Source organism: Pinus tabuliformis, chromosome 7 (genome assembly GCF_031772625.1).
Source record: "Pinus tabuliformis cultivar Carrire ecotype Pingquan chromosome 7, CPIR1, whole genome shotgun sequence".
NCBI lineage: Eukaryota > Viridiplantae > Streptophyta > Pinopsida > Pinales > Pinaceae > Pinus > Pinus tabuliformis.
This window is the reverse complement of record NC_142293.1, coordinates 971495064-971567152: the sequence shown is the minus strand read 5'-3', so window position 1 is coordinate 971567152 and position 72089 is coordinate 971495064.

Genomic DNA, 72089 nt, shown 5'->3' with positions numbered 1-72089 from the left:
GTACTACCTGTCGGAAGCTATGAGGATCAATACATAAAGTGGACCACGCTACAGCAGGGAAGGGACCAAGACGTACCAGAGTTTACCAATATTTTCCATACCCTTCGCACAAAGTTGGGTATCAAGGATACAGAGCAGCATTTGGTACTCAAATATCGCGGCTGTCTGCACAAGTACATCCAAGAAGAAATAGAATTCCTGAACATCTCCTTGCTTGGCATGGCATACCGATATGCCGTCAAGGTTGAGCAAAAGTTTAAACAGAAGAAGCGAGACTTTGGGTCTGTGAACCCGAAACAAGGGAAAGGTGCCCCCAAACCGCAGAACAAAGGACAAAGCCAAGGCGGGGCGGCCCAAGACAACCCGCTAAAGCTGCAAGCAAAGAACAGCGCCGCGAAGCCGAAAAAGGACACCGGAAAGTGGTGCGAGTTCCATAAGAGCTCCACTCACAACACAAGTGAGTGTCGGGCCAAGCAGTCACTGGTGGCTGAGCTAAAGGTTTCAAAATCAGATGCATGTTCTGACTCTGAGTCAGAACCCGATAAGGGGAATGAAAAAGGGAAGCAGATTATCGATGCGGAGCCCAACGCCACCGTTGCCACCACGAAGATCCAGAAGGAGGAACCTGAAGATCCAGAGGAGGAGGAGCGTCTCTTCCACTCCCAGATGTGGGTAAAGGGCTCCCCGCTACAGTTCATTGTCGACAGCGGGAGCCAAAAGAACCTCATTTCGGCAGAGGTCGTGAAACGGCTGGGCTTACCGACCACAGCACATCCACAACCATACACCATTGGGTGGCTGCACTAAGGAAGGGATCTTCGCGTGAGCCAACAGTGTCGCCTTCCATACAACATCAAGCCCTTCACGGATGAGGTATTGTGTGACATTTCTCCCCTTGAAGTTTGTGATGTGTTATTAGGACAACCATACTTGTGGAAGCGACATGCTGTGTATGAGTCAAGGCCCCGTGCTGTTATTGTTACTTTGGGAATTAAGTTGTACAGGATACCAGAGGTAGCACCGCCTACTTCCATCTCTTTGGTTACTGCAAAACAATGCAGTAATCTCATTTCAAAAACCAGGAAGTTTGTTTTCCTGAAGATACGCCCTCAAGAAAAGAAGAAGATGGTGGCCACGACCTCCACACAGGGCCCCTCCACACGACAACTACAGATGGACAAGGTCGTGGAGGAGTATGAGGACATCTTCACCTCCCCCGCAGGGGTTCCTCTACACTGTCAGGTCAAGCACTCCATTGATCTGACCCCAGGTTCGCCGCTGCCCAATGGACCAGTCTATCGGCGCTCTGTTCTAGAGAACGATGAAATCAAGAGGCAGATTCAGGAGCTGCTGCAAAAAGGTCACATCCGTCCGAGTTCATCGCCTTGTGGGAGCCCGATCGTGCTGGTACAAAAGAAGGATGGGACTTGGAGACTCTGTATTGACTATCGGGCGCTGAACAAGATCACTGTCCGTAATAGGTACCCAATCCCACGGATTGATGACCTCCTGGACCAACTAAAGGGGGAAAAATATTTCAGCAAGATCGATTTGAAGTCAGGATATCACCAGGTACCAATCGAACCCTCCGATGTGTGGAAGACTGCCTTCAAAGCCAAGGAGGGCCTTTTCGAATGGTTGGTTATGCCTATCGGATTGACGAATGCTCCTGCAACCTTCATGAGGCTAATGGATGACATCTTGCGGCCATTCACCAACTCATTTGTAGTAGTATACTTGGATGACATCTTGATCTTTAGCAAGACTTGGGAAGAACACCTCCACCACATCCGACAGGTTCTTGAAACACTGCGACAACACAAGTTATGTGCCAATTTGGAGAAATGCACTTTTGGCATGACCCAGGTTCAGTATCTGGGATACATTATTGATGAACGGGGTGTGCATGTGGATCCAGCCAAGATCCAAGTCATTCGGGATTGGCCATCTCCAACCACTCTGACAGAGCTTCGCAGCTTTCTAGGCCTTGCCAACTTCTACTGCAGGTTCGTGTTGGGATTTTCTCATATCACTTGGCCCTTGAGTCAGGTCACCAAGGGAGGAGCGAAAGCAAAATTTTTTTGGTCTAAATCTCAACAGAAGGCATTCACAAAGTTGAAAGATCGACTCTGCACAGCACCAGTTCTTGCATTACCAGACTTGCAACAACCATTTTAGGTCGAGACAGATGCCTCTGACTATGCTATTGGGGCAGTCCTTACTCAACACGGGCATCCAGTGGCATATCACAGTGAGACACTTTCAGACACAGTTCGGAAGTATCCCACTTATGACAAAGAGATGTATTCCATTGTGCAGGCCTGTCGACAATGGAAGCATTACATTTTGGGGAAGGAAACGGTCATCCACACAGACCACCGACCCTTGCAGTTCATACAGACCCAAGGGAAATTGCAGAATGATCGCCATCAGAAGTGGTCCACATACCTGCAACAGTTCCATTTGAATATCAAGTATAAGAAGGGCAGCACCAATAATGTTGCAGATTTCCTCAGTCGACCACCGATCATGGCGCTAACCACCGTGCTCAACTCTTGTGGGCACGAGACTTCTGATTGGCCACTGCTCTACAAAAGCGACCCGGAATTCGGCCACACATACCAGACACTCTTGGAGGGTCAGCATGTTCCCGATTTTCACCTCCAGGACGACCTGTTATGCCACCTGGGTCACCTTTGTGTTCCTTCAAGCGAGCGTGCCAAGATGATCTGGGAAGCACACTACAGTCGGGCCGTTGGGCATTTTGGGGTCAAAAAAACCGTGGCAGTACTGCAGAAATATTTCTATTGGCCGAATCTTCGACAGGATGTCGGGAAGTACATCAAATCATGCACTGCTTGCGCCATTGCCAAACCGACCATCAAGAAGTAAGGCCTCTATACCCCGCTGCCTGCCCTTGATCGACCTTGGGAATCCATCTCCATGGATTACATGTCAGGCCTCCCTTCCACTAGGCATGGAAATGACTGTGTTTTTGTGGTCGTCGACAGGTTCTCGAAGATGGCCATTATGGCGGCCTGCAAGAAGAATATCACAGCAGAAGCCACTGCTAAACTCTTCTTTGAACGAGTATGGGTACACTTTGGGATCCCACAGTCTATCATTTCAGATCGGGACAGTAGGTTCCTCAGTACATTTTGGTCTAGCCTCTGGTCGATGATGGACACCAAACTCACTAAGTCCACAGCTTTCCATCCTCAAACTGATGGCCAGATTGAGGTCGTCAATAGGATGATCGTACACATTCTGCGCATGTACAACTCAAAGCATCCACGCACATGGGATGAGAGCCTCCCCTATGTTCAGCACAGCTACAATCGGGCTCTCCACAGCTCGACTGGCCATAGCCCTTTCCAGGTGGGATTGGGATTCCAGCCACTATGTCCCATCGATGTGGCCATGCCATTTGAAGCTACTCACGCAGATTCTGCTCATGTCCAGTCCAAAACAGATAAGGCAAATAGCTTCATTGAGCACATCCAACATATTCGCCAGCAGGTCCATGACATTCTGGAGAAATCAAATGCCAAGTACAAGCAGCGACATGATCAACATCGGGTGCCACACAAGTTTCAAGTGGGCGACAAAGTCTGGTTGCATTTGCAAAAGGAATGCCTTACCGAAGCCTATCGGAAACTCAGACCACTTCGATATGGCCCTTACACCATTACCAAGGCTGTGGGAGACAATGCATTTTAGCTCAGCATTCCCCCATTCCTTGGCCTGCACCCGGTGTTCAATGTCGACCGCCTTCAGCCATACTTTCCACCATTGCTAGACACGTCCGACATTGCAAAACAACTCACACCCACAGAGTTAAATCCAGCTTGCATGGAACAAGTTGCAACTGATCAGATCATGGACACACAGATCAAGCACACTCGCCAGCAGAATATCCAACTGTATCGAGTTGTCAAAGCAGGACAACTCCTTCACCAGGGCAAGTGGCTCACTAGGGACCAAGTGCAGCAGAAGTTCCCTCATCTCATGGATGAACTCAACGCAATGGGGACCATTGCTTCCTAAGGGGGGAGGAATGATCCAGGTGGATATTGGTGGCCACCCGCTAATTTCACTTGGATCCCCTCTAGTGCTTCTTACAGTTTGTTTCAGTTTCCTTGATTATAGCACAGTTTACTATTTTTAGCAGTTTTTCGGATCCTAAACTTCTGGAGCCATTTTGAGGTCCTAAACGACGTTTTTTGGGAAATCTACCGCCAGCGATTTTTTTGATAAAAATTGTCTTTTTCGTCGTAGTCCTCGGAGAGATCTTTCCAATGGGCTATCATGCACGTCAAACAAAGATAGTACAACCAATTCGCGACCCCGGGAAGTTGATGTACCAACTTACCCAAAAACGGGGCCCACAATTTGGCGTTTCATCTTCTAGGGTTAGGTTTTGGAATGTGAAGGGTTTTCCATTGTTTCTCAACAATAAATAGGCCTCCGAGCCTCATTGTAAGACAGTTCAGAGGCATGTAGCCACCACATCTCTTTTCAGAGATAAGCTGCCATCGCCCTAGCTGGTTTATTTCCATTTCTGTTTGTAAGCATATTTCAGTATTTTACAGTAATGAATTGAGGTATTATTTCCACTGCATATCTGTCTTTATGGTTATCTCTGTATTTTATTGCGTTCCTGTTTAAATCCGGATCAAGTTGCCATATGGCTAGTCCATTTTCCATGAGTAATGAGGTTGAGGTGGTGTCCTCGCAAATAAGGTGAAAAGTCACCTTATTAGTGTCATAATATCCATTTCAGGTATTTTTAAAATTTTTGGAAAGGAATTTGAGTTTGTACTAGATCCAAGGGGTTCATAGTAATTAATATTTTTTGGATCCCGTAAAACATTGTCTAATATCTCAAAATAGAAGGTTTTAGACCCCAATTCTCGAGATTGGGTCCCTATTGTAAAAATCACATTATAAGTTACTTCCTAAAAAAACTTCACTCTAAAAGCATCAAGATGGATGGAAAATAATATAAATATCTAATTTGGATCACTCATATGCTTCTCATACCCCTCCCATGGTGAACAATGAAACCCTACCAAAAAACTAACAAACATGTGCATGTCTCAAGGTTGAATAAAAATTATTTGTATGATTGATACTAATGAAATTTCCATTTTATTCATAAAACAAGTGGATTGCATTAGTTTTAGGTTTACAAGTCCCCTCATGTTAAGTCTCCCTCAAATATTCCCAAGATTCTAGTCCTATGGGGATTTAGGCGTTGACTATATCTATTAATAATTAATTATTGCAGTGAAGAAGCTAATTTGGATATGTTTGGGCCAAGCTCAATCAAATATCATATGAAACATGAGGGATTTTTCGGTGGGATTTCCTCACTAACCAAACATCACCTAATGAATATTATTCATATAGTTCATAGTGAGTAAGTGGAGGAGAAAAACTCAAGGCAATGTGTGTCAAAGTGCAACAGAGTAAGATGAATGGTGTTTAATGGTTTCAAGTATGAAAAAACTAATATAAACCTTGAGTGTCTAAAAACTCTCTTTTTCCACACACAAACCATTCCATATCTTTTGTCGTAATCATCTATAATTCACTTGAAATTAGTAGGATGAGTTTATATAATTTATTCAAGGTTGAGATTTGAATGAGAGAAGTGAAAATACTTGGAGTAACATATTTATTTAAAAAGGCCAAGTGAATGAAATGAGGCCTCCAAGGAATTAGAATCCAAAAGGGGAAAATGGAAAGAAAATGAATAAAATTCAAGGGATATGATTCCCATAGACTTTGAAGTTGTTATCAAGACTTTGACATTGTTATCAAGATTTTGAAGTTAAAATTCCTAAAGAAATCGGTTGTACTTATAGGTAATTATATTTCTTTTCTTAAAATGAAATGATATTCTACGTCAAATAAGAGATAATTTATGGAAGTGGCTTATTAATTAGTTAGGTCTCTTGTTCCTTCTAAATTTAAAGGAAGGAAATATTTCATTCACTTGTTTGATGAGAATTTTCATTTTTTTCATTTAGGTCAAAGAAAATAATGCATCATTTACCTTTTAAGAGACCTCTATGTTTTTCTCTAAATTTATAATAAAAAAATTGAGTTTAATACTCTAATACTTATTTAAAATATCTACAAATATCTAATATTACAAACTAAATCCATCAGCTTGTTTTGATAGCTTTAGGGTGATTTCTCCGTAAGTTAATGTAGGTTAAAATAACATATAAGAAAATTATGTTTTAAGAACTCCATCTAGTTGCAAAGGTGGAATATTTGAGCGAATTTATGCAAAACTACCTTGATTTAATGGGGAAATGGGCATGGGATTGTAGAAATAATTTAATCAAGTACTTAGGCATTATAGTTATATCATCCCTCATATCATTTGCTACACATACTAAATTGTATAGTTAACTCTTGTGTTGCTTCCAATAAGGAAGCCCATACTAAAACACTAATGTTATGGAATACTATTAGAGAATTATAGTTATATCTTTCCTAATCTCATTGGGTTACCATAGGGACTTGTATTATTTAGGATTTTTTTGTTTCCAACAAAGAAGAATATACACAAGAAAAGTTATTATGCAATACATATGAAAGTAGATTTTATATTGTGTGAAGTAGGAATTTCAATAGATAATGCTTCAATATTTTGAATGATCCTATTTTTTTATGGGTTTTCTAGCATTACATTATACAGTGAAAGTATGACAAGCAATAATTTGTTAAAATGTTCGAGTGGCTTGAGTACATTTTTTTTTTTAACATAGTTTGACGATCTCATAGTATGCTATTTTTAATTATTATTTGTCTTACATTTCATTAGCGAAATTAAACACCCTATGCAATTTAAACTTGTATTATTTTATGTTATTTTGAAAAGAAACTTTATGTTTAATCGTCATGGGTGATCACATTAAAATATTGTGGTAAGTTATCTCTTTGTAAACTCAGTAAAAGTGACACTTCCTTCCTTGCACATAAATGGTTAATGGGAAACCATTTTGTTTTCTATGCAATAACTATGTGGATAGACCTATCTATTTTGGAATAAGGTTTTTAGGATTTTACTTTAATTATCAATAAATATTAGGATGATGGTAGAGATTTAACCTACGTAGAATATTATAGAATATTCATATTAGTATAAAAAAATCAAAGGTTGGAATTTACCTCCAAGGGAGTTACTCAACATTTTTCCTTTTAATTAAATTGATTAATTAAAAAAACTAGCATAATAACAAGTGCCATATGAAGTGAATTATGGTTTTGGGCATGTGGTATTGATAATCGATGGTATTGGGACAACATTGTTAGCCCTTTTCTATATATTCATGGATGAAAGTTCATTCATTGAAGAGTAATTTCCTTTTCCTTTAAATGAATTGCCCAAAGATAAGGATTGCAACTCCCATGCAATATTGAGAATTCAATTTCATCTTATTGGGCTTGGTGTGGGCATGAAAACTTGAAAAATAAAATCTAAGTGAGCTTCAAATAAAATTTACAACTTTGTTTTCAGTCCTCATGTCAAATACCAAAAATGTTATCTTTTTCATAGTTTTATATGAAATTTGAGTCCTTATGCCAATGATAAAAAAAATCTATTTTTTTCATGGTTTTATATGTCGTATATCATCCTTCACTTACTTGAATGCTATTTCAAGCTATATCCATTCATTCTTTCTTTCTTTTTTTGGTTCATTTTTGAGATTTGCATTTATATTATGACACATGTTTCTATTACACAAATTATAGGGCATTTCTTAGCTTTGAAATTTTCCTTTACAAGTCCCTTTTTGAGGTTTTAAATTGCTTTAAGTTGAATTTTTTTTGTGTGTATTTCTAACCTTATTGAATTATATAAAAATATAAAAAAATTCTGACTTCTACTTAGAAATGGTAACTTTCAACCTTGGTTAGAGTGATCCCCATCTATTTTTTCATTACTTCCAAAACAAAAATTTTAATTATATAGTTGGTTACTTTGGACATCATAAGTAAAAATGTTCAAACGATTCTTACGTAAAGAACGAGGAAAGGAAAAATCCATTTTAAAAAGCCATTAAAACAAGTCTCTCGTTCAAAATTCAAGCATGCCCAAAAAGAGAAAGGGAAAACTATTACCTAATTCCCTTAAGTAGCTGAGATATTAGACTTTATTAATTTTACAAATGAATACATGATTTGGATACAATTTCTAGATACATTCTCATGTGCCATTGCTTGTTTGGCATAACATCTCAAAAAATACAAATTAGTGTGATCTTTGGTCCAATAACAATCTCTCATACTTTCATAAGGATAATGGCTTATATCAAAAGGGAATCTCCTCTCTATGCAATGGATGACAGAGCCTCTATTGGATTCAACCATAATCCACCTTCAATCCAATCATATTCTAATCATGTAGAGAGATAAACTTGTATTAGCCTATTTCATTGGATATGGATATGGGTAATAATAGATGGTAGCTGAAACTTCAAGCCGGTTGCATCACTCCCATCTCCTCTCCAATTTCCATCTAAAACTTTTTTTTTGGATATATAGCCCTTATTAGCATCAAGAAAATGTAGTCTTAAATGTTAAGATATTGGTATGAAAAAAATAATAATAATACCTATTATAGTAGATGAATTTAGATTTCCTAATCCATCAATCCATGATGCACTTTTTGGTAAGGGAGGTGGGCGAAGATGATTTGCACAAACCCTTGATCAAGGTAATTTTCATGTGCTTAATTAAGTCTCTAAGTCTTTCATCAAGTGACTATTGAGTTTTGTAACAAGGGTTTGTATTACATTCAAAAGAAGATTAATCCAACTCTTATGTCGGGTTAATGGAACCCATCGCCTAAGCTACAAACCTTGATCAAGTGTTAGGACCTCAGTGGAAAGTAAAATTGTGCTTACCTGCCACATTGACCTTATTTTATTTATGGCCAAGTGAAAATGCTCAATTAAAGTATACCTTGACCTAGGCATTCATTTATTGAGTTGGTTGAGCATACACATAAATGCAACATATTAGGATATATTTTTTTTAAATAAATTGTAAAATTAATGCAATAAAATTTTAAATATTTTGGTTGAAAGTTTACCAATCAAAAAAATTTGTTGTAATGGATTTTTTGGAGCCATGTATTTGTAAGAAAAAATGGTATATTTTTTTTTCCAATCTAGGGCAGATTAAAAATTATCCCTTATTAAATGGTAGAAGATGAAACCAACAATGCAAATGTTGTCATATTTTTGGCTTAGGTAAATAATCAACCAACAACATTTATGTTCTTGATTTTATTTCCAAGAATAAATGCAATGTGTTTGTTATATATATATATATATATATATATATATATATATATATATATATATATATATATATATATATATATATATATATATATATATATATATATATATATAGTAAAACTAAATGAAAATGAGGATATGTAGCTTTCTCATATATTCAGTTTTAATTATATACTATTTAAGTTTTAGGTAGTTTATATATACTGATGCATACTTGATAGGTATAAAATGATGTCTTCAAGCATTAAAATTTCTATCTAAAATATAGGTCACACTTATAAATAAAATTTCCATTAATATGATTAATGTAGTTGAAGATTAAAAAATTACCCATACAAAAGAGCACTCTTGAAATAGATGTACATCACTTGTATTTAAAATATATATTCATACCAAATTTCTCTTTTTCCCCACGTGGTCATTCCATCTCTTTTGCCACAATCATCTATAAATATAAATAAACTTGAGTAAATTAAGAATAAAAGTTTAACCAATTTAATAGAGTTTAAGATTTGAAACAAATAAGTCAAAATACTTTTCATCACAACTTCAATGTTGGAAGAAGCCAAATGAGTGAAATGATGCATGGAAAGTGTTAAATTAATGGGAAAGAGGGATCAGAACAAAATAGGATGGATATGATTCTCCTAGAATGGGAAGTTTCTATCAAGACTTTGTAGTAAAAAATCATTGAGAAATTGGCTCCTCTCCTCCTAGGTCATTGTATTCCTTTCCTTAAATTGAAAACATAAGATATTGTATGTTGAATAGGAGATAATGTATGGAAGTGGCTTATTAATTAAAAGGGTCATTTGTTTTCTCTCTAAATTTAGAGGAATTATTATAGTATTCACTTACCTTAAGAGGAGCTTTTTTATTTTTGTCATTTGGTTGGAAGAAAATAATGCCTTTTAGGAGCCCTTAGGATTTTAGCTAAATTGGTGATAAAAAAAGAGAGTTTAATAAGGTACTACTTCTTTAAAAATCAACACATATAATCATACAAACTAAGGTGAGTTGTTTGCTTTCATACAAACTAAGCTAAAATGAGTTGCTTGCTCTAATTTCTTTAGGGTGATTCCCATAAACTATAAGGTAATCAAATCATATTGGTTCTAATAACACAAAATAATATGTTGTTTAAAATGATTTTTTCTCCAACAACAACAACAACATAAGTAAAAAAAAAAAATATGAGTGTGCAGTTATTTTAAATGATGATTTTTTCTCAAAGCAAAATGGAAGTAAGTAAAAAGATTAGGGATAATGGATCACATGAAGACAAGAGTGTGTAATTATTTTAAATGTGTGTGCATATAATTAAAACTAAGTAGGATAGGAGAAAGAAAGAGTACACGCATTAAGCCATCACATAACGATAGAGTTAAGCGCTGAGAGGTGAGGTGATAGTGATTATTATTTATTAATTAGAGGTGGTGGTGTGGGCGTCAATTAGCTGAAGCTGGGCCTTGCTTGAGACAGGCGACATTGACGTCGTTGGCATTGGCTACCACGAACTTGTCGAAGTTGATGAAGCAGTCTTTGTTAGCGTCCAAGTCCTTCATCACCCCATTAATCTCCTCCTCCATTGCGCTGCACTTGAGGATGAAACTCAGTTCCAATTTTGATATTTTTCCATCGTCGTTGGTGTCGAACTTGCGGAACACGTCCTCCAGCTCTATACGGTCGGGCAGGGTGACACATTGCACAGTTGAAGCGGAGTCTTGCATGAGATGGGTGGCATTGAGGTTCTTGGAGTTGGCCTCCACGAACTCATCGAAGTTGATGAATCTGTCTTTGTTGGAGTCCACCGCCTTCATCACCCCTTCAATCTGTGCCTCTGTAATCAGGGAACTCAGTTCTAACTTGGATATTTTACCATCGTTGTTGGTCTCAAACTTGAGGAATACATTCTCAAGCTCGTGGCAGCTGCTCAGGGTGGCACGTTGCTCTAAACTAGGTGAAGGTGAAGGTGAAAGCAAATACTACACAAAAACGAAGACGAGATGGTGTTGGAGGTGGTGTGGAGGAGCTGAAGCTAAGGTCATCATTATATAGGGATTTTTCCTGAATCTATGCCACGTGTCCACGTCGCACCAACTTCTAGGATGCTTTACGCAATTATTTTGCACCAACCAACCAATGCTAATGTGACAAGATGCAAAATGTAATTTGATATGCCAAGATTTTGAGTGGCGAACGAAATAATAGAAATGCATGATGTTGTGTGGTGAACAATAGAAATAATATATGTAACGTTAACGTTTGGTAAAGGGATGGAGGGAATTTTTTCTCCTTATAGAAGTATAATGTTTGATAAAAGGAGGGAGGGAGGTAGGGAATCTTTGGTCCTTTTGGAGGGTGTTATCACTCAGATTTTTCCTTAGAAGTTATAAAAGAAGGAATAGTCTGAGGTAACCACAAACCTAATCTTTTAGACTTGGGTTCTAGCCAACATAACTCCAGAGAGGGCTCTCTATTTATAATTTAACTTTGTTTTGAATAAGATTTCAGGCTAGTTCTTATTGTTCATGATTGTTTTGTTTTGATTAGATGGTGGAATTAAGAAGACAGATGGGCAAAGCAAGTATTTAGACCATTGGGCTATGGAGTCAATCAAGAAAGGCTTAATTGGATTTGATCTGTCACTAAGGTAAGAGTGCACAGGGTAGGCTAGCACAGCAAAAGAAAATTTGTAGGTTTAAATGAATGAAGTAGTCCTAACATAGGAAAGGGCAATGAAAAATCCTTAACCGGGATCAAGATGAAGAAAGGAAGGATGATCAGTAGCAAATGGAAATGAAGAATCCTTTGCTATGGACCAAAGGGGGGGTAAAGCATAGAAGGGAGCAATTAAGAATTCCCAGAACAAGGCAATTTAGTAGAAAACATAAATAAAGCAAAAAGTTAAAACATAGAGCATTTAAGCTAATTCTGATGATACCATTGCTTGTTTGCTTTATAGATTTTATAAGATACACATATGAATATTTATAACATGAAGGGAATACAATATTTAAACATGAAGAGATAATACTTATTTGTTCCAACTGTGCACAAGAATCCAGTGAAATGTCCTTAGCTTTATTTCATTTCCAGCAAAACCAGTCCAGTCTTGAGTATAGTAGCTCCTTGGCTCCAAAATAAAATGTCTATAGAAATGTATTTTAATCCAAACTAATTACTTCAATTTGTGAAGTATTTATACATAAATTGATACAAAATATCTCATAACCATATGAGAATTATTCTAGTAAACTGAAAATATCTTCAACACGAAGATAGAGATAGATGGACAATTGTTTTCTTGCTATCCCTTTTATTGTGACTGTTCTAGTTGTTGTAATTCGGATTTGGCTCTTTCATTCACTTTGTAGTTATTTGCTGGAATCACTTTCTATCTTTGACCTACTGATTCTCTTTACCTGTTCTGCTTTTACCCTGTATTACCTATTCTACCTGGCAGCCATGTTTTACTATGTAGATTTACTGCAGTGACTTTATAGTAAATCTATAAGTTTTGTCTGCCATTCACTGTCAGGTCACTTCATCCTTATCATTTTCCTATAAATCTCATCAGCTTCTATATACTTAGCAAAGTTTGGCCTACTGTTAAGCAAGTGCTTGACTTCATGCTCTATGTAAAATAGATTCTCAAGACTATCATATAGTACCTTTCCAATGGGCAAAGAATTCACCCCTAAAGTACTAGCTTGGCTTCTGGCTAGCTTATTTAATATTTCGATGTAATCTTCTTGGGTCATCAACTTATCATGGATTACCATAGGACTGGTTGTTTTCGAGAAAACAAGTGTCCATTCAGTGCTGCTAGTCCCACTAATATGGGTAGATATCTTAGAAGCAAACAATTCAGGGTAACTTGCATTTTCCTTTACGAGAGATAGATGAGAGAGAAGCAGAGAGTACCAACCTTAGTCTTTCGCTTCAAGGCTCCTTGCTTGTTTCCTCTCTCCTTTGATAGAGCTTCACCACTCCTTTCTCACTTGCCCCACTTCAAATAACACGTGTAGAGTCAAAGCAGCAAAATACCATCAAAGCATAGAGATCTATAACCATAAACAATGTAGAATCAGATGTACATTTACCATACAAATGCATAAACAAATACAAGATTCAGAAATATACAAGTATATGGAGGAAAAATCTAATAGATTTATTAATAGAAGTAGTAGAAGAGAGGATTACAACCCAGCTTGTTTGATCTAGCATCATCCTCCCAACATGAAAGCCCTCTTCACCTCATGAAAATCTAGATCATCCAACAATACAATGTCTCAAACAGAAACCAGCAACACTTCCTTACAAATTACAAAATTCCAGCCTTTGGATCTCTAGGATGAGGGATCCATATATAGATATATGCAGGGGAGTGAGTTAGCTTCTGGGATTTTGATTAGTATCATTTCAATGATAGTTCTTGGTTCCACTTGGAGATTTCATTATCTCTTACTCATCCCTGGGCAAATTCAGAGAGGCAAGTGTCATATGACCAGTTTCTAGAAGATTCTCTGAGTTTCCACCTAGCAAATTGCCTCTGCCATTTTTCTGCTCTCGCTCATCGCACCCTACAGAAGTGATTTTCAGTATGAATTGCACCCTTTGTGTGTAGCAGGTGAGATGTATCGCACCCTCAACATGGAGCAGTCTGTATGGTCCAGTTTTAACCAGTTCTGAGTAGTTTTTTAGGGGGAACTTCTAGGAAATGATGTAATAATTGACCTTGATCCTTTAAGGTATGAAACAACACTTTTATGGGTTTGAGAGCCCTTGGTTTATCGACATATGTGATTGGGGTTGCAGTGCACAAATATTTCTATAACAGTTGCCCCCTAAAGCATGAGGTCGTGAATCTTTTGATGTCGGGTTAATGCTTTATCATGAGGATCCAAGGTTTTTTGAACTAGAAGGTGACCTGTAATAAGATACAATACAATACATTATCTTCATAATATTTTCATGATCTAGGTGAGGTGGGCATTCCCATGCTCAGCTTTATAAATTCATTTTCACGTACATATGACAGACAACCATCTGTGTGGCAGACTGATGATTCTGGTAGAGCCATCATCCCTTAGCTTGGATGATTATCTGTGCAACTATGGAGTACATTTGATGTTTTTACTTTCCTAAATATATCATAGTCTGGATGGATGAAACTAGATTTGGGGTCTTCAAACTCGTTCAATCTTCGCTCAATGTACAAGTCGATCCATGTGAAAGGATGTTCTGGTGTCGAACATGGAAAGGCATCACCTGATTGCCAGCCAATGATGTAAGCTATTAATAGGCGCGAGAGGAATCGCCAATAATGATAATTACCCTCAAGGTACTGCAGTACAATCCACGTGGTGTGAAGATATGAGTTGATGTTGAACACCACGTAAAATCTTTCGGTCAAAGGCCATTGACATAAACCTGTTGCCAGAAGTGAGAAACTTGCCATTGAGGCATGTAAGCTTCAAAGTACTGAAAGGGTTGTTCCTGAGTCGACTTCTTTCATAATGAGCTGATGTCGACAAGAAGTGACTCATAGTAAGAGCGCCTTAATGAATCCTACATCTATGACACAGAATGGAGCAAATGATTTTTTGGAGGTGAAAATGATCTGATGATACAAGCATCAAGGTGGCGGTCATGAAAAATGGAGCGTGAAGGTATTGCAGTGAATGAGGTGTTAGTTGGGTTGGTGAATTCTCTGATCAACTTCTCTTAAACATATCAACGACAATGGAATGGATTGGTAGTGTTAACCCCAAAATGGATGGTATGTAGGACTAATGGTGATATGACCGGTGAATGGAACAACCCAACCCGACTCAATTGTGGTGATGGAGTGAAAGTGTCATGTTCAAGAGTGACCTGTTACCAATGAATTTCTACAAGTTCTCTTCCCTTTTTCCCCAGTCATTGCTGATTAGTACCTCTTTATTTTTGTCAAGCTTGAGGAGGATAACATATGCTTGTTCTATAATTTTCCCTTCGGGCAAACCTGTCGGTATGTTTTAACGAGCCTAGTGATAGTGAAACTCGCTCTTGTCTGTATGGACAACTTTGTCGCTATTGTTTTAATGAGTTTAACGACAAAGATAACTCGGTCCTTTTTAGCTTTAGAGATTCTGAAAAGAGACGGAACAAAAACTCCAGTAGTCCTTTTTCGTAGTATAATCCCTTAAGTCCGAAAAAGTATAAAATAATACGAAAGGGATGACTTTTCCGATCACTTTAGTGAGCCGAAAAAGACAAGCGCTTGGTCTTTTTGTGTAATGATCCCTTAGGTCCAGAGAGATTAAAATTTAGAAGAGGGATGGCACTTACAATCACTTTAACGAGCTAGAGAGGCCAATTTCTCGGCAATATTTTTATATTTTACGAGTCTAAAAAGAGCTTAAAAGAGACTCGTTATTTCCAAACACTTTAATGAGCTCAAATGCTCGAAAATCTTTTCATATTTAACGAGTTTGAAAAGGGTTTAAATAAAACTCGGTATTTCCAAACACTTTAATGAGTTGGAATGCTCGACAATGTTTTCATTTTTTAAGAGTCTAGAAAGGGTTTAAAGGAGACTCGTTTTTGAGGAATGAGTGATGTTTTCGAATAGCAACTAGTTCCAGGTAAGTGTGGAACTTTTCAATCACGGTAGTGTAAAGAAGGTGGCTAATAGAATCACTTGTCGCAATTGTTCCTCAAAGGGTAAACAATCAAGTGGAGGCATATGATCGGCTAAAAAGGTGGAGGTGATGGTGAGAACATGACCAAGGTTCAAAAGCTGATAGCAATGCGATCACAAAGGTTATTTACCGAGGGTGGGTTCATTTTTTAATGAGCTTGAACTCTAGTGGAACATATGCTCATTGCTAGGTTTATTTTTTAACGAGCTTGAACTTCACAGAAACATGCTCGTGATAGTCAAAGATGTTCAATTCACCATTAACACTATGTTCTTTTGATGGTCTTACTTCCTGTTCAATTGCTCCATCAAATTGATTAGAAACATAAATATATGCTTGAAAAATTAGTTAAACACTAACATCTTACTTGAATTACATGAATAGTAACATAAAAGTAGTTTTTACCTCTCATTTTTACTATTTCATTCAAATTTGGGATTGTTGGAGCTATGGAGGTGTTTTCCCCCTCGATTTTCATCAGCTGATTCCAGGAGATCTAGTGGACTATTTTCAGCACCATCTGGACCAGGTAGGAGCTAACCCTGAGCTCTCTAATTTCATTCTTTCCTTTTCTGATTCTAAGCATCTTTTCCTTTTTTTCTAGGGCTTAGGGGTTTGAACAATTCATTCTCTCCCCATCGCACCTAGTGTACATAGAAAGGTGTGATGCATACTGAGCTAGCCATTGGCCAGTTAGTATGCATCCCACCTAGTACATAGCTAGGGTGCGATGGGCGCAAGGACGAAAGTTTATGTATTATTTTTCATGGAAATTTTGCCTGTTTTTGCCCAAATCAAGATCATATTCTTCTCTTGTTTGTTTTTCAGAGATTCATCAGATCAAGATGGTCGTTACATGGGATGAACATGATCATGAAGAAGAGGATATGATTGCCTTACATGATCCGGGTACGGTGACTACATTGCGGAACTGTGGCTTGCTCAAATTCATCTGTATATCCTACATGAGGCAACAAATCAATTTGTTGCAATATTTTCTCGATACATGGGATCCTATCAATCAAGTGTTCCATATTCGAGGTAAATCCATCCCTTTGAAAGTTGAGGATATCTACTTCTTGACCAGTTTATCGAGGCGTGGTGCTCCTCTCTCACTATCAGGATCTACCCATGGGGGTGAATCTGTGAGGGATTATATTTGCCAGTTCTGTAGAGATGGATCTTAGTTGAGCTTGGACAGCAAGATCAGTATTTGAGATGTCACTGACCGGTACTTGAGGACTATCTTATTCACCTTTTCTAGATTGGCTGGTAGTGCGGCTCTTCATTTGGCCAATAGGTCCTATATGCAGTATGCTCTAGAATGCCTTGAGCCAAAGGTATTCAACTGGTGTGATGCAATACTTCTGATTATAAAATAACAGATTTCCAAGGTGAAGAACAGAATATCCAAGAACTTTGGTTATGGTTCTATTCTGACCGCTTTCGCCTTGGAGAGGATCCCACTGATGCAGCCACTGTAAATTTCACTTGGACTGCCAACACCGACAGAACCACAGATGTAGAGATGGGTCGATCTCATGGCTAGACACACTGGTCAGTCATGGATTTCATTCTTTGATGCCTTCTTTGAGTGGTTCAACCGTCAGGAGATGGTCTTTTCTGAGTACCCATATGTTGGGATGGATTTCTGGGGTGACCCAGATTTGGTGCTGCTGGCTAATGAGCAGTGGGGTGTTATAGGTATAAGGATCTAACCATATCTCCACTTATTTCTTTTATAATGTTCTTATGTATTTTAAATCTTATCAAGACTAATCAAACCCATATATTTGTGCAGATATTGGACTAGTGCGACCAGCAGCGCGCCCGAGGGTAGCAGCTACCACTCCAGCAGGAGAGGCTATAGGGAGGGTTGTCCTTCGTGACCTGGACATAGTTGAGACCCTTGCAGTATTGCAAGATCAAATCGAGGGGCTCACCCTTGGTATTCAGGATGTGAGGACCAACGAGTTACGTCTGAGATTACAGTGCCATACCACTGGCCAATTTTGTAAAATAGTCGACAGCGACTATAATATACCCATGCCCCCCGGCCGAGGTGGGGTTACATGTCTTGAAATCTATGCCCCATTTGGCAAATGGCCCAACAACAACTATTGGATGCAGAGGTGCGAGTGGTAATCTGGTTTTGCAATCAAAAATTTGACAAGCATGGAAACTTCTTACTGCTACTATACAATCTTTGAAGATAGTAGGCCCGAAGTAGCCAGCTCAGAATAATTTCTGTGTTGTAGCATAGCCAGATAGATGACCCCCACATGCGCTTGAATGACAGCCATTCAGGACTATTTCGGCCTCCTCAAGTGTGAGGCACCTTCGCAGAACTATATCAACACCACGACGGTAAAGTGTATCACTGACGATCATGTAGTCTTTTTCTTGGTATCGAGTACATCATTGTTCGGAGTGAGAGGTATTAGGCCTAAATGTTTGGGTTTGGAGATAGATCAATATATCTCCATACCATGGATTGCTTGAAATATCATAAACAAAGATTCATCCATGATTGATGCTTTGGATGTTGAATCGTGGACGACGTTGGTAAGTCGGTGGTCGCATAGTAACTTTGTGAATACTAAAGATTTATCTGATTTTGATTTTACAAATTCCAGATCAAACTCTTGCAAAATGGCTATCCATTTCGAATATTTTCCCTCAAGTAACTAACGTGACAGAATATAAGTCATAGGGTTGTAATTTGACAAAATGGTAGTTTTTCGAAAAAGTATATAATGTCGAAATCTCTGTACTTCTTGAATAGCTGCAAGAGCCAGCTTTTCAACATAGGAGTACTTGCTTTCTGTATCCTTTAAGTTTCTACTTAAATAATAGATAGGATGCTTGATTCCATTGTCTTCTTGAACTAAAACCCTTGAGATGGTCGTATCTACTGCAGCTAGATACAGGTTAAAGTCTTTTTGATAGTCAAGAGTGTAGATTAATGATGCTTTTATTAGGGATTCCTTTAGAACATCAAAGGAAGATTGTGTAACCTGATCCCAGTTAAAGGGCAATTCTTTTTTCAAAAGATGTGTATAACCTTTAGCAAGTTCGGCGTAATTCAAAATGAACCTCCTCAGAAAGTTTGATTTCCGTTGGAGTTTCTGAATCTGAAGCAAATTTGAAGGTGGAGGCATGTTGATGATTGCCTGAACCTTACATGGGTCGAGTCGAATCCCATCCTTAGAAACCACGAAACCAAGTAAACGACCATAACCAACACAAAACACACACTTGTGCGGATTGAGTCGTATCTTGTAGTGTCAGCAATGTAGAAATATAGCTTTCAAATGCTGCGGATGATCAGTCTGCTTTCGTGAATGAGCTAATAGATTTTCGAGATATGGTTGAACGATGTTCTTGATGTCATGGAAGGCATATTTCATAGCCCTTTGAAAAGTTTCCACTGCATTCTTTAAACAGAAAGGTAGTTTGCGGTATATGAATTTTCCCCACGAACATATAAATGCAGTCTTTGACTGGTCCTGTGGGCAGATATTTATTTGATTATACCCAGAAAATCCATCCATGAATGAAAAGATTTCTCATCTGGCACATTTATCAATTATCTGCTCGATGAAGGGTGTATGGTAGTTTTCCTTTGGACAAGCTTGATTTACATCCCTATAATCGACACACACTCTAATCGTTCTTTGCTTTTTCATCACAGGAAAAATATTTGACACCCAATCAGTTAGAGCAACCGGGTAAATGAAACCAGCATGTAAACGTTTTTCAACTTCTGCCTTGATGGCAGCGGCTTTCTTCGGGTGTACCTGCCGAAGCCGTTGTCGTACCAGTTTGAAATCTGGATACATCTTGATTTCATGTTCAACTATACTCGAGTCTATGCCTGGAATTTCTTTGTATGACCATGTAAAGACGTCTTTGAATTCACGAAAGAGAGAGCAATATATTTGTAGTTCTGCAGAAGAACAAGATTCGTTGACATGAATATTATCTACAACATTAGGTTTGGTCAAGATATTTATGGCAATAGTTTCTTCAATATTGGATAGATTTCACTCAGAATCCACTGTATTTATAGTATTTGATAGAAAATCAAAAACTAAAGGATGATTAAGGTCATTGGAATAATCTTTGTTGTAATTTGGAAGATGGGAACAATGGTGGTAATCTTCCCATGGTGCCTCTCCTATCATCATCGACTGAATAATTCCTTCATCTGTAGAATTTACATGCGAGCAAGGATCCGAAGAGGTGCCATATTCCTTAGACCTATCTATCCCAACACTCGATGAGCGTTGATTTTGGTTTGCCACCTAGGGGAAGAAAATTGATTGTTGTAAAATTTCTATTGGGATTGGAGGCAACACCTGTTGATGATCCATGCTAAAAAAATGTTCGGAAATCTTATGAATCTGTGTAGATATGGAAGATATCATATTGCATGTTTGAACTGTGGCCACTTCCGATAGATTACTCGAAGGCAGTAGTGCAAAAGTACCCATTAAAGCAAGGTCTTTTAGGAGGCCTACTCCAACATTTTGAAGTGAATGAGAGCTTCCATGGATCATTGGAATGCTTCCTGTAACTTGTGAATTGTTGGGGAGTAAGGTTTGTTGATCAATGATAGTAATTCCTCCTTGAAAGGGAAATACAATCTTTCTAAAGTATGTTGACACAACAACAGCCATAGCATAAATCTAGGGCCTTCCCAGTAGGATATTTTAATCGAGGTTTCCATCAATAACTTCAACATCAATTTCAACTGTCTTGCCCCCGAGTTCAACTTGTAAGTTACTTAAAATCCCGTACAGGGTGTATGTTTGTCCATCGAATGCTTTTAATGTTGTTGGAAATCTTGACAAGGGTGGCGAGCCTAAAATTTTCTAGCAACTCATCGACATAATGCAGATAGATGCCCCCTCATCAATAATTGTTCGATGAACAACTTTGTTGAGTGCTTTCACTTGTATGATGAAAGTGAGTTGAGCTGGTAACTAAGGTTTGTATCCTTTATGATTAAAGGCCACAAGATTCGAATCCACTCGGTCAATCCCACCTACTGCTGATAATAGAGCCTACTTTTGGGAGGGGAAATTTTGTAGTACTTCAAGCGTCAACATATCAGATCGCAATTGGGCCAGATCCTCTACTATATTATAATTCTGTGATGCTCGAGCATAAATTTTAAATGTCAATTTGTGTGCTACTCCCTTTAGCGGCTTAATTGTTAGCTCAGGAAAGATGGGTGGCACAACTTCTGTCAAAGTTGTTGTCGAACTACTAGGTTGACCTATAGCCTTGTTGTTTGACATCTATGGATTCCTATAATATTTATTCCTTTTCGATATCAAAGCATCATTTTGCTGTTTCGAAATGGACAACATAAGCACTTGGGATGGGGAAGCACTATCGCTAGCAACCATATTGGATTTTGGGTTTGGAAATGGATCAGTCTACACCGCTGAGGTATTTTAACTCTTAAAGAACTTCTTAATCTGATCTTTATGCGTACAATCTTTCATCCAATATTCCTCATCACATATAAGGCATGGTCGATTAGGTTTGTTTTGACCAGAAGGGTTTCTAGAATATTTTTCAGGAGTTGAATATTCTTGTTTCTTCATTTTGTTTTTCCCTTTCTTCTTGCCACCTAGTTGCTTTGGTTCTTTGCCTTTGTTGGTCGACATGGCATTAACCTCTGAGGTAGGAAGTTTGTCAATTTCCTTTTTACTGGAAACTACAAGGGCTTTACTAGATGGGGCCTTTGAAATTTGCGTACTTGAGGTGCCAATCACGTCGTCGCTGACATGAGAGTCCTTGTTCGATTTAGGAGGAGGACGAATGGAAAATTTTGGTCTAGGAGCATCAAGAATTTTGTCATAGAGCGTGCCAGACTGAGTATAGATCAAGTCTAGATATTTTGCATGAGCAATGACCTGCTCTTCAGTGATGACTCCTCCCTTGGCCACATCTTCTGTAATAGAAGGTAATAATGACTTAATAAACCATTCAGCTAGAAGCTGATCAGGAACATATGTCTTTACCATTCGACGATGACGTCGCCACTCATGAATATGATCAGATATGTGAGTGGCTGTTGTCTGTTTAAAATTGGTAAGGAGTTCTGTTCCTATTTCGTACCTTATGGGTAACTAAAAATGGGTTAAAAAGGTGGTGGCAAGGGCGCTGAAGTTATCGAGTGAAGCTCTAGCCAATTCGATGTACCATTTCGTTGACAGACCAGTTAGTGTTCACGGAAAAAGGCAAAGCCTAATCGAATCATCATTGAGGGTGTTGGATGAACACCACAGATGAAATGTCATCACATGATTCGATGGATCTTCACCCGGATTTCCATTGAATTTAGGAATATCTGATAGAAGTTTATGAGGAATTGCTAGCCACCAAGGGGCATAAGCAATCAGATCATTTGTTAGCAAATTCAGATCTGGTAATTCTAGAGTTGCTATGAAGGGCAACTATTGATTCAGGTTTGGCGAAGCATACCAAGGATAAGATGGGATCGCCTGAGTAGTGGGTCTTTACATACTAGCATAATGTATTTGATGCTCATAAATTTGATAAGGTTGATCGGCATAACCATTATAATATGATTGTTGGTAACCGTTTTGAATATACGACTGCCCATTACCTATAAAGCTTTGTTGCTTAGGTCCTCGGTAAGCTTGCTGGAATTGCAGTTGTTGATATTTCACTAGCCATAGCTATGAGACCATTTGTTGTTGTCCAATACTGGATGTTTGACCAAGATGACGGGTGATAGTACCCGTTTGAGCCTGATTCGCTTCAGTTAAGGAGTAACAAATTGACAGTTGTGATTGAGTTGCGGGGATGAGAGGTTGTTGTATTACGACCTGAGAGACTTGAGGTTGACATACAATAGGTAGTGCTTGTACTTGTGACACTGTCATAATAGCCGGTGTAGTGAGAATGTTCGACACAGGTTGATATTATTGCATTGAATATACAACTCTTGGCTATTGAGGCAGTATTGGCACCCAACCACTGGATGTAATTCCAACTTGACCCCGACTTTGTTGTAAACTCTCATATGGTTTCTCCTCTGGAAAGAAAAATGAAAAGGCACAATCCCCCCCATATGGCGACAATCCAGTGTTCAAAGGGTAAATTGGCCTTTGGAGATTGGACTGCCTAAATTGATACTGATGTGAAGGATCAATTTGTTGAGTCTCAACATAAGAAACTCCAAATAAGATTCTAGATGAACAAATAGGAATAGACCATGTTGTCGAAACAATCCCTGGGTGGACTCCATCTAGTCGTTGAGAACTAGTTGGGACAGATGGTATACCAACAAACATTGTCGGAGTAGTAGCAGGAAGTTCTGTTGCTGCTGTATCAGAGGACATAGTCGTAGATGTCAATGGTTGTTCAGACATATTGAGTCTATCCAAAATATTTCCTAGTTATTCGACAGGAAATTGCGATGAAGGGTGATTAAAAGAACTAACTTCTATGGTAGAAGAATATAGGTGGATCCCAGTTCCAAAACGTAATGGGGTACTGGATGGAAGGTCCTGCACAATTTCTTCTATAGTAATCAGTCCGGGTGGAAGATGTAGACCGTTAGGTCCGTAAAATATTTCTGGTGCCGAAGAAGGTATAGACTCTGTAGCGACAGATTTTGGAAGGGTGACACCTTCCGAATCAGCCCTAGATGTAGCTGGTTCAGGAATAGAAGTGTTTATGGTTACACTAGGATTAGTTCTAATGTCCTCTTGTAACTGTGGAAATTATTTTGTAGAGGCAGGGGTACCAGAAATAATTGGAGTAATTGGAGTCTCTGAGGATGTTGAAAAACAAGTTTCAAGTAAACCAGGAGACTTCGATCCAGTTAAACGATATCACTTGGCCCGGAAGGGTTTCGTTTCCAGAGTCAAAGATGATTGACTCGTTATTCTCTGTGAACGACGGGGTTTTGATTGAATTTCTTCCACGATTGTGGATTACTTGATGACTCTAGTCGCCTTTGATTTTTAATGAGCCTGAAGTGACAAGTGCTCAAATGGACCTTTTCTTTTAAGGAGTTTGAAAAGGAACCAAAGTGACTACTCTGGAAATCTAGACAGAGGGATTACCAAACCAATCACAAAACTGCAATATACACCTCGGTGGTAAATTATAGAGAAATTACCGAGGACTTTACGTACGACAGTCAATCTTCCCGAATGTTGTGTTCAGTTCATTGCGATTGATAGGGCGGTAGACACGGCTTCCTAAGGATAAAGGATATCAGCCTATTGTGGTCTCCCAATATATACTAGACAGTACATGGGAGCACAAGTCCATACTGGCACTTGTCGTATCAAAGAGGAGGAATCACCCAACCTACGATGAAAACGATAGTTATTAGACTTTACAACATCAGAATACATCTCTAGCCTAGACTTCTATATGTTTTGTGTTGGGTTCCAAAGTGTTTTTATGTTCATTGAGGTTTATTTTATAGTTGATATTTCTTAAGAAGTTTTCCTTTCAAGGTTCACCGCATGATTTAGATGTACAACTCTTAAATATGCAATCTAAAATGATAAACAATCATTTATTTTCTTTTAGCAATGAAAATCCTAGCTACTAAGGAAAGAAAAATATGATTCTTTCAACATAGAGCAGAAAGCACACACTAAATGCACTTTTCCTATATCAATTTCCCCATGTAGTCTAAATGAAAATACACATGCATGTATTTGTTTTTCAGTTCCCTTAATGTGAGAATGACAAAATGAAAACTAAGTACAAATCTGAGCTACTTTCTTCGAAGCGACACTTCAACAACTTCTTTTCAAAAAGCGAAAGGAAGACTAAGACAACACTTTCTCTTTCGAATGGAAAACTATTTTTGACACTTCAAAGAATTGATAATTCAAATCAAATATAATGCCAAAAGTGTAATCGACTATCTAAAAGAGGAACACTTTACGACACTCTTTTTCTTGACTGAAAACAACAGTTGCAACACTTTCTAATCAAAAGATGACAATTCGATTAAGCTATTATTTGCAAAGGAGGATTGTAAATGATGAAAAATACAATAAAAAACATTAAAAATTTCCTATCAATGGAGGCTGAATAATGTGAAGGAAGAAGGTTTCAACAGTAATATATATTGATCATATACATCAAAACTACTTAATAGAGCTGAAAACAATGAAGAAAAAACCAAAATATGGAGGCAGAAAAAGTCTCATTAAATCATCGCACCTGTCCTTAAGGAAAACAGGGATGCATCTCACCTGCAACACAAGGGAGGTGCGATGCATCTAGACTGCTAATGAGAGACAGTGTGATGGTCTAGGGATGAGACTGAGCTTGGTTTTCACCCACAGTTTGCAGCTAAGTTCAGGGATTTAGGTCGAGCTTATGATAGAGAGTAAACACAAAGTATAGGGTCTGATTTAATGAGGTTATTGAGCTACCACCAGGGCACTTAGGATGTTTGCAAGTCAGATGTTCAGTTCATAAACCAACCTGGAGATTGACTGAAGCAGCATTGATCTACTTTGCAATTGCATAGAAAAAGAAGTTCGAAGGCTCGCTAGCTTAACTTCAGGCTCCGTCTGTAGTTTATAAAGAAAACAACAGTAATAAACAAATAAAATATTCGGTCTCCAGTGGAGTCACCATTTTGTTTCCAGGAAAACTAGTGTCCATTCAGAGCTACTAGTCCCACTAAGACAGGTAGCTATCTTAGAGAAAAACAATTCAAAGTAACTTGTGTTTTCCTTTATGAGAGATAGATGAGAGGGAAGCAGAGAGTACCAACCTTAGTCTTTCGCTTGGCTCCTTGCTTGTTTCCTCTCTCCTTTGATAGATCTTTGCCACTCCTTTCTCACTTGTCCCGCTTCAAAGAACACTTGTAGAATCAAAGCAGCAAAATACCATCAAAGCATAGAGATCTGTAACCATAAACAATGTAGAATCATATGTATATTAACCATACAAATGCATACACAAATACAAGATTCGGAAATATACAAGTATATGGAGGAAAACTCAAATAGCTTTATTGATAGAAGTAGTACAAGAGAGGACTACAACCTAGCTTGTCTAATCCAACATCATCCTCCCAGCATGAAAGCCCTCTTCACCTCATGAAAAGCTAGATCACTCAACAATACAATGTCTCAAAGAGAAACCAACAACACTCCCTTAAAATTACAAAATTCCAGCCTTTGGGCCTCTAGCATGAGGGATCCATATATAGATATCTACAGGGGAGTGAGTCCGCTTCTAGAATTTTGACTCATGTCATTTCACTGACAGTTCTTGGTTCCACTTCGAGATTTCATGATCTCTTACTCATCCTTGGGTGAATTCAAAGAGGCAAGTGTCATATGAGCAGTTTCTAGAAGATTCTATGAGTTTCCACCTAGCAAACTGCCTCTGCCATTTGTCTACTCTCACTCATCGCACCCTACAGAAGGGATTTTCAGTATGCATTGCACCCATTGTGTGTAGCAGGTGAGATGCATCGCACCCTCAGCATGGAGTATTCTATAGGGTCCAGTTTTGACTAGTTTTAAGCAGTTTTTCAGGGAGAACTTCAGGGAAATGATGTAATCAGCTGACCTTGATCCTTTAGGGTATGAAACAACACTTTTGGGGGTTTGAGAGCCCTTCGTTTATCGACATATGTGATTGGGGTTGTAGTGCCCAAATATGTCTATAATAGTTGCCCCCTAAAGCATGAGGTCATAAATCTTCTGATGTCGGGTGAAATGCTTTATCATGAGGATCCGAGGTTTTTTGAACTAGAAGGTGACCTGTAATAAGATATAATACAATACATTATCTTCATAATATTTTCATGATCTAGCTGAGGCGAGCATTCCCATGCTCAGCTTTATAAATTCCTTTTCATGTACATAGGATAGACAATTGTCTGTGTGGCAGACTGATGATTCTAGTAGAGCCATCATCCCTTAGCTTGGATGATTATCTGTGCATCTATGGAGTACATTTGATGTTTTTATTTTCCTGAATATATGACAGCCCAAATGGATGAAACTAGATCTGGGGTCTTCAAACTCGTTCAATCTTCGCCCGATGTACAAGTCGATCTTTGTGAAAAGATGTTCTAGTGCCGAACATGGAAAGACATTGCCTAATTACCAGCCAATGATGTAAGCTATTAACAGGAGTGAGAGGAATCACCAATAATGATAATTACCCTCAAGGTACTGTAGTACAATCCACGTGGTGTGAATATATGAGTTGATGTTGAACACCACGTAAAATCTTTCAGTCGAAGGCCATTGACGTAAACCTGTTGTCGGAAGTGAGAAACTTGCCATTGAGGCATGCCAGCTTGAAAGTACTGAAAGGGTTGTTTCTAAGTCGAATTCTTGGATAATGAGCTGACGTTGACAAGAAGTGACCCATAGTGGGAGGGCCTTAATGAATCCCACATCTACGATATGGAACGGAGAAAATGATTTTGTGGAGGTGAAGATGATCTGATGATACAAGGTTCAGGGTGGCAGTCATGAAAATTGGAGCACGAAGGTATTGCAATGGATGAGGTGTTAGATGGGTTGGTGAATTCTCTAAGTGACTTCTCTTGAACATATCGGCGACACTGGAATGGATTGGTAGTGTTAACCCCAAAATGGCTGGTATGGAGGACTAATGGTGATATGACCAGTGAACGAAATAACCCAACCTGACTTAATCGTCGTGATGGAGTGGAAGTGTCATGTTCAAGAGCGACCTACTACAAATGAAGTTCTTCATGTTTTCTTCCCTTTTTCCCAATCACTACTAACCAATACCTCTTTATTTTTGATAAGCTTGAGGAGGATAACATATTCTTGTTCTATAATTTGCCCTCCGGGCAAACCTGTCGCTATGTTTTAACGAGCCTAGCGACAGTGAAACTCACTCTAGTCCATATGGACAAGTTTGTCGCTATTGTTCTAACGAGTTTAACGAAAAAGATAAGTCAGTCCTTTACAGTTATAAAGAGTCTGAAAAGAGACAAAAAGGAAACTCTAGTAGTCCTTTTCCATAGGGTAATCCCTTAAGTCCGAAAAAGTATAAAATAATATGAAAGGGATGACTTTTCTGATCACTTTAGTGAGCCAAAAAAGACAAGTGGTCAATATTTTTGTGTAATGATCCCTCGGGTCCAAAAAGATTAAAATATAGAAGAGGGATGGCACTTCCAATCACTTTAACAAGCTGGAGAGGCCAATTTCTCGGCAGTCCTTTTATATTTTATGAGTCTAAAAAGAGCTTAAAAGAGACTCGTTATTTCCAAACACTTTAACGAGCTAGAATGATCGACAATATTTTCATATTTAATGAGTTTGAAAAGGGTTTAAAGAAAACTCAATATTTCCAAACACTTTAACGAGCTGGAATTCTCAACAATCTTTTCATTTTTTAACGAGTCTGAAAAGGGTTTAAAGGAGGCTAGTTTTTGAGGAACTAGTGATTTTTTCGGATAGCAACTGGTTCCACGTAAGTTTGGAATTTTTCAATCATAGCAGTGTAAAGAAGGTGGCTAATAGAATCACTCGTCGCAGTTGTTCCTCAAAAGGGTAAACAATCAAGTGGAGGTGCATGATCGGCTAAAAAGGTGGAGGTGATGGTGAGAACATGACTAAGGTTCAAAAGTTGATAGCAATGTGATCACAAAGGTTATTTACCTAAAGTGGGTTCATTTTTTAATGATCTTGAACTCTGGTGGAACATATGCTCATTGCTAGGTTTATTTTTTAACGAGATTGAACTTTGCGGAAATGTGCTCATGATAATAGTTAGAGATGTTCAATTCACCATTAAAACTGTGTTCTCTTGACGGTTGTACTGCGTGTTCAATTGCTCCATCAAATTGATTAGAAATGTAAACACATGCTTGAAAAATGAGTTAAACACTAACATCTTACTTGAATTACGTGAATAGTAACATAAAAGTAGTTTTTAGCTCTAATTTTACCATTTCATTCAAATTTGGGATTGTTGGAGCTCTGGAGGTGTTTTCCTGCTCAATTTTCATCAGCTGATTCTAGAAGATTTGGTGGACTATTTTCGGCATCGTTTGGACCAGGTAGGAGCTAACCCTCGGCTCTCCAATTGCATTCTTTCCTTTTCTGATTCTGAGCATATTTTCGTGTTTTTTGGGCCTCAAGGGTTTGAACAACTCGTTCTCTCCCCATTGCACCTAGTATACATTGAAAGGTGCGATGCATACTGAGCTGGCCATTGGCCAGTCAGTATGCATCCCACCCAGTACATAACTAGTGTGCGATGGGTGCAAGGAGGAAATTTTATGCACTATTTTTTCATGGAAATTTTGCCTGTTTTTGCCCAAATCAGGATCGTAATTCTTCTCTTGTTTTTTTTTTCAGAGATTCATCGGATCAAGATGGTCATTAGATGGCGTGAATGCGAGCTTGAAGAAGAGGATATGATTGCCTTACATGATCCAGGTACGGTGATTGCATTGCAGAACTGTGGCTTGCTCAAATTCTTCCCTATATCCAGCATGAGGCAACAAATCAATTTGTTATAATATTTTCTCGATGCATGGGATCCTACCAACCAATTGTTCTAGATTCGAGGTAAATCCATCCCTTTGACAGTTAAGTATCTCTACTTCTTAACCGGTTTATCAAGGCGTGGTGCCCCTCTCTAACTATCAGGATCTGCCCGTGGGGGTGAATCTGTGAGGGATTATATTTTCTGGTTCTGTAGAGATGGATCTCAGCCGAGCAGGGACGGTAAGATCAATATTCGAGACGTCACTGACCAATCCCTGAGGACTATCTTATTCACCTTTGCTAGATTGGCTAGATGTGCGACTCTTCATTTGGCCAACAGGTCCTATATGCAGTATGCTCTGGAATGCCTTGAACCAAAGGTATTCAACTGGTGTGATGCAGTACTTCCGGTTATAAAAGAGTAGCTTTCCAAGGTGAAGAACAGAAGATCCAAGAACTTTGGTTATGGTTCTATTTTGACCGCTTTCGCCTTGGAGAGGATCCCACTGATGCAGCCACAGTACATTTCACTCAAATTGCCATCACCAACGGAACCACGGATGCAGAGATGGGTCGATCTCATGGCCAAACATGCTAGTCAGTCATGGATTTATTTCTATAATTCCTTCTTTGAGTGGTTAGACCATCAAGAGATGGTCTTTTCTGAGTACCCATATGTTGGAATGGATTTCCGGGGTGACCCAGATTTGGTGTTGCTGGCTAGTGAGCACTAGGGTGTTATCGGTAAAAAGATCTGACCATATCTCTGCTTATTGCTTTTGTAATGTTCTTTTGTATTTTAAATGTTATCAAGACTAATAAAACCCATATATTTGTGTAGATATTAGACCAGTGCAACCAGAAACGCGCCCGAGGGTAGCAATTGTCGCTCTAGCAGAAGAGGCTGTAAGGAGGGTTGTCCTTCACCATCTAGACATAGCCAAGACCCTTGCAGTATTGCAGGATTAGATCGATGGTCTCACCCTTGGTATTCAAGATGTGAGGACTGACGAGTTACCTCTAAGATTACAACGCCATACCACTGGCATCCTAATTCGATGGACTAGGCTCTTACGTACGATCACACAAGCGGTCACTTGTTATCACCATCACCATTAGTCTAGGGTGCTTCCCTGCATTTTTGAGTTTTTGGGTCGTATGACCGATCTTATCCTGGACACAGAACATTTTGTAAAAGAATATAAACAGTTATATATATATTTGATTTTCGGAGCTTTATTTTGGTTAAGTTATATGATCTTGATGCAAATGTTGATTGACATGCTTTTTCTTTTATAAACACTGCAAATGTCTATCTAACACATAATTTGCTAATGAATCAGTTAATGTGTTTAAATTTCTTAAATGTGTTGAGATTGAATAGAATCAAACTACGTTTCCAAAATCCTGACCCTTAGGAACATACAATAGATAGATGGATTCCGAACGGAATAGATGTCGGTAAGCCATAGGATGACGAGTTGTGAGTCTAGCCTGAGAACAAGTTGGCATATGCCATGTGTGATGGCATCAGAGAGAAGCTCTATCAACGTGTTGTATTCAGCGATGTTGTTTGTTGTCTGACCAATACATACATCTCTGAAACTCACTAACTCACCGCTTGGATTAAAAATGACCCAGGCTGTAGAAGATGGGTTCCGCGTACTATGACTAGCTCCGTCGGCATATCCAACAAATGATTCCAATAGGTTCGACATATGCAACAAATGCAAAAGTGGATTACCTAACCAAAACGATCACTCTTGATGAAAAAAAAAATGTAACAAAAGCATATAAAGAGATTACTACACTTAGTCAAGCATAGTAACGCTTAAGGTACAACCCGTTTCGGTGTTGCAACAGTGGATATCCCATTGTAATCTACTAGCTCATAGGCTCCTTTTGCTAATACTTGCTTACTAATGTAGGGACCCATCCACAATGATTGGAACTTACCTGCTCCCAATTTATCGGATTCCTGATCGTAAAGTAAGACTAGGTCACCTTTTGAGAAAACACGGGGTTTGACATTTTTGTCAAATTTCACCTTCACTTGTTTCTTATGAACTTCATTAGCCAAGGCGGTGTCATGATGGGTTTCATCCAGTTGAATTAGTTCCAAGAAATGAGCCTCTTCCTTTGAAGTTCCAGGGAGAAGGTCGACTGCAAGCTTGAGAGATGAAATTTCACACTGAACCGGTAAGACTGCTTCCAGGCCATACGCCAACTGAAAGGTTGTAAACCCGGTCGCATTTCTCACTGAGGTTCTATATGCCCATAGTGTTGAGTGCAGGATTAAATGCCAATCCCATTTGTGGGCTCCAATCATTTTGTTATCTCTTAAGAATTCTAATGCCAATATTTCTTACATTAGTTTGATGGTAAAGGTCGATGCTAGTCTAAGTTTGATTTTTGTTTCCCTTAGAGTCTAAGTTTTAGGAGTCTTGAGTCAACTATGCATTCTCATTCATCACCGGTCTCATAGACATATGTCAGTTTTTCTCAAAAGTTACTATATGCCACAAATCCCTTTAGGTGATTCCGTAGCGCATGTAATCATTTTGAAGTGTTTTCACATCGCATAAATTCTTTTTATCAGTTTTGCAGTGCGACATGTTTTAGGTGATTTCGTAGCACATAATTCAAAATTTACACTGACTGCACTACGAAATTGGAGATTCATGCAATCCACAGTGAATCTTTCCTAAATGTCCAATCTGTCAAGTTCAGTTATGGTTGCATCATTCATTGTCAGCTTATGCCCTCCACATATCATGTCCAACCGCTTATCTCCATTATTACAACCACTAGGTACGTTGGCACACACAGATTGCAAGTTCCAAGAGAGACCAGGTATTCACAGTCTTAATGATGATTGTATTCGTTGCATGAGGGACAAGACTGCAAGTTTTCAATTTGAATCCATAGTTATCAAGCGAGGTAGTTATGAAGCGAGGCAGTTATCAAGCGAGGCAACCACTCAAGCGAGGCAGAAATTGAAGTTTAAGTAGTGCTAGCATTTCAAATCTCCATTATACTGAACCTTCATGGAGGGATCGGCAGAAAGAAAAGACCACAAATCAGGCAGGTGCTTAAGAAACGAACCTGAAGGTGTAGACATTCTCTTGAAACACAAAGAAGTTGAGCAGGCATTCAAGCAGGTTGGATGTTGGAATTTTTGTGAGAAACTATAGGGAGGTCATGCACAAACCACCAAGGAATTTGCTTTGAATTTCAGAGGGTTGAATTCGAAGGTTGGTATGCTCGAATTGCAAGTATCACCAGAGGTAATATCCACAGTTACTGAGATTCCAAGGGGACAAGAAACTTGGTTTAAGAATTTAAAATTTGATATGACTCCTTACAAAGAGTTTTTGAAGCCAAAACACATTGACTCAGATTTAAACAAGTTTGTGCCTAGAAATTATTTCAAAGACTCATATGCCAATCTGCTTACCTTTATACAGAGGTATCTTACCTATGAAGGCAGATATAACAAGGTGTATTCATATCATTTCAAGCTTTTGCTACATTTCACAGGAAAGATATCCATTGATCTACCTTTTTGCTTATTCCGTAGCTTAAGTAAAATGTGTGATAAGGTGCAGTTAAGGAAAGAAGCCTATTAGACCTCATTGTTTCATCACGGTTTGATTAAGTTGATTTTTCTACATGAACTTCAGAGAGTAGGTAGAGACTGGCCCACATTCATATCCATGTTTGGTTTCAAAAACGAGACCGGTCTCAGTCCTCAAGCTGCAAAAGATCTTTCAACAACAACTGGTCATCAGGCAGAAACAAGATCCAGGAGGTTTTCAAAGTTAAAGGCAAGGAAGCAAGAGAATCCACCAGGCCACTAACTATCCAGGATATACCCTAGCAGTCCCTTAAAGAGAAAACTCAGGTCAAAGAAAGTGCAAATGAATCAAGCACAAGTGAAGGAGTTCAAAGAAGAAGGACTAGGAGCCAGGTAGCTAAAGAAAAAGTTAAGTCAGTGATTATTGAAGAAAGTCTTGTTTCAAAGGGAGACTTAAATGACTTACTGCAAGCCATTGATATTGAAGAATCTCCCCTAGTTCAAATAGATTTGATAGAGACAGGAAAAGACAAGGCTAAGAGAGTCAAAGCCTTGAAGAAACTCAAGTTTGATGATCAGGTTGATCAATTTGTATTTAAACCAAGGAGACCCATAACAAGTTATTTTAAACAAGTACAGGAGGTACTACCAAGAGCAGATGAAATAGGGGAGGTAACACAACTTCATGAAAGAAAGGATAAAGGAAAAGCAGTTACCATTCAAGAAGAAGATAGTGTAGAAGAGTTGAAAAGGAGGTTGGAATTGGCAAACTTTGAAATTGCTAGATTGAAGAAAGCTGCTAGGAAATTTGAAATCAAGGAGTGTTATGCTCTTAACCTGCAAAGTAATACCCAAACACAGAATATGCGAAGAAAATATACCCAGAACACAGAATATGCGAAGAAAAGATACCCAGAACACAGAATAGCAATGATTTTATTATTCAGAGAGAAATTTTCACAGGCCTCTTCGAGGGGGCAACCTCCAATAGAGAAGAGCTCGATTACAAAAACAAGACATGATACTCCTCGCAGGGAGTCTCTATCCTTTATATATGACTCATACATGCAATACCACGGGCCAATACCGTGGGTTTTATTAATACCATCTATCTAATACTACCGCCCATTTGCAACTAACTGTGGTCCCGTCATTAATTGTGGGTTAACCACTTACAAATATTAATATGGGCTTTATTGACTCTTGACTATGACATGATCCCATGACATAAATAAGGGGGTTAGGGTGGGACCCTAACATGCCCTCCCCCTTAAGACTAGCCTTGTCCTCAAGGCTGAAGCTGCGGAAACTACTGAAGGATAGTGGTTGGTTCCCAAGTTGCATCTTCCGAAGAGGTGTCTTTCCATTTGACGAGGACCTCCTTAATCATGCGGCCGCGCAGGTGCTTGTCTCGTGTGTCTAGAACCTGTTCAGGTTGAAGCCAGATTGACCCTTCTTCGTCCAATTCAGGTAGACTGGTTTGAACTCGACAATTGTTCCCAATTACTTTCTTGAGGCACGATACATGGAAAACTGGGTGGATTTTTACTGTAGGTGGCAAAGCCAACTTGTAAGCCACTTCTCCAATGCGCTGAAGTACTTGGTATGGTCCGTAGAATTTTGGAGAGAGCTTTTGACAACCCTTGTCTTTGAGTGATGTCTGCTTATATGGTTGCAGCCTCAAAAAGACTTGGTCCCCTTCTTGAAATTGGCGCTCTGAGCGATGTTGGTCAGCCTGTTGCTTCATACGGTTCTGAGATTGATAAAGATTCTCGGGCAGATGGGCGAGCATGGTTGCGTGGTGTTGTAGGAGTTGATCCACGGCTTGTACTTTGGAGCACCCCGTGAGATAAGAAGTAGGGGAAGGTGGAAGTTGACCATAGACTGCTTCATAGGGAGTCATTTTGGTGGTGGCATGATAGTTGGTGTTATACCACCATTCAGCCAGGGGTAACCACTGTACCCAAAGGTGTTTCTTTTCTGAAGTGAAACACCTAAGGTAGGTTTCTAGACATTTGTTGACAGCTTCGGTTTGACCATCTATTTGCGGATGATATGAAATGCTGAGTTTGAGTTGAGTGCCTTGTATTCTGAAGAGTTCCTGCCAAAAATTACTGGTGAAGATCGGGTCGCGGTCGGACACAATAGAAGTGGGCATGCCATGCAAATTTGAAGATCTGATCCATGAAAGTTTGAGCAACCAAAGTTGGTGTAAATGGTTGGGGTAGGGTGCAGAAATGAGCATACTTCGACAGTCGGTCCACAACCACCATGATGACTGACTTGTTCCCAGACTTTGGAAGACCTGTAATGAAATCCATGGAGACCTCCGTCCAAATTGACGCCGGAATGGGCAATGGTTGTAATGTGCCTGGTGTGTTGACGGTTTCCCCTTTGTGGCGTTGACAGACATCACATTCTGCTACGAAAGTAAGGATGTCTTGTTTCATGCCGGTCCAAAAAAATGATCTTCTGGTGCGAGCATATGTCTTCTAAAAGCCCGAATGTCCTGCAATGGGAGATGAGTGCAATTCTGCCAAAATGCGACTTTTGAGGGTGGATGTTGGTGATATTATGACTCTGTCCTTGTAGCGAAGAATATCATTCTGCCACGAGTAGCCCTTGCTGGAATTAGGATCTACCTGCAATTGAGAAATGAGTTGGGAGAGCCCGGGATTTGAAAACCATTCTCTGCAAGCCTCTTCAATCCAGTCTGGAAATGGGAGGGAAATCGCGAGCAGAGTACTTTCCTCCTCAAATTGGCGCGACAATGCATCTGCTACACTGTTGTCTTTCCCTTTCTTGTAAATGATCTCATAATCATATCCCAGCATTTTGGCTAACCATTTATTTTGTTGCGGGGAAGATAGGCGTTGCTCCAAAAAATATTTAAGACTGTGATGATCTGTGCGGATTTGGAAACGTCGCCCCAACAAGTAAGGTCGCCAGGTCTCGACTGCATGTAAGATGGCCATCATTTCCTTCTCGTAGGTAGATTGGCCCAGATTCCTCCCACTTAGTTGTTGGCTGGTGAAGGCCAATGGTCGCCCTTCCTGCATTAAGACCGCTCCAATACCTGTACCCGAAGCATCACATTCAATGACAAAGGATTTGGTGAAGTCAGGTAGTGCTAAGACGGGAGTGGAATACATGGCGGTATTGAGAGCGGTAAATGCCTGTTGTGCTTCCTCGTTCGAGAAGAAGGAATTTTTCTTTAGGAGTTGAGTTAGGGGCTTCGCTATGCGGCCATAGTTGCGGACAATTTACGATAATAGCCTGTGAGACCCAAAAATCCTCTCAAGCTTTTCAAGGTCTTAGGTTGAGGCCATTCTTGCATTGCCTGGATCTTTTTGGGGTCCACCTTGACACCTTCACGCCCCACAATGTGGCCCAAATACTCAACTTCTTCCATGCCAAACAAACACTTAGACATCTTGACAAATAATTTATGCATGCGGAGTAGTTGCAATAGTAGATCTACATGCTGAAGATGTGCCGCCCAAGTGCCACTATAGATGAGGATGTCATCGAAGAAGACAAGGACAAATTTTCTGAGATATGGTTTGAGGAGGTGATTCATAAGGCTCTGAAAAGTAGAGGGGGCATTACAGAGACCAAATGGCATGACCAGGAACTCATAATGGCCTTCATGAGTTCTGAAAGCCGTCTTGGGAATGTCGACTTCCTTAATGCGAATTTGGTGGTAGCCTGAGCGAAGATCCAACTTAGTGAAGAATTGAGCCCCATTGAGTTCGTCCAGCAAATCGTCAACCACCGGGATGGGAAATTTATCTTTGACTGTCAACTTATTGAGGGCCCTGAAGTCGGGACACATCCGCCACTCCCCATCTTTCTTGAGGACCATGACCACTGGGGATGAATAAGGACTAATGCTGGGACGAATGACACCTGCTTCCAACAATTCCTTGATGATTTTTTCTATTTCATTCTTTTGGGTGAACGGATATCTGTATGGCCGCACATTTGGGGGTTGGGCCCCTGGAACCAATGTGATGCTATGATCATGTTCCCCTCGCGAGGGTGGAATCTCATAAGGCTTGTCAAAGACCGTCCGATGTTTATTTAAAATCTGTTGCATCTCCGGATGAACTGGCAGAGACATGGTGTTGACTACCTGGATGGCATTAAATTGAGCTACCACTCCATGATGGCCCTTTTTTAACAATTTTTCCATCCTATGCGAGCTGATGATAGAGGGGGATCCCGCCTGTAGTCCACGGAGGGTATGTGTGGAGTTTTTCTGCTTAAAACTCATATATAACTCCTGGAAATCCATTGTGATTGGCCCAAGAGTGCGGAGCCATTCCGCGCCTAGGACAATGTCGCAACCCCCCATGTGTATTGCAAACATGTGGGTTTTCAATTGATAATCTCCCATTTGAAGTTTGACATTTTCACAGCGACCTTCACATTTCATTGTGCCCCCATTTGCAATCTGGACTTGGAAGTTAGAAACTACCCGGACAAAACAATGTGCGGCTTCAGCGATCTTTTGATGGATGAAATTATGGGTACTTCCACTATCAATCAAGACTACTATTGGGCGATGTTTAAGAAAACCCCTGATTTTGAGAGTTTGAGGGGAAGAAATTCTTGCCAATGCATTTAGCGAAATAATTGGTTCATCAGATACAATCTCCTTTTGGTTATCTTCTTCGATCGCCTCCGGTTCCTCAAGTGGTGGATCTTCCTCGGTGGAGCTGTAGTCAGTGGCATCTATTTGAAAAAACTTGGGCTCTTTGCATTTATGGCTCGGAGAATATTTTTCATCACAGTAGTAACATAGTCCTTGCTTCCTTCTTTCGGCCATTTCCGCAGGTGACACCTTTTGAATCTTAAGTTTCTGAGTCGTGTTGGGACCCTGTGAGGAACGACCTTTAGTGGGGAATTTGGGGCGGCTGGATTGGGCTGTTAATGCACGTTCCACCTTACGAGCTACCTGGCAAGCCTCTGTCCATGTGGGAGGGTGGTGGAGTAGAACCTGAGCTTTGATGGCTTCTTTAAGACCGCTGATAAAGCATTCCATGTAGAATTCATCCGTGAGACCCTTAGTGCGGAAGGCTAAGGCTTCAAAAGCAGTAATATATTCCTCCACTGTACCCGTCTGTCGGAGCTTAGTGAGACGCCCCAAAAAAGAGTCTTCCTGTTCAAAGCGATTTCGAGGAGCTTTGGCAAATTGGGCCCAATTTTGAAAATGTCCATTGCAATGCTGATGCCATTCCTTCCATTGCCATCGTTCATTGTCCAAGTACATGGTGCCCACCATAAGCTTAGTCCCCTCATCTATGATATGATTCAATTGGAAATACTGCTCCATTTGTGCTAGCCATGCGGACGTGTGAGAACCGTCAAATTTATGCATATCCAACTTGGGAGGTCGCTGACTGGGTGGTGGATGGGTGTGCCAGACATGCGGAGAGTGGCTAGACTCACCCTCATGGTATTCATGGCCATTATACGCCTCCTCGTGGGCTGGCTCCTTGCCCTTCGAGAGTGCATCATGTATCTGGAGACTTATTCCTTTAAGCTCAAGTTGGATATCCTTCACCGCAGTTTGGAGGGAGTTCACATGGTCTTCAATTTTGTCTATCCTTTCATTGGCCATCGCTTGAGCACGAGTTTCTACCATACACCAACCTGATGAAAAATTGGGACCGCCTTAAAAAATTTTTACTAAGAAATTGAATGGTACCACCGTGCTCAACTCGTCGTCCTGATTCTGATGGGCTAGATCACCAATAAGCGCCCCGGAAGATCTCAGACTTTTTTTTTTTTTTGGGAAAATTCCTAACGGAGCTTTACTCCTTCCTAATCAATACTGCAGTCGCCAAATCCTCAAAATGTCAATGCCGCCAAAAGTCCTGCGAAAATTATATCAAGGCAGGAACCCTTCACAACTACTCCGATCTGGTGGATCTGAGAGATCTGAATGGTGGAACAACTGGGGCTGCTGATCTGATGGAGCTGCGGGGCTTATGTCTGTTGTTGCTGCACTTGCTGATCTGGAATAGATGATGTGTGATCCCCCGATAGAAAGGGAACTATGGTCTTGAGGAGTGTCAGGTGCTACAGATCGCAATATACATAAGGGTCTGACAGTAGTACTCGGCCCAATGTTTCAGGGCTCTAACTAAGGAGGATCGACCGTACCCTTATCCGTACAACCCGACTACCCTATCATACGGGCGAGTAATCTCTCCGAGTGCTGTTCTCAGTGTACTGTAGCCACAAGACGGCCGAAGGTTTATCTATGGCGAGGTTTCAAGGGAGCTTGGGGGCTTCCTATATACCCAGAGGGTACGTGGAAGACAGTCCGTGCACGGTTCTATCTAATGCGCTACTACTCGAAGGGGTACCCACAGGGGTTATAAGGGAGTCCAACAGACGTGACCACCTCTTGTATTTCCTGCATGCATGCCTCCCCAAATCTGCAGGCTTATGCGCTTAACGACAGATCCCGTGGTTTAAAGACGTCGGAACACGTCTCTAGCCAAAAAAAAATTTGCTAAAATTTGGAGATCCCACCGAGCCCTGGAAAGTGCTCTGATACCACTTGTTATGCTCTTAACCTGCAAAGTAATACCCAAACACATAATATGCGAAGAAAAGATACCCAGAACACAAAATATGCGAAGAAAAGATACCCAGAACACAGAATAGCAATGATTTTATTATTCAGAGAGAAATGTTCACAGGCCTCTTCGAGGGGGCAACCTCCAATAGAGCAGAGCTTGATTACAAAAACAAGACACGATACTCCTCGCAGGGAGTCTCTATCCTTTATATATGACTCATACATGCAATACCACGGGCCAATACCGTGGGTTTTATTAATACCATCTATCTAATACTACCGCCCATTTACCATCTATCTAATACTACCGCCCATTTGCAACTAACTATGGTCCCGTCATTAATTGCGGGTTAACCACTTACAAATATTAATATGGGCTTTATTGACTCTTGACTATGACGTGATCCCATGACATAAATAAGGGGGTTAGGGTGGGACCCTAACAAGGAGGCTTATTTCAACCAAATGCAAGCTCGGTGGGAGGACAAAACTTTTCAAATACCCAAGGTGGTTGATTTTAGTCTTCAATTCCGTAGCTAGACTGTCCCTGCCATAAAGGAAGTGCAATCCATAAGAAAGGTTAATTCAAACTTGAGAGCTGGGATTAGAGGCATGAAGAAACAAATTGAAGACTTAAAGATACATTTAGGCCAGTAGAAAGAATCTCCTTAAAGAAATCCCATTTCAAGTAAGGCTATGTTTCAAATTTTGATGGTTTTGCTTGGTATAATCTTTCTTGAAGAATCATACATTTCCATTCAGTTTTGAAAGGCCTTAGAGTAGTTGAAGAATGCTTAAATAGCAAGAAGCTCATAATATCAAAATTTTGGGTTGAAACTTTGTTTTTGGAATAACACAGCAGTTTCATAGCATGCTACGAAACTGCTGAAGATGATGACTAATGCACAGCAGTTTCGTAGCACACTACGAAACTGCTGAAGCTACACAATCTAATCTCAGTCAACCGATTTTGAAATACAAGAAGAAATTTTTTGAAAAGGGAATATCTTCAAGGGATAATATAAAGGTATCAACTTTCAACAAGGTCAAGACAGGTGGAGGAAACAGGTATTCGAATCCAGCTCTAAACTTTTTGTCATAAAGTGATCTCATTTACTATAGTCCAAGATATGTAAGACAGCTTGGAGGAGCTTTTGCCTTCACACATGAAAGAGTTTGACAGAACATCAAGGACGTGGAATTTTAATATATTTTGGATAATCAAGGATGAAAGACATGGTTCATTGGATTGGAACATCTTTGAGGAAAGCCAAAGGCCGATAAATAGGGGCAGTTTTCTATTTTTCAGGGGCAATGGAGAAGATGTGACATTGAAGACCAGTATGGAGCTTTGAACACCCACCACAGCCAAACTAAAAAAGGACCACATGTCAAAGAATGAGAATGATTGTAATTAAGGCTATTATTAGCATAATATGGAGTTAGACTCCTATTTGATTTAGATCTCTAGAAAGTCTAGTAGCAGTTTGTTATATTTAATAGGCAGTTAAAAGTTGAATAGGTGTCATTAGAAGTAGATTTCTAGTTCCCCTCATACTTGAGGAGGAATCTCAGGTAGGTAGAAGAGCTCTATATATAGGAGAAAGAGAAATGTAATAAGGGTTGGAAATTTATGTAAAAAAGCTCTGATATTTGGCTTATGTAAAGAATTTGTTTTTTTGGTAATACAGTACTGGCTTATGCTTCTCAAGAATCATAGAGAGTTCAATGTATGAGTTTCATTTGTTGTCTTTTCATGTTATCCACAGTGTTATGAGTATTTGATTACTTAGAAATCACTTGCAGTGTTCTAATTTCTTTCATATACTCGTAGAGTGTCTTCTTTGTGTTTGGTGTGCCCTACCTATATTGAAATCTGAATGCCTTGACTTTTATGCAAAGCCAATCCTACTATTAATACTAAATCACATATGACTCCATAAGCCTAATGGATACTTATTAATTTTGTTTCCACCATTTTCATTTTTATTTGTTTCACAAAGAGTTAGCCATCTTGATCATAATCAAAAACCTTTAATCCTTTGAGAGAGCTCTCTTAGGCTAAGGAGGCTAAGCCTTAGCTAAAACATTGGTTTGAAATAATTACTTGAAGTCTTCCTGGTCTGCAGCCTTCCAAGGCATGATTTTCAGATAACACATTCTCTGCGGCATGCGCTTGAGGACTTTGTTGATCGCTTCAACTTGGCCATTAGCTTGTCGATAATATGTAGTAGAACTGTCTTGGGATAGTCTAATTTAGTAGTCAATTCAACCATCATGTGATTGCGAAATGCGATCCATGATCTATGACTATAGCCTATGGAACACTGAACCTAGAGACTGCATGATTGAAAAAGAAAATAGCAGCCATTTCGCCACTGTTGTTTAATGTAGGCATCGCCTCAGCCCATTTTGTAAAATAGTCGATAGCGACTATGATATACCTATGCCCCCCGGCTGAGGTGGGGTTAGATGTCATGAAATCTATGCAGCATTTTGTGAATGGCCCAATAGTAACTACTGGATGCAGAGGTGCAGGTGGTAATCTGGTTTTGCGATCAAAAATTTGACATGCATGGCAACTTCTTACTGCTACTATACAATCTTTGAAGATAGTAGGCCAAAAGTAGCTAGCTCGCAAGATTTTTTGTCCTGTAGCGTAGCCAGATAGATGCCCCCCACATGTGCCTGAATGACAGTCATTCATGACTTTTTCGGCCTCCTCATGCGTGAGGCACCTTCGCAGAATTGTATCGACACCACGATGGTAAAGTGTATCACCAACGATCATGTAGTCTTTTGCTTGGTATCAAGTACGTCATTGTTTGGAGCGAGAGGTATTAGGCCTAGATGTTTGGGTTTGGAGATAGATCAATATATCTCCATACCATGGATCGCTTGACGATATCAGAAATAGAGATTAATCCACGATTGATGCTTTGGATGTTGAATCATTGGATGACATTGGTGAGTCGCATAGTAACTCCGCAAATACTAGAGATTTCTTTGATTTGGATTTTACGAATTCTGGATCAAACTCTTGCAAAATGCCTATCCATTTTGAGTATTTGCCCCCAAGTAACTGACGCGACAGAATGTAAGTCATAGGGTTGCAATCTAACAAAATGGTAGTTTTGTGAAAGAGGATATAGTGTCGAAATATCTGTATTGCTTGAAGAGTTGCAAGAGCCAGCTTTTCAACATAGGAGTACTTGCTTTCTGTATGATTTAAGTTTCTAATTAAATAATAGACAGGATGTTCGATTCCATTGTCTTGTTGAACTAAAAACATTGCGATGGTCGTATCTTCTGTAGCTAGATACAAGTTAAAGTGTTTTTGATAGTTAGGAGCATACATTAATGATGATTTTATTAGGGATTCCATTAGAGCATCAATGGAAGCTTGTGCAACCTGATCCCAGTTAAAGGGCACTTATTTTTTCAAAAGACGCATATAACCTTTAGCAAGTTTGGCATAATTCGGAATGAGCCTCCTTAGAAAGTTTGCTTTCCCTTGGATTTTTTGAATCTGAAGCAAATTTTAAGGTGGAGGCATGTCGATGATTGCCTGAAACTTACATGGTTCGAGTTGAATCCCATCCTTAGAAACCACGAAACCATGTAAATGACCAAAACCGACACAAAACACACACTTGTGTAGATTGAGTCATATCTTGTAGTGTCGGCAACGTAGAAATATAGCTATCAAATGTTGCGGATGGTTAGTCCGCTTTCGCGAATGAGTCAGTAGATCATCGAGATATGGTTGAATGATGTTCTTGATGTCATGGAAGGCGTATTTCATAGCCCTCTGAAAAATTTCCCCTGCATTACTTAAATTGAAGGGTAGTTTGCGGTACACGAATTTTCCCCGCAAACATATAAATGCAGTCTTCGACTGGTCCTATGGGTGGATATTTATTTGATTATACCCGGAAAATCCATCCATTAATCAAAGGATTTCGCATCCAGCGCATTCATCAATTATCTGGTCGATGAAGGGTGTAGGGTAGTTGTCCTTTGGACAAGCTTGATTTATATCCCTGTAATCGACGTACACTCTAATCGTTCCTTGCTTTTTCATCACAGGAACAATATTTGATGTCTAATAAGTTAGAGGAACTGGCTAAATGAAACCAGCATGTAAAAGTTTTTCAACCTCTACCTTGATGGCAGCAGCTTTTTCGAATGTACCTGCCGAAGCCGTTGTTGTACCAGTTTGACATCTGGATACATCTTGATTTCATGTTCAACTATACTCGAGTCTATGCCTGGAATTTCTTCGTATGACCATGCAAAGACATCTCTGAATTCACGAAATAGAGTGCAGTATATTTTCCGTTCTACAGAAGAACAAGATTTGCTAACATGAATATTCTCTAAAACATTAGGTTTGGTCGAGATATTTATGGTGATAGTTTCTTCAATATTGGACAGATTTCACTCATAATCCACTGTATTTACAGTATTTGATAGAAAATAAAAAACTAAAGGATGATTAAGGTCACTGGAATAATCTTTGTTGTAATCCGGAAGATGGGAACGATGGTGGTAATCTTCCCATGGTGCCTCTCCTATCGTCATCGACTGAATAATTCCTTTGTCCGTAGAATGTACATGTGACCAAGGATCTGAAGAGGTGCCATATTCCTTAGACCTATCTATCCAAACACTCGATAAGAATTGATTTGGGTTTTCTGCCCAGGTGAAGAAAATTGATTGCTACAAAATTTCTATTAGGCTTGGAGGCAACACCTGTTGATGATCCATGCTAAAAAAATGTTCGAAAATCTTCTAAATCTCTGTAGATATGGAAGATATCATATTGCAGGTTTCTACCATGGCCACTTCTGCCAAATTACTCGGAGGCAGTAGGAAAAAAGTACCCATTAAAGTAGGGTCTTTTAGGAGGCCTACTCTGACATTTTGAAGCGAATGAGAGCTTCCATGGATCATTGGAATGCTTCCTGTAACTTGTGAACTGTTGGGGAGGAAGGTTTGTTGATCAATGATTGTAATTTCTCCTTGAAATGGAAATGATATTTCTAAAGTATGTTGACACAAAAACAACGTTCAAGTCTATAGAGATTGTAGTAGCATAAATTCATAGAGCGTGCCAGACTGAGTATAGCTCAAGTCTAGATATTTTGCACGAGCAATGACTTGCTCTTCAGTAACGACTCCTCCCTTGGCCACATCTTCTGTAATAGAAGGTAACAATGACTTAATAAACCATTCAGATAGAAGATGATTAGGAAAATATGTCTTTACCATTCGACAATGACATCACCACTCATGAATATGATCAAATATGTCAGTGGCTGTTGTCTATTTAAAATTGGTAAATATTTCCTATTTTGTACCTTATGGCTAACTAAAAATGGGTTGAAAAGTGGTGGCAAGGGTGCTAAAGTTATCCATTGAAGCTCTAGGAAATTCGATGTACCATTTTGCTGCCAAACTAGTTAGTGTTCGCTGAAAAAGGTGAAGCCTGATCGAATCATCATTGAGGGTGTTACACGAACACCATAGATGAAATGTCATCACATGATTCGATGGATCTTCACCCAGATTTCCATTGAATTTAGGAATATCTAACAGAAGTTTATGAGGAATCGCTGGCCACCAAGGGGCGTAAGCAATTGGATCATTTGTTAGCTGATTCAGATCTGGTAATTCTAAAGTTGCTATGAAGGGCAACTATTGATTCAGGTTTGGTGAAGCATACCCAGGATAAGATGGGATCGCCTGAGTAGTGGGTCTTTTCATACCAGCATAATGTATTTGATGTTGATAACTTTGATAAGGTTGATGGGCATAATCATTATAATATGATTGTTGGTAATTGTTTTGAATATACGACTGCCCATTACCTACAAAGCTTTGTTGCTCAAGTCCTCGGTAAGCTTGCTGGAATTGCGGTTGTTGATATTGCACCAACCATGGCTGTGAGACCATTTGGTGTTCTCCAATACTGGATGTTTGATCAAGTTGAGGGGTGATAGTACCCGTTTGAGCCTGGGTCGCTTCAATTAAGGAGCCAATAATCTGTGGTTGTGATTGAGTCGCGAGGACAAGAGGCTGTTGTATTATGACCTGAGAGACCTGAGGTTGGCATACAACAGGCAGTGCTTGTACTTGCAAAACCATCACAATAGCCGGTGTAGTGGGAATGTTCGACACAGGTTGATATTGTTGCATTGAATTTACAACTCTTGGCTATTGAGGTAGTATTAGCACCCAACCACTGGATGTAATTCCAACTTGACCCGAACTTTATTGGAAACTCTCATATGGTTGCTCCTCCAGAGGGAACAATGAAAAGGCATACTGCCCATCATATGGCGGCAATCCAGTGTTCAAAGGGTAAATTGGCCTTTGGATACTGGATTGCCTAAATTGATATTGATGTGAAGGATCCGTTTGCTGAGCCTCAACATAAGAAACTCCAAATAAGGTTCAGGATGAACAAATAGGAACAGACCATGCTATCGAAATAGTCCCTCAGTGGACTCCATCTAGTGGTTGAGAACTAGTTGGGACAAATGGTATACCAACAAACATTGTCGAAGTAGCGGCAGGAAGTTCTGTTGTTGCTATATCAGACGACACAGTCCTAGATGTTGATGGTTGTTCGGACATATTGAGTCCATCCAAAAGATTTCCCAGCGACTCAACAGGAACTTGCGATGAAGGGTGATCAAAGAACTAACTTATATGGCAGAATAATATAGATGGATCCTAGTTCCAAAATGCAATGGGGTACTGGATGGAAGATCCTCCACACTTTCTTCTATAGCAATTAGTCTGGGTGGAAGAGGGAGACCGTCAGGTCCGTAAAATATTTCAGGTGCCGAAGAAGGTATAGACTCTGCAGTGACAGATGTTGGAGGGGTGACACCTTCCGAATCAGCCCTAGATAGAGCTGGTTCAAGAATAGAAGTATTTACCGTTACAGTAGGATCAGTTCTAATGTCCTCTTGTAACTGTGGAACTTCTTTTGTAGAGGTAGGGGTAGTAGAAATAATGGAGTAACTGGAGTCTCTGAGGATGTTGAAACACAAGCTTAAAATAAACCAAGAGACTTAAACCTAGTTAAATAAGATCACTTGGCCCGGAATGGTTTCATTTCCGGAGTCAAAGACGGTTGACTCGTTAGTCTCCGTGAACGACGGGGTTTTGATTGACTTTCTTCCACGATTGTGGATTACTCGATAAGATCAAAATAAAAAGGGGAAAACGTTATTCCAAATTAAATGAATTTTATGACGCTTAGACACAACTCTCCTTTTCAATTTTTAAGAGTCGAGAAAAAGCTAAAGATGACTCTAGTCACCTTCGATTTTTAATGAGCCTGAAGTGACAAGTGCTCAGATGGATCTTTTCTTTTAAGGAATCTGAAAAGGAATGCAAGTGACTACTCTGGAAATCTAGACAGAGTGATTACCAAACCAATCGCAAAACTACAATATACACCTTGGTGGTAAATTATAGAGAAATTACCAAGGAATTTACATACGACAGTCAATCTTCTCGAATGTTGTGTTCAGTGCATTGTGGTCGATAGGGCGGTAGACATGGCTTCCTAAGGATAAAGGATATCATCCTATTGTGGTCTCCCAATAGATACTTGACGGTACGTGGGAGCACAAGTCTGTACTGGCACTTGTCGTATCAAAGAAGAGGAATCACCTAACCTACGATGAAAACGATAGTTACCAAGATTTACGACACAGGAATATGTCTCTAGCCTAGACTTCTAGATGTTGTGTGTTAGGTTCCAAAGCGTTTTTATGTTCATTGAGGTTTATTTTACAGTTGATATTTCTTAAGAAGTTTGCCTTTCAAGTTTCACAACGTGATGTCGATGTAAAACTCTTAAAAATGCAATCTAAAATGATAAAAAGTCATTTATTTTCTTTTAGCAATGAAAATCCTAGCTTTTAAGGAAAGAAAAATATGATTCTTTCAACATAGAGCAGAGAGCACACACTAAATGCATTTTTCCTAAATCAATTTCTGCATGCAGTCTAAATGCAAATGCACATGCATGTATTTGTTTTTTAGTTCCCTTAATGTGAGAATGACAAATAGAAAACTAAATACAAATCTGAACTACTTTTTTTGAAGCGACACTTTAACAACTTCTTTTCAAAAAGCGAAAGGAAGACTAAGATGACACTTTCTCTTTCCAATGGAAAAAAAATTTCGACACTTCAAAGAATTGATAATTCAAATAAAATATAATGGCAAAAGTGTAATCGACTATCTAAAAGAGGAAGACTTTATGACACTCTTTTTCTTGACTGAAAATGACAGTTGCAACACTTTCGAATCAAAAGATGATAATTCGATTAAGCTACTATTTGCAAAGGAGGACTATAAATGATGAAAAATACATAAAAAACATTTACAATTCCTTATCAATGGAGGCTGAATAATGTGAAGGAAGAAGGTTTCAATAGTGATATACTAATCATAGACAGTAAACTACTGAATAGAGCTGAAAACAATTAAGAAAAAACCAAAATCTGGAGGGAGAAATAGTCTCATTCAATCATCGCACATGTCCTTAAGGGAAACAAGGATGCATCTCACCTACAACACACGGGAGGTGTGATGCATCCAGACTACCAATGAGAGATAGTGAGATGGTCTAGGGATGAGGCTGAGCTTATGGTATACAGTAAACACAAAGTATAGGGGCTGATCTAATGAGGTTATTGAGCTACCACCAGGGCACTTAGGATGTTTGCAAGTTAGATGTTCAGTTCATAAACCAACCTGAAGATAGACTGAAGCAGTGTTGATCCACTTTGCAGTTGCATAGAAAAAGCAATTCGAAGCCTAGCTGGCTTAACTTCAGGCTTCGTATGTAGTTTATAAAGCAAACAACAATAACAGACAAACAAACTATTCGGTCCCTAGTGGATCGCCATTTTGTTTCCGGGAAAACTAGTGTCCATTCAGAGCTATTAGTCCCACTAAGATGGGTAGCTATCTTAGAAACAAACAATTCAAAGTAACTTATGTTTTCCTTTACGTGAGATAGATGAGAGAGAAGCAGAGAGTACCAACCTCAGTCTTTCGCTTGGCTCCTTGCTTGTTTCCTCTCTCCTTTGATAGAGCTTCGTCACTCCTTTCTCACTTGTCCCACTTCAAAGAACACATGTAGAGTCAAAGTAGAAAAATGCCATCAAAGCATAAAGATCTATAACCATAAAAAATGTAGAATCAGATGTACATTAACCATACAAATGCATACACAAATACAAGATTCAGAAATATACAAGTATATGGAGGAAAACTCAAATAGCTTTATTGATAGAAGTAGTAGAAGAGAGGATTACAACTCAGCTTTTCTGATCTAGCATCATCCTCCCAGCATGAAAGCCCTCTTCACCTCATGAAAAGCTAGATCACCCAACAATACAATGTATCAAAGAGAAACCAACAACACTTCCTTACAAATTACAAAATTCCAACCTTTGGATCTCTAGGATGAGGGATCCATATATAGATATCTGCAGGGGAATGAGTCAGCTTCTGGAATTTTGATTAGTGTCATTTCACTGATAGTTCTTGGTTCCACTTGGAGATTTCATGATATCTTACTCATCCCTGGGCGAATTCAGAGAGGCAAGTGTCATATGAGCAGTTTCTATAAGATTCTCTGAGTTTCCACCTAGAAAACTGCCTCTGTCGTTTGTCTGCTCTCACTCATCGCACCCTACAGAAGGGCTTTTCAGTATGCATTGCACCCTTTGTGTGTAGCAGGTGAGATGCATCACACCCTCAGCATGGAGTAGTCTGTATGGTCCAGTTTTGACCAGTTCTGAGCAGTTTTTCAGGGAGAACTTCTAGGAAATGATGTAATCAATTGACCTTGATCCTTTAGGTTATGAAACAAAACTTTTAGGGGTTTGAGAGCCCTTTGTTTATTGACATATGTGATTGGGGTTTCAGTGCCCAAATATGTCTATAACACTGGGGAGTCATTTTTCTCTTAAGATGCCATACTTTGTCATAAAAATATCAATGTCTGCTTGGATGTTTTGACACCTTTTCTCCAGATTTAGAATCAAGTTCCTTTTGGTGAGAACCTTCTTTATTTCAATGATGGTTGCTTTTCTATCATCAATTTCTAGTTCATCCAGCTGGTACCTATTTCTATTCTTCAAAAATGTGATCAATTGATTGGCTTCTTCGGGCTTATCTCCCAAATCTTCTATTGTCTTGTGGATTGCTTCTGTGGCCATTTTGACTAATTCAGTCTGTTCAAAAATAACCTGAATAGAAGGCAAAACATAATTGATGGAATCAATGATGTTGGTCCAAAGAATTTCTTTCATGTCTCCTAGTGGCTCTTGCAATGTCAAGTCCTTTTCAAGAAATTTTATTCTTTCTACCATCCTTTGGTTCTTTTGAGCTTCTTATTTCTGTTGTATTTGTGCAAGTTTACAATTGGTTTCTAAACTTGACACTTGTTCTCTCAGTTTCTTAAGTTTAGTGGCCCGGATGCTCATTTCTTCCATGGCCTTGATCAATTCTTCAGTCTTTTTTGTTGGTGTCTCTACGCTTGTTGATGTACCTGAAACTGGTAAAGCAGTAGCTAGTGGAATTGTTGCTGCTAATGCATCAACGAACATGGAGGGTACTGCAATGGACACTGTTGGAATTACAGTCTAAGGAGTGGTGGCCAACTCACTCTACTTAGACTGTATCAAGTTATCCAACTCCTTCTCAGTCTCTTTGAGTTGTTCATTAAGCTTTACGACCAAGTCCATAATCTCTTCCTCCATCTTAGTTTCCATTACTTCAGTTGTCTGAGGATGATGAAGAGAAGGAATCTTGAGCTGCTTTTTTAGGGCAGCTATGTCATCATTTTTCTTCTTGATAAGCTTTTCTGCTACTTTGACATCCTTGGGATCATGTCCCAGTTCTATGACCAAGTCTTCCAAGGACTTTATTCTAGTGTCCTTGGCCTGTGAAGAGGACTTCTCCAACTGGAATTGTGCTGACATGTTATTTAATGAATTCTGAAGTTGGTGGGCTGTTATTGCCTTGCTAGTCAAAGTGGAGTAGACCATTTCACCAGTTTGCTTATGTAACTCAATTTTGTCAATAGGATGGATATCCTTTTCCAGTACTTCAAAATCTGTTTTAAGATAATCTGCCATTGACTGGGGTTGCTGTATGGTCGGTTTCAAGAAACTCATATGCATTTTCCCCTCTTTTATGTCAAACGTTGACATTAGCCTTCTTTGGTTTGTTGGAGCCATTTTGAGGTAATGTGCATAACTTTTCAACTTTAGCCTTTCATTCCTTGCTTTGATTTTCTTGTATTTCTCTTTAATATCTAGGCTCTGGCTAGTAGGAGCCCTGAAGGAGGATACTCCCACCCTCTGTTGCATTTCCAACATATGAGCCTGTGAGGTGGAAGGTTCTTGTGTACCTCTTCAAGGAATAGTATGCATGCTTTCTGTTCTTTCTACACCTGTAGTTCCTGCTATCTCCTTAGTATATTTATGCTCTAAAAATGGATTCAACCTTTGCCTCTTAGCATAGGTTTGTGCAACAGGTCTGCTAGAAGGAGTGGCCTCCTCTCTACCTCTTTTGTGGTTCCTCTCATCATTTAGAGGAGTCTGTAAAATAGGAGGATTGCTCATGATTTTTTCTGGTTGAGAAAATTCCTCTGAAATTTCACGCTATTCTGATTCTTCTGGCTGTTCTGAAAGCTCTGATTCCTTTGATGGCCTTGCTTACTTGGATGGCCTTGCTTGCTCTAATGGCCCTGTTTCTACTGTCTACCCACTGTGTCCCTCTGACTGCCTCTGAGATTGTGTTTCTCTTGGCACTTGTACAAATGAATCCTCATCAAGTCTTCTGTCTAAATCTATCAATACATTATCAACAACAACCTCTGTGCTATCTTGATCTATCAAAATTCTTTCCATCCATTCAAGCCGATTTGCATACTGTTCAATTCTATGGTGGATGTAAGGAGATAATTTATTCTTTTGTCTCCTCTTACAAATGAAGTCTAATGGATCATAATTCCATATAAACCTTTGTTTCATCTTCAACCTCTGGAGGATTTCATCTGCTTCTTTTCCTGCTTCCCTACTGTTACAAATAAATGGGCCAAGTTGATCCTTTATCCTAAGTTGAACTCTCTTCTTAGCTTTCACAAAATGTACCTCATCTAAATTTATCATTTGCCTATAGTACTCCAGGGCAAACAATCTCATAGGGAGGTATCTAGGAAGTTTGTAGGGAGCCAATTCACATCCATATATTGTGATTTCAGTGTGGTTTTGGTACAAGTACCAATCCCCTAATTTGTATTGCTTGGACAACTGTAGGACCCTCCTGATGTTTGCACTGATTCTAGGGGGAGGGCTTCCTAGTAGCATAGTTGTCACTGGGTACACAAAGAGGTCTATGAAGTTAGTATAAGAATATTGAGAGTCAATTTGATGGATTAACGAAGTATAGAAGATCATTGATCTGGGGTTGCCTTTAGTATCAAGCTTTGGGAGGGAAATTGGAAATCTATCAGCTTGATAATACAAGAATAAATGATATAGAACTGAGGAAAATTTAAACACTCTTTCATTTTCCAATCTCATGAATTGATCATGCATTTTATCAACAATGAACTTAGCATAGTCAAACATGATGGCTAGTGGTTGCCTAGGAGAGTAGATGAGCATAAAGGATATTATGATTTCATCAACAAATTCACTTGTGGTGTAGCCTAGCACACTAGATATCATTTCTATGATGTCTTGGCCAAGGTCGGAGAAAATAGTCCACAGGTAAGGGCGAGAGTCCTTTGGGATGTATTGTTCTTCTCTGATGAAGGTGTGGTATAACTAAGCAAATCTGATTGAGGTGAGTGTAGGGTATATGTTTAGCATATCTCCAATAGAAAGAGGAATCAGGCTTTGGTTTGGCAGTAATTGTAGCATTTTTTTAATGGATTCAGCAGTGATTGTAAATAGAACAGACTGGTCAAGGGTTCTCACTGTCCTTTGGATGGGATGATAGTTCATGTGGCAGTAATGTACAATCTCTGGGAAGACATGAACTTTGTGGAACTGGTACTTGGGTAAACCTGATTCCAAAAGTCCAATGTGGTCGGCATGGTTCAGGTACTGGTCTCTATAATTATAGAATAGTTTCAAAGGGGATTTTGAGACAGAGGTATCTTTAATCTGGAAATCTTTGTCTGCAAGTGGCAGATGATCTAAATCCCTATGAGGAGTCATAATGGGCATGATATTCAATGCAATTGGGACATCCATCCTTGGTTCTTGTGGATTCAAGGACAGGGGCAATGGGTTTCAGAAAATTTTGGGAAAAACTAGTCTAGTTTAGGTATTTTGGAGTCAACAGATAACTTAAATTACTAAATTACTTAGTATTTGAAGCAATTTAGTTCAGGTTTGGGAAGAAAACAATGTTTCTCGGTGAAATTGGGGTAAATACCTAGTTTCGCCTGTTGAATGGAGTAATGGCGACTGTGCACTGTTTGTATGAAGCATACACAGTTGAAAGGCGGTTGAGAATTTTAGAAAGCTCAGTCAGTTGACGGATGGTAGCAAGTTGATAGTTTGAACATACTCTCTGCTTTGCATAGAAGTCAGAATGTTCTTTTTCATGATAAAATGAAAAAACTATAAGTTTTTTTGGTTTAATGTGTAAAGTCAATGACTTCGGCAGGTACATTGGGAAAGGGACAGTTGGCACCAATGGGGGATGTGATATTTTGGCGTGTATCGGAGGTGGTAAGCGAAATCCATCACACCTATTTTTGGGATAAGTGGTTTTGGGGGGAGGCCGTCCGATGCCATTCATCAAGCGCCATGTAGTGGTGGGGTGAACACTGAAACCGCTCACATCGGGTGCGTAAAGGTCGGCCTTCGGAGGTTGCCCGATATGAGTGTCGACCATTAGATCTGAAGGGGTGAGATCGCACGGTGATCGGGGTGATGATTTGATCGGAGATTTAATGGAGGGGCTTGACGAGGTTTAAATGAGTGGAAGGGTTAATTAACTACGGATTAGGGAGGATTAACGACATTGAGGGTGATTTGATTGGCGGGGACAGATTTAATTAATCACTTATTGACTAATTACTCTTTTTATTCGGTGGAGGGTTATGGTTCTTAATTGGCCGCTGATCGACTAATTAATCCATTTAATTATTCACTTAATAAGGTTTATGTTTCAAACCTTGGGGGTAGAATATTTATCATATGGTATTTAATAAAATATACGAGGAAGGGTTTATTTTCAGGAGTTAATAAATATAATTAAAATTAAAGGTTAATATGAAATGAAAGCGGAAAAGTGGGTTTTGTGCTAAGTATAATGCGTTTTACATTTATTTAAATATTCGCATTTACACATTATAACTTAGGCTAAATGCATTTTGTGGGTTTTTTTGTGGAAAAAGGGGGTTTTGTATAGGGGTAATTACTTTCCCTAGGCAAATGGTGATCTTACCTTAGGAAAAGGGATTTTTTTAGATGAAATGAATGAATTATGGAGGGGGTGAATGTTGGTGAGGGGGCTTTAGTACTTAGACCCTATAAGTTATTGGGCCGAGGGTCTGGTTACTCCAGAAGTCAGAGAAATGCTCTAAGCCCCTTTAACTCAAGGTTTTAGGTACATTTGACTGTATGGGAAATTAATAAACTTAAGGGTAAAATGAATGGGGAAATCAATCACTTGACTTTATGTAATTTCTCAATTATCATCCATACTTTAGCAACTTGATGGTGAAGGTAAATGATATGATTTTTAACTAATCATTCATCACAATTCTGCAACCATACAACTACTTACCCATTTACCCATCCTACCATTTTTTCTACTCTTTATTAGGGTGCACTTAAGCTGGAAAACCCTTATCAAAACATTTTTCTTTTCTTTTACAATAGAAATCTATCTAAGTCTATCCTTATTACATCCAAGGGCTCGAATTAAACTAGTGAGCTCCTTTTATTTCCTCTACCTATCTACTTATCTGCCAAGATTAAATTGTTTGGTTACCATGGATTGTGGCATAAATAACAAGTTGCACACAATCATTATTGTACAAAAAGTAAAATAGCAGTGGCATTTGGACTAGCACACTTTCATGGTCTTTTTCTTTTTTTCTTGGGGTTCATTTTCCATCTTTTTTGACATTTTTCATTCTTTTTGTCCTTTGACTTTTTTTTAGGACATACCCTCTTTACTTTTTTTAATTTTTTTGATTTTTTGAATATGGAAAACATTTGCAAAAAGAAAACATATGTACATATTACAGATTTGATCTCAGCCATTCAAAAATTATGACACCTATTGTTATAGGAACATAACAGTGCCTCCACTTGGGGATGGAATTTCCTGGTGAAATGCGAAGAACTAGTAGATCAATGGCCTTCTGAATTACTGTGATTTTACTTTGCAATTTTATGTTTTACTTTGCTTCTTTATTGATATTTATTGATAGTGAAACTTTTGAAGTTTACGGCCTTCTATTCAGGCTTCAAATCCAAAATTTACCATCCAATCCACACTAAAATTTATGAAGGATATACTATGTACAAGTGATTAGTGAAATCAGTGACTGGGATCTATATAGTGCTTAAGCATTTAACCATTGATTGGTCCTCATTCTAATTCTCCACCATCCAATTCTTTGAGAAAATAAGCATTATTACCTCTGAAAGCATAAATAATGTAAGGACCTTTCCATAGGAAGTCAAACTTCCCATGTTTCCCTTTATCTTCCCTTCTTGAGTCCCATTTCAAGTCTTTATATCCTAGATAGAAATCTTCTGCCTTGGTTATTTTGTCAAAAGCTTTCTTAATTCTCTCCTGCACAACCTGGGATCTGATATACACTTCCTCCCTGGTTTGTTGCAAGTGAATTGTCTGGCTGAACCTCCTTTGAATATCATTTGGCTCAACCTGTGCTTCTTGGAGTAATTTCATCACTGGTGTTCCCAAAGAAGATGGGAAGACAACCTCCATACCATAGACTAGCTGATAGGGACTGGTACTAATAGATTTCTTTGTGGTCAGCCTGTCTGCCCACAAGGCATTTACTAGTTTCTTGTTCCAGGTTTTCTTGTTATCTTCCAATATTTTTTTGATAATATTATTAAGCTCTTATTGGAAGACTCTGCCAGTCCATTTCTTTGGGGATAGTAGTGTTGTAGGGAAAAGTATCCGACTCGGATGACCCTATCCCACTCTAAGGGTGATAGTTCCTTAGCAACAACTGTAAAATAAACTACTTAAGGTTTACTTCTTTATGAAAGCAAAAGAGAATGGAGAAATGCACTAGCCGTTGCCTTGCGCTTAATGTCGAATCCAAACTCTTCTCTTTGGCCGCTTGCTCCTAGCTCCTTGTTCTTTTGCTTGCCCAACTACAATGAGATCCTGCAAAATAACAAAGAAGGAAACTACAAGAGGCATGCAATCATAACTGGTTCATGGATTAGCGTAAACCAAACATGCAATCATCACAATATATTATTGAAACAAGAGCACATAGAAGAACCTCAATAGCTTTTATTAATGAAGAAGTAAAGGTTCTGATAGTATTACAACCATTGAAGGCTCCAACCCAACAACACCTCCCAGCAGAAAGAATTGCTCCTCTTCACCTCTCTCAAACAATCACCCAATAACTCAATAGTTAAACCAACAGCATATCATTACTTTGCACAAAATTCCAGCCTCCTGAGCTCATAGGAGAGAGCTCAATATATAGATGAATTGAGAAAGGATGAGTCAGCTTGCAACTGATGTGTAGCTGCCTTGTGTCCTCTCTCTCTTCAGTTAATCTTTAGTTGATCTTCAGTTCTTGAGTCCACTTGGAGAACCTTGCTTCCACTTGGAGAAACAGAGCCTCTGACTCATCACAAGGCGAAATCCCTGATCCAAGTGTCATTTTTGGAAGATTCTAGAGCAATGACTCAGTGTGCCACATGTCCAAACTCGCTCAACGCAGGTGGCCTTTGTTCTACCTGCTTTGCAACGCAGGTGCACCATGGAGGAGTTGTGTTTCAGCGCAGAAGCCTAGTGGAGCACCTGCTTTGATTTCAGGATTGCTTGTTTTTTAGTGTTTTCAGGTGGAGAACTGATCTGAGAGCTGTTGGTTTGCTGACCTTGTTCCTCTAGGGGTAGGAACATCATGCTTAGGGAACTTTGGATCCCTTGGATTATTGACAATTCATGCCTGTTGCTGTAAGGCACAAAATTGTCTATAACAGATGCCCCCTAAAGTATGAGGTCGTTTATCGGGTGAAATGCTTTATTGAGAGGATCCGAAGTTCATTCAATCTGTTGAGAAGTGTCCTGTAATAAGATACAATACAATACATTATTTTTCATACATTTTCATGATCTAGCTGAGGCGGGCATTCCCATGCTCAGCTTTATAAACACATTTTGGTACATAGAACAGACGATCGTCTGATTGTAGACTGATAATTCTCTGCTGAAATTATCATCCTTTGAGAAGGATGATCATCTGCTGCAATGATGTACATATCAAATGTCTTAATATCCTGAATATATATCGCAGCCCGGATGGATGAAACTAGATCCGGGGTCTTCAATCTCTTCCGATCTTCACTCGATGTACAAGTCGATCCATGTGAGAATTTTTTGAAGTCGAACATGGAAAGACATCGCTTGATTACCGGTCAATGATGTAAACCGTTAACAAGCGCGAGAGGAATCACCGATAAGGATGATGACCCTCAAGGTACGGCAGTACAATTCACATGGTGGGAATAAAGGACTTGGCGTCGACCACCATGCAAAATCTTCTGGTCGAAGGTCATTGATGTATACCTCTCGCCGGAAGTGAGAAACTTGCCATTGAGGCATGCAAGCTTCAAAGTACTGAAGGGGGTGTTCCTAGATCAACTCCTTGGATAATGAGCTGATGTCGACAAGGAGCGATCCGTCAAAGGAGGGCCTTAATGAATCCCATGTCAGTGACACGGAACGGAGCTAGTGATTGTGATGAGGTGAAAACAAACTGTGATGTATGATTCAGGGTGGCGGCCATGAAGTGGATGAAGGATAATGTATGGCAGTGGATGGGACACAGTTGACTCTTTGCAGAACCACATCCCTTGAACATATAACGACACTGATCTGATGGATTGGTAGCATTACCCCAATTGTGGATGGTGTGGCGCGGACCATGGTTATGAGACCGGTGAATGAAACAACCCAACCCGATGTGATACGGAGGACAAAGTGTCATGTTCAAGAGCGACTTGCTACCATTAATGCTGTGAGGTTCTCCCAATTTTTCCCCAGTCATTGCTGACCAGTACCTCTTTATTTTTGTCAAGCTTGAGGAGGATAACATATGCTTGTTCTATAACCTGCCCTTCGGGCAAGCCCATCGCTATGTTTTAACGAGCCTAGCGATAGGGAAACTCGTTCTCGTCTACAGACAAGTTTGTCGCTATTTAATCATTTTAACGAGTCTAACGACAAGGAAAACTCGGTCCTTTTCATTTTTAGAGAGTCTGAAAAGGTACGGAAAGTTAACTCCAAAATTCCTTTTTTCGTCATCTAATCCCTTAAGTCCGAAAAAGTATAAAACAATACATAAGGGATGAATTTTCGATTTCTTTAACGAGCCGAACAAAACAAGCGCTCGGTCTTTTTGTGCAATAATCCCTCAGGTCCAAAAAGATTAAAATCTAGAGGAGGGATAGCTCTTCCGATCCTTTTAACGAGCTGGAAGGCCAAAACTCGGCAAACTTTTCATATTTTACGAGTCAGTGAAAAGAGCTCAAAGAAGACTCGTCTTTTGAGGAACGAGTGATAAACAGGGATAGCAGCAGATTCCAAGTACAGGTTGGAATTTTCCAATCACGGCAGTGTCACAAGGATGGCTAAGTGAAATCACTCTTCGCAGCTGTTCCTCAAAATGGGTAAACAAACATATGGAGATGAACGATTGGCCAAATGAACGGATGGAGGTGATGGCATATAAACACGACCAAGGGCTTTAATATGGCTGTCAAAGGTTACATTTCTCAAGGTTATTTACCGGTTCATTTTTTTTGGGTGAGCTTGAACTCTAGGGAAGATTGCTCACAACTCATGTTTATTTTTTAACGAGCATGAACTATATGCTAAACTGCTCTGATGATGCCCCCAGCATAATAATGCAGACGAGGCACATGCCCCCCAAGCTTCATTGCATTCAACTTTGTTGGTTGGAATGAAGGTTTACCATTGAGATCTGGAAAGGGGATTGTTTCATTTTTTAATGAGGTTGACATAGTAAAAGAACTATCCTCATATCCCACTGTATTTACAGTATTCGATAGAAAATCGAAAACTGAAGGATGATAAAGGTCATCTTGAGCATCTTCTCCACAACCCGAGAGAAGGGAACAATGGTGGGAATCATTCCATGGTGCCCCGTCAATTACCATTAATTGGAATATTGCAGGCCCCTACCGTCGCCACTTCTCCCACAATGAATGGTGGCAGAAGGGCGAAAGTTCCCATTAATGTAGGATCTTTTAGTAGGCCTACTCCGATATTTTGAAACAAATGGTCGCTTCCATGGATCATAGGAACGCTTCCTGTAACTTGTGAACCATTAGGGAGGAAATTTTGTTGGTCAATGATCGTAATCCCTCCTTGAAAGGGGAATGCGATTTTCCTAAAATAGGTCGACACAACAACTTCCATGGCATAAATCCATGGTCTTCCCAGTAGGATGTTATAGTCAAGATTGCCATCGATGACTTCAACATCTATTTCTACTGTTTTGCCCCCTAGTTCAACCTTCAAGTTACTAAGGATACCGTAAGGGGTATATGTCCTTCCGTCGAATGCTTTTAATGTCGTCGATGATCGCGACAAGGTTGGAGATCCTAAGGTTTTCCAGCAACTCATCGACATAATACATGTCGATGCCCCTCATCAATAATTGTTCGATGAACAGTTTTGTTGAGGGCTTTCACTTGGACGAGGAAAGCTAGTTGAGCTGGTAACTGAGGATCATATCCTTTGTGATCAAAGGATACAAGATTGGAATCTTTAGGATCCACCCCACCAATTGCTGATAACAATGCCTGCCTTTGGGATGGGCAATCTTGTAGTACCTCAAGAGTCGACATAGCAGATGGCGATTGCGCCAAATCTTCCACTATGTTATAATGCTGTGCCGCTCTGGCACGAGGATTAAAGGTCGACTTGTGTACTACTCCCTTTGGCGGTTTTATCGTTAATTCATGCGTGATGGGGGGTACAACTTCTGCCGAAGTTGTTGTCGAACTGCTAGGTTGATCTTTACCTTTATCATTCGACACCTGTGGATTCCCGTAATCTTTGTTCCTTGTCGAAATCAAAGCATCATTCTGTTGCTTCGATATCGATAACATAAGTACTTGCAACGGTGAAGCATTTCCACCACCAACCAGATTTTTTCCTCGATCGGGAAACGGATCAGTTAACACAGCTGGAATTTGCGAACTCTTTAAGAATCTTTTTAGATCAGCTTTGTATGGACATTCTCTCATCCAGTGATCCTCATCACATATCTGACACCCATAAGGTGGTTTCCTATCTCGAGCAGGGCTTGAAGAAGTTTTTCGAGGAGATGACTCTCCTTGTTTCTTCTTCTTCCCTTTGTTTTGTTTCTTCTTGCTTCCTGGTTGATTGGTTTCTTTGCCCTTATCTGTCGATACGGCATTTACTTTCGAAGCAAGAATTTCCTCATGCGCATTTTGATTCGAATCCTTACGGGCCTTCTTCTGATTGGTCCTTTTCGGATTCGTGTTTGCCGTGCCAATCACGCCATCTCCGCCATGAGAGTCACTATTTGATTTAGGAGGAGGAGGGATTGAAAACTCTGGTCTAGGGGCGTCTGGTATTTTGTCATAGAGCGTGCCGGACTGAGTATATACTAAGTCCAGATATTGTGCACGAGTGATAACCTGCTCTTCTGTTACGACTCCTCCCTTTGCCACATCTTCCGTTATGGCCGGAAGTAACGACTTTATAAACCACTCAGCTAAAAGCTGATCAGGAATGTATGTTTTAACCATTCTTCGTCGACGTCGCCACTCATGTATATGATCTGATATATGAGTTGCGGTTGTCTGTTTGAAGTTAGTCAATATCTCTGTTCCGGTTTCATACCTTATTGGTAATTGAAAGTGTGTTAAGAACGTCGTGGCAAGGGAGCTAAAATTGTCGAACGAAGCTCTTGGCAATTCTATATACCATTTCGCCGCTGGACCTGTCAATGTCCTCTGAAAGAGGCGAAGCCTTATCGAATCATCATTTAAAGTGTTCGACGAACACCACAGATGGAATGTCATCACATGATTCGACGGGTCTTCACCTGGATTTCCGTTGAATTTAGGAATGTCGGATGGTAGTTTGTGCGGAATCACTGGCCACCATGGGGCGTAAGCAATTGGATCATTGGTTAACCGATGTAAATCAGGCAACTCTAAAGTCGCCACGAATGGTAACTGTTGATTCAAGTTAGGTGAAACGTAACCAGGATACGATGGAATCGCCTGAACAGTTGGTCTTTGCATACCAGCATAATGGAGTTGATGTTGGTATGATTGATATGGTTGATGGACTTGACCACTATAAAGTGGTTGATTTTGACCATTTTGGATATATGGTTGTCCCGTATTCGCAAAGATTTGCTGTTCAGAACCCTGGTACACTTGTTGGAATTGCAGCTATTGGTATTGCACTATCCACGGTTGCGACACCATGGGTTGTTGCGCTATACTAACCATTGGACCAAGATGTGGGGTAGTTGTACCCAACTGTACTTGTGTTTCCCCACCAGTAGGCGATTGTGGTCGGGTCGCAGGGTCAAGGGGTTGTTGCAGGAGAACCTGAGAAATCTGAGGTTGACATACAACAGGCATTGTTTGAACTTGCGACACGGTCACAATAGCCGGTGTAGTTGGGATGTTTGTCACAGGTACACACTGTTGCATAGAATATACAACTCTTGGTGGCTGGGATAGCATAGGTACCCAACTACTCGTTGCAATTCCACCATAACTTGAATAAGGTTGAGAACTCCCGTATGGGTACCCTCCCGGAGGGGGTAATGAAAGGGCATACTGCCCCCCATACGGTAGCAATCCAGAACTTAGGGAAATTGATTGTCCTGGAGGACTAGATGGCCTAATTAGATTCCCAAAAGGGTCAATTTGATGAGTCTCACCATGAGAGTTACCAGACATTACTCCGGAACAAACAGGAACAGACCATACTGTCGAGATAGTCTCTTGGTGGACTCCTTCTAGCGACTGAGAGCTAGTTGGGACAGATGGTATGCCGGCGAACATTGTTGGATTTGCAGCAGGTAATTCTGCCATCGCCGTGTCATTTGACACAGTCCTAGATGTCGACGGTTGTTCAGACATTTTTAGTCTATCCAATTGATTGCCTAGTGATTCTACAGGAACTTCCACTGGTGATGGACAAACTTCTGTTGTAGCAGGAAATAGAGTGACCCCTACTCCAAAATGAGTTGGAGTGGATACTTGCGGTTCCTCTATAATTTCCTCTATCGCAATCAGACCAGGTGGAAGAGGAAGACTGTCAGGTCAGTAAAATATTTCTGGTGCCGAAGAAGGGGTTGTAATGACAGCGACAGATGTTTGAGGAACAAAACTCTCTGGACCGGTTGCAGATGAAACTGGTTCGGTCATACAAGTATTTGCCCCCAGACTAGGATCAGTATTACTGTCCCTCTGTGGCGGTTGAACTTCTTCTATGGAGGCAGGGTTTCCGGAAATGTTTGGAGTAACCAGAATCTCAGATGTTGTTGGAACACTTGTTCTAACTTTTAAAGGAGATTTTGAACTGGTTCGACGAGTTCGCTTTGCCTGGATTGTTTTCGATTCCGGAGACAAAGACGGTTGACTCGCAAGCCTCCGAGAACGACAGATATTCAATTGATTTTCTTCCACGATTGCGGATTACTCGATCAACTAAAATATAAAGGGGAAAATTGTGTTTCGGATTTGAATGAATTTTATTAGACGCTTTTAAACATAACTTTGCTTTTTCATGTTTTAAGAGTCGAGAAAAAGCTAAAGATGACTCTAGTCTCCTTCGATGTATTAACGAGCCTGAAGTGACAAATGCTCGATTGGACCTTTTCAGTTATAGAGTTTGAAAAGGGCCAAAAGAAACTGCTCTGGAGATCTAGGCAGAGGGTGTGCCAAACCTTTCGCGAAACCACAGAATACGTTTTACGGTACGGGTGGTCGATCTTCGTGAATGCTGTGTTCACTGCATCGCGATCAGTAGGGCGACTGACACGGCTTCCTATGGATAAAGGATAATTGCCTATAGGGGTCTCCCAATATATACGCGACGGTACGTGGGAGCACAAGTCCGTATTAGTGCCACCGACTCTCAGGAGGAATCACCCACCTTCGTAGAGATCGACAGTCACTATGTTTAACGACGCCGTAACACGTCTCTACCTAGACCTCTAGATGTTTGCGTTATGTTACAATGTGTTGTTAGGTTCATTCAGTATATTTTAAGTTGATCTTTTTAAAGTTTTCCTTTCAAGGTTCACCACGAGATGTATATGACAAATTCCTAAATGCAGCCTAAGATGAGAAGCAAGCTTTTTCAAATCTTTTTGACTGATGAAAATCTTAACTACTGAGGGAGAAGAAAGGAAAATTATTTTCACACAGCTCATAAAGCACAAACTAATGCACTTTCTCCTAAATCATCATGCAAACTTTTTCAAATGCAAAATGCACAATGCATGTATTTTCTTTTCCCTTTCTTAATGTTGATGTTTTACAAAAAGAAAGTTGTTATATAACTTTGATTTCGATTTAAAGTGAAAACAAACAAGCTTGTCCAAAATCAAAAGACACCTTAAGATTCACTTGTTTAATCACTGGAAATACATGAAATCAAACCATAATGACGAAAGTAAAATGACTAATCAGCTATGGACAGCAAACAAGCTAACTCTTTAGACCAGCAAAATGCCTAACACAGGTTCAGATCTAAGAGGCCAAAAGCAAGACTAGTTTACTCTTCGTTATGGGAAATTGTAAATGATTAAGAAATACAAAAGAACAAGTACAATTTCGTTATATAACAGAGGCAGAATGATGGCAAGTAATGTTGGTTTCAGAACAGGTGCAAGACTGGTAACTGGCAGCCAAATCTATAGTGAAAACAGGCAAGAGAAAAGGAGGAAACCCCAACAACACTAGGAAAAATTGGGCCAACGCAGGTGCTGCACAGCCAGTCTGGCTCTCAGCGCAGGTAGCCCCTTCGGGACCTGCGTTGCAAAGCAGGTAGCCTGTGTACTACCTGCTTTGGAAAACGAAAGTTGCGTTTTCACAGTTTCCGGGTCATAATTTTCTCAAAAATGCACAGTTTTTGCTCAAATCAAAAGCAATCAGTCAAGCACACTCAAAGGGATGATAAGGAAGGTGAAAAGCTATCACTAAGAGCTTACAAGGATCCTTGTAGATCAGCTCTTCAAATCATGAACTTGCTCAGAAATGAGCTAGAGTAGCTGCCCTCTACTTCGCTTTTGATATAGTCAAAAGCTTCTCGATTTGGTACTCTTTTGTTCAGGAAATGAATAGCAAAATACTACAAACACAATCAAATGGATACGATCCCCAGTGGAGTCGCCAGTTTGTTGTAGGGAAAAGTATCCGACTTGGATGACCCTATCCCACTCTAAGGGTGATAGTTCCTTAGCAACAACTGTAAAATAAACTACTTAAGGTTTACTTCTTTATGAAAGCAAAAGAGAATGGAGAAATGCACTAACCGTTGCCTTGCGCTTAATGTCGAATCCAAACTCTTCTCTTTGGCCGCTTGCTCCTAGCTCCTTGTTCTTTTGCTTGCCCAGCTACAATGAGATCCTGCAAAATAACAAAGAAGGAAACTACAAGAGGCATGCAATCATAACTGGTTCATGGATTAGTGTAAACCAAACATGCAATCATCACAATATATTATTGAAACAAGAGCACATAGAAGAACCTCAATAGCTTTTATTAATGAAGAAGTAAAGGTTCTGAGAGTATTACAACCATTGAAGGCTCCAACCTAGCAACACCTCCCAGCAGAAAGAATTGCTCCTCTTCACCTCTCTCAAACAATCACCCAATAACTCAATAGTGAAACCAACAACATATCATTACTTTGCACAAAATTCCAGCCTCCTGAGCTCATAGGAGAGAGCTCAATATATAGATGAATTGAGAAAGGATGAGTCAGCTTGCAACTGATGTGTAGCTGCCTTGTGTCCTCTCTCTCTTCAGTTAATCTTTAGTTGATCTTCAGTTCTTGAGTCCACTTGGAGAACCTTGCTTCCACTTGGAGAAACAGAGCCTCTGACTCATCACAAGGCGAAATCCCTGATCCAAGTGTCATTTTTGGAAGATTCCAGAGCAATGACTCAGTGTGCCACATGTCCAAACTTGCTCAACGCAGGTGGCCTTTGTTCTACCTGCTTTGCAACGCAGGTACACCATGGAGGAGTTGTGTTTCAGCGCAGAAGCCTAGTGGAGCACCTGCTTTGATTTCAAGATTGCTTGTTTTTGAGTGTTTTCAAGTGGAGAACTGATCTGAGAGCTGTTGGTTTGCTGACCTTGTTCCTCTAGGGGTAAGAACATCATGCTTATGGAACTTTGGATCCCTTGGATTATTGACAATTCATGCCTGTTGCTGTAAGGCACAAAATTGTCTATAACAAGTAGGCTGTGGAGGGACCAAGGGGTATGTGATATTTGTTATAGAAATCAATCATTCCTCTTTGATTTAAAGGATGTTGCATTGTCTGTGATGATTTTGGTGGGGCAAATGAATCTGGACAGAATGTTGGCCTCAAGGAAACCTATTATGACAGTATCAGTAGCTTGTCTTTAGCGTATGGCTTCTATCCACTTTGTAAAATAGTCCGTGGCAGTCAAGATCCATCTATGTTGGGCAGAGGAAGGGGGATGGATTTTCACATATTAAGTCAAGAGCCCACTGTTGAAATGGTGTTTCAGTAGATATAGGTTTCAAAGGTAATGGCAGTAGTTTTCCTTTTCCTTCAAAAATGTGACGTTTTTGGCATGAGGTTACAAACTTTTTCACATCAGAAAATAGAGTGGGAAAGTAAAAACCAACCTTTAAGATCTTATCAGCTGTTGTTTTCCAATAAAGATGTCCCCCATAGTCACCTGCATGAAACTCTTGGAAAATTTTATCAAATTCTTCATTTGGCAAACAATTTAGAAGGATGCGTTCATGATTTTTCCAAAATAAAGCATTTTCAATTATTCAAAACTTCAAATATTTCATTTTTAAGAACCTACTTTTAGTCCTGGATAACCTTGGAGGAGCTTGAACGTTTTGTAGAATGTATATAATGTCAGCATACCATGGTGAATCTGTAAAGGCTTGGCTAATCTGTGGAGTTTCCATCTCCTCTTCGTTACCCAGTTCTACAATGAAGTTTATGTCTAGGGCCTGGTAGTTTGCTTCAGCTATGAGCTTGGGTAAACCTTGGCCTTTGATCAATTTGATAGGTTTAATTTCTAAATCATACTCTAATATTGTAGCTATCCACTTCCCTCTCTTTCCATCAGGTCCATCCTGTGTTAGAATGTCTTTGACTACAACATTGGGAACATAAGCTACTATATGAGAGTACAAGATATAAACTCTAAAATCTTTAATAGCTTTAACTAAAGCAAAAGCTTGCTTCTCCATTATATTATACTTTAAATGTGCATCTCTTAGGGATTTATTGAAGAAGGCTATTGGTTGTTTGAAACCTTGCTCATTTTTCTGTAGTAGGACTACAACAATTGTATGTTCTGAGGTGAAAGAAAAAATGATGAAATCCCTATCAAACATTGGAATGATGAGAACTGGTGTCTGAGTTAAGGCTAACTTTATATCTTCAAATGACTTTTTAGAGTCTAGAGTCCATTTAATAGTCCAATCTTTCTTTAACATGTTGTTTAGTAATCTAATTAACTCAACTAAATTAGAGATAAATCTCCTCAAAAAGTTTATTTTTCCTAAAAATTCTTGAAGTTCTTTGATGTTCCTAGGGTGTGGTATCTGTAAAATGGCTTCAATTCTTGTTGGGTCAATCCTGATACCATCTTTCGAGATAATATGGCCTAGTAATTTCCCCTCTTCCAAGCCAAATAAAGATTTTTTAGGATTCAGAGAGATCCCATACTTCCTACATTCAGTAAAGACCTGCCTAAGATGATCCAGGTGTTGCTGATTTGATTTAGAGAATACTGTGATAGCATCTAGGTAGATTACCAGGAAGTTATGGCTTTCCTTAGCAAAGGCTATGTCCATTACTCTTTGAAAGGTGGCCCCTACGTTTTTTAACCCAAATGGCATTTTGACATACATGAAAGTGCCCTATGGTGTAGTGAATGTAGTTTTTACCTAATCATCTAGGTGGACTAGGATTGGTTATAACCAGAGAACCCATCTAGCAGTGAGATTCTGGTGGAAGCTACTACCCTCTGTAAAATGTGATCCATTTTGGGAAGAGGATAGTTATCCTTAAGTGAAACTTCAGTCAAATTCCTAAGGTCAACACATAGTCTAATTTCGCCAGTTTTCTTTCTTGTAGGTACCAAATTAGAAACCCAGTCTAGGAATCTAATTGGTGCAATAATATTAGCTTCATACCTTATTTTGATCTCTTTTTTGATAGAAGGGAATAGAATGGGGTTAATCCTTCTAAGCTTCTGTCTAAAAGGATATTGGTTTTCTTTTACTAGAATGGTGTGTTGTATTATGTTGGTATCATAGGATTTTAGATCCTCGTAATTCTAGGCAAAAACATCTTGGAATTATTTTAGCAGTTCCATATACTTCATTTTTCATTGGGAAGTAATGATTTTGAAAGTTTTATCATTTTGGGATCTTCTTCAGAACCTATATTACATTCCTCAATGTTTGATTTCAAGGTTTCCATTTTAGGCTTTTTAGGAATATCATTTAAATCAAATAAGTCCTCCAAAGGAGTTAATCCTTTGGGAAAAAAATTGTCTTTAAGGTTGATGACTTCAGATTCTTCATCGATTGCTTCATCAATTTCCTTTTGTTTTAGGTTTCGAATATCTGATTTTGTAAACTTTGTGGGATGAAATCTATCTATCTAATTATCTTCTACTTTGTTAATTTCTACTTCATCAGTGTAATCAAAATCTAATGCTTTGTCTGTGTCTACGTTTCTATTTACAAATTACTCATCTAAAGTCAAAAAATTGTTAATTTTTTTATCATTCTTGAATACTTGCCAATTCTTTAAGTTGTCGGGAATACCAGGTCTATGCCTAACCTTAGCAGTGTACTGATGGTTGGGTTGAAAAGGCAACTTACAAGTACTAGCAAACATGGCTAAGCTGTGAGCTTGCATGTTGTGTTTTATTGGGATAACAGCAAGCTTGGTTTCTAAAAAACTATTTAGTATTTCTACAACTGTTCCTCTATAAAATCCTAACCTAGGATCCCAAGTCATATAAACAGTATTAATTTGTTTTATTACCAACTCAGAATCTCCCATAATAGATACTCTTATGGCTGCTAATCTTTTGACCAGTTTCAGACCTAACAAAAGTGCTTCATATTCGGCCATGATGTTTGTACATTTGAAGTTCAATATGTAGGCATGAAACTCTGAATGACCATTTTCTAAGTTGTAAATCCATACACCTGCTCCTGTACCTAGTTTGTTGACTGACCCATCAAATTCAAGATGCCAAAGAATTTCATGTTCATAATTTTTACTGTCTTGTGGAACAAAATCTTCTTTGACTAAGGTATCTAGGTCATATTTGTTATTTGAAATCTCATGACTTTGGACATTTTGATATTTTCTTAATATTGCAATTTATTTTGGTTCTGCTATTATGCTATTTGAAGTATGTTCTTTATTATATTCAACATTGTAAAGTATGAAAGAATCAATATCAGAATGTATTGAATATATATGAAAGTTTTGAGGCCTCTCCTGGGTACTCATTACATACTTCATCAGAGTCTCTCTATATAGTTTCTTGGGATGTCAAAAGACCGATAGGTAGCATATGACATGTCAAGTTACAGAGACCCCTAGATTTTAGCACCCCAAGATCTAGACAACAGCATACCATACTTAGGTGGTATTTCAGCAACAACTATGTCCATAAGCATGGTCTGAGTAGGGTACTGCACTAGGGAAACACACAAATATTTTATGAGTCCTAAGCACTTAACTTGCATTGAATCAAAGGAAAATAGATCCTTGTAAGGTCTAGTGATATCCAAGTTTAGCTTCTCCATAACAGACTTAGGCATAAGATTGTGTGACGCCCCAGAGTCAAGCATGGCATTATGTAGGATTTTATCATGGATGTTAAGGCTAATGTAGAAGGGTGGTATCCCTCCTTCCACTAGCTTTCAATTAACATCAAGTCCGAAAATTAACTCAGGTTGGTCATCGAAGAGCTTCACAGAGTCTTCATTCTCATGGAAGTTTAAAGATTTACTGATTTGAGATCTGTAAGTTTCATGTTTAACCAATTTTGTCAGAGGCACTGAGATTTTTAGTTTGGCCACCTCTGCTTCCAAATTGAAAGGTAGAGGGGATTTTTCAGTTTGACAATTTTAAATTTTAGCACCAAGGTCCTTAGTAGTATGTTCTTCTTTTTCATTGTTTGGAGTGTTCTTAATTGGATTTTCTAATATGATTTCTGGAGGCTGTTCCACTATTCCATTGAGGGGCACTACAGTGGAAGGTTGCTCATTAGAAGGTTGGTCATCTGTTACATCTTCAATGGTGGGACTGGGATGGTTTTGATGTGGTCTAGAAAGGATTTGTAGGGTTTTTGCAACTTGAGGATTTTGATTTGTAGCTTTTACTTTCTTAGGCTGATTAGGTACTTCTTTTTTATTCTGGTCTAGAACATTAGTGTTCTTTTTGCTTCTCAAATTATATTTTTTATGCACTTCGAAAATATCAGAGTCATACACCTGCTTATAGCCGAAATATTCTCTAGTTTGAGTATGTAACTGTTGAATCATGTATAATTCTTGATCATCCTGAGTAAGAAAGATAGTCTCTTCATCATCTAATCCCATTAGGTTGATTTGGGTGTCTATCTTAGGGTCTTCCTGGTGGGAAGTTTCAACACAATTTTCTTGGAAAGGTGGTCTTTCTGATCTGGCCCATTTTTACCAGTGTTTTGGTTCTGGTTCTTCCTAAAGTTTTGATTCCTTACTGGATTTTCCTGTTGGTTATCCCAGTGAGGTTTCCTTTCAATGAGTTATATTCTATCCATCAACCTTTCCATTCCTTTAGCTAAAGCATCCATTTTTTGATCAAAGGGTGAAGTTTCATCTTTCAAGGGTATTCTTCTCTCATTTCCAACCCTAGCCCTTTTGGATAGCAGATTGGCTTCTACACGAATAGCTACACTTTGCATATCTTCAAGTGTAGGGGGATTCCTTTCTCTAAGTTGAAAATCCATATCTGTGTCAAATCCGTTTGGAAACTTAATCAGGTCTAAGCCAGGTGGAGGCCTAAGATCAAGTGGCATTGCATTATAAACACTGTTAAACCTGGTATAGTAGTCCTGAACAGTTTCGTTTGGTCCCCTTTTAAGGTTTTCATATTCAGAAAGAATTTGAAGGGGGGTCTTTTTCTTCTCCCACCTATTTAAAAACTGTTGATAAAGAACTTCTAAACTATATATACTATGAGGGGGCAAAGATCTAAACCATGTTCTCACTTCTATAGCTAGAGTTTGGACAAAGATTATCATTTGGACATCTCCTATGTCAATTTCATGCAGTTCAAAATAATATATCATTTTCTTAGTGTGTTGTTGTGATGTGTAAGTTCCAATTCCATCAAATAAGGTAATTTTACTATGATAATCTACTCGAAAGACACCTTGAGGAGCAGGCATCACAAGGGGAGCATATCTGAGTGCCATAGCTCTAAGTTGGACAGGATTGAGAACAGGAGTTCGGGTAGCAGGAGGATTTGGGACAACAAGGGGAGTTGGGGTAATAGGGGTAATGGGTATTTGAGCGGTAGTGATAAGCTAATGGGGGAGTGAAGGTATGAATGGAGATGAGGGATGATATTCAGAGGTGTGGGGAAATGATGGTGGGCTAAAAGATGTTGAAGTTGTTTAGAAAGTTCAGGGATTCTATTAGTGATAAGGGATGAATAGAGGAGTTCAGAAGGTACTGATCAATTGAAAAGTTGGCTCATTGGACTTCAAGTTCTCTTGTGAATTCTGGATCTAGGACTGTGTCCACAAGTTCACTCTCAGACTTGGTCCTAAACAAAGAAAGGTCAAAGTACTCGTGAAAAGGGAGGTCTTTAATGAATAACCACTTTGTAGGGTGGGAATTGGATCTAAAAACAGGTCTAGGGCTTACTGAACTTTCTTGTCTTCTGATTATTCTCGGAATAAGGTTGGGATTGTCAAATATAGGGGCAGGATTTGGATCAGGGTTGGCCTTGGTATAATGAGTTCTCCCTGAAGCCAGATTTCGATTTTTTTATGATTTATTTTGATTTTTTATGAATTTTTGAAATAACTTCTAATAACCCTTCTAAGATGCTTAAAAATAAAAGTTTGAATTTATCAAAGATTTATTAAAACTGAGGGTTTTGAAGTCCCCAATATGGTCACCACTATGTTAACACCCAAATTTTTTCCTTAGATGTTATCAAAGAAGGAATAGTATGAGGTAACAATAAACCTAACCTTTTAGACTCAGGTTCTAGCCAACCCAGAGAGGGCTCTCTCTTTATAATTTAACTTTGTTTTGAATAAGATTTCAGACTAGTTCTTAGTGTTCATGATTGTTTTGTTTTGATTGGATGGTGGAATTAAGAAGACAGATGGGCAGAGAAAGTATTTAGGCCATTGCTATGGAGTCAATCAAGAAAGGCTTAACTAGATTTGATCTATCACTAAGGTAAGAGTGCACAGGGTAGGGTAGCACAGCAAAAGCAAATCTGCAGGTTTAAATGAATGAAGTAGTCCTAACCAGGGTAAAGGGAAATGAAGAATCCTTGACTATGGGCCAAAGCAGGGGTAAACTACGGAAGTAAGGGAGCAATTAAGAATTCCCAGAACAAGGCACTTTAGTAGAAAACATAAATAAAGCAAACAATTAAAACAGAGAGCACTTAAGCTAATTCTGATGATATCATTCCTTGTTTGCTTTACAGATTTTATAAGAAACACATAAGAATATTTATAAAATGAAGAGAATACAATATTTAAACATAAAGAGATAACACTTATTTGTTCCAACTGT